The sequence below is a fragment of the Schistocerca nitens genome, chromosome 7 (genome assembly GCF_023898315.1).
Source record: "Schistocerca nitens isolate TAMUIC-IGC-003100 chromosome 7, iqSchNite1.1, whole genome shotgun sequence".
Taxonomy (NCBI): domain Eukaryota; kingdom Metazoa; phylum Arthropoda; class Insecta; order Orthoptera; family Acrididae; genus Schistocerca; species Schistocerca nitens.
In genome coordinates, this window is record NC_064620.1 from 443104624 (window position 1) to 443176712 (window position 72089).

A 72089-nucleotide genomic window follows, 5' to 3' on the forward strand; every position below is an offset into this window, starting at 1 on the left:
CGCAGACCGTTGGGCGGCGAAGCGATGGCTGCCGTGTAGGTGACAGGTAATACCATTTATGTGCTCTCTCTTCGAGTCTCAGAGGACTGCAGTTGAGTAATACGCCGTTCCAGGCATTCCGAACCGAGATGACTCTCCTTGCCACGTCCAGAGCAGTTCTTGGGTTGACCATAGTATGCAATGATCACGCGACACCCACGGATGTTTAAATAGGACGGCACGAGACAACGGAAAACAAACGTGACATGACGCACCCTATTTAAAACGGGATATGTGGTGAACTGCACCCAACTTTCTGCTGTGCGGCCGAAAACCACGCCGTAGTGCTGGAAGGGTGCTGTAACTTCTTCCGCTGGCAGCTCGGAAGCAACTGAAACACGCCTACGGTACGAACTCCCAAGCCCGCATGCGCCTCGATGACCACGCCTACGTTTCCGTCAGCGTGACAAAACTGGAAACCATGTTGAGCCGATTTCAAGATCCTGTCCCAATCCCCGTTGTCAACAAACTTGACGTATACGACATTACTAAGAATGCAAAGAGACGTTCCCAGTATGTCCGATGGAGGTATCTTTGCCTCCTCACCCAGGAAATGTTCTACTTCCAGTGCTTTTTGTCATTGTTATTCATTGTTAAAAGTGAATCGAAGTGTTATTTTTCTGAAGCGGTTGGCCATGTTCTTGCTCACAGGCAAGCCGAGTCTAAGTAAACAAGGCAGGCTCTGTGCGTCGCATGCGGGAACGCAGTGCTCGTCCACAACGCTCGGTTACTAAATCCAGATTGCCTAGGTCATTCGAGCACTCATCGAAAACTGGAGCAAACTTCCGTATCATCTTCCGTTTACACCCCACACTGCTCCCATAGAAATCGGACTATTCCCTCTCGGGAGAGACATAGCTCTGCTCGTTACATTGCCTTGCTTTGGCATGAAATACAGTAGTGCAGTGTCGGTATTTTACAGTGTCTATGTGGGTCGATGAAGTGATCCTTTGGACATGCACGCATGTTCAAAGGGATGAATGCAGGTCAGCGACACATTGACGAAGACATATAGCCGTGAAGCGCGCAGAGATAGCCAAGCGGTTAAGGCGGCCGCTCGTAACAAGCGGGAAAACTGGGTTCGACTCCCTTCCCAGCACAGTTCTTCATTGTCGTCATTCCATTCTACAGTTGAAGGTTGCCAGTATTCGCAACTGGGATTACATTTCCTGTATTCTTTCCTTCTGCCCACTTTAGCCACAATCTGTCCTTCCGACGAACCGTCCTCGTCCGATTTCTGCGCATTCCTCCAGTAGCTAGGCTTTTGCCTTCCCTGCACTTCCTATTTACTCAATTCTTAATTGTTTTGTAGTGCTGAGTTCCTGTCCTTTCCTCACTATGTTGAAATATACGGCAAATTTAAAACAACCACTGGTGAAATTAAAAGCATTAAGAGTAGAGGAGCGTCTCCAGCGTTAAAAGCACAGAAGAGGGCTGATATGTAGAGACAGTAAATTGAAGGACTCTAAGAGAGGACGGGCAACGGCCTTGCCACAGTGGATATACCGGTTCCCGTGAGATCACCGACGTTAAGCGCTGTCGGGCGTGGCCGGCACTTGGATGAGTGACCATCCAGCCACCCTGCGCTGTTGCCATTTTTCAGGGTGCACCCAGCCTCGTGATGCCAATTGAGGAGCTACTCGACCGAATAGTAGAACTAGAAAAATATCATTGTGTTACATTTCATGAGATACGACGCAAATATTGAAATGCGTAAGAATGTGCCACATCATGCATGATGTTTCGATTTATTGCTTCTTTACTAGTAAGTCTGTTGGCAAAAAATTTCTGACACAATCCATAAAAGAGGTTGAATGCATCGAGAAAAAAAGGATCATTGCACAACACATAGTTTAGGAGTTAGGACGTCATAAACAGTGATATGTGAACAGCTGCCGCAGTATGCAACGCGTTTTAATTTATTACTTATTTAGGATTTATTCTATTCACAAATGCCACTGAATGTACCTGCAAAATTATATCGATGTACAGCACATAGTTCTGGAGATATGATGCCGTAAACGTAGCGCTGCATGAAAATGAAATTGCACAGCGAAAGTCGCTACAGATACATCTGAAATATAATAAATATGTTAAAAATATGTGAAATATATTTTACATATTTGTATGAGGGTAAAGTACGTGGAAAAACCCAGAGGTAGAAAGCTCATCTCACAATTCTGAAAGAATTCGGTCAAATTTTGTACACGTATTAGTTACGATCTGGAAAGAAATGCTGTGGCAGTACATACATCAAGGCACCTAGTATGGTGGGGTGATAATGTAGAGAAAGAAGGGGGAAGAAAGTGATAGACGGATAGAGAGAGGAGAAGGTGGTTAGAGAAAGGAAAGAGGAGAAGATAGGGGCCAGGAGGACACAACCAGAGAAATTGGGAGGAGGAAAATGACAGTGAGAGGGAGGAGATGAGGATGAAGTAAAAGAGAGAGCAGAGGAGGAGATGGAATTAAAGGGGATGTAGGCAGAGGGGAAAGGGGCAGATGGAGAGGGTGAAGGGAGGTCGGGGAGGTGAAGCAGTAGACAGATAAAGGGTAGGAGCAAGACGTGTTTAAAAAGGAAGAAGAAGTGTACAGTAAAATAGAAATCAAATAAATTAGAAAATCGAAACTCGCGGATTACGTGGGCAAGAGTGCATCATCTAAACCAGTTCCCTTGTGTGTCAAGCTTACCTGCACCAACAGTTATGTATTTTTACTACTTTCACTCCAAGAAATTTGTACCTTAGGTTCTTTTTTTATATTTGCGATGTAAAAGTTAGTATTTTCTTACTGTTATGTAATCAGGGGCAGAAACTTCTTCAAGCAATCAGAATGCAGGAATGTTCTCATTGCGAATGCCTCTGCTGGCCTCTTCAGCTGGACTTTCTCGAGTTGCTGCGCAATGTATTCAAGAGTATGTCGTTGTGAAAACAGATTTTGTAATTTACTGTCCTAGTTGTTTGCTGTCACCAGTTTCCTTTCTTTTTAAACAGATCATATGGTGAAGAGTTTCTGTGAGGTACAGCCTGTCATGAAACAATTTGCGCTTCCTGAAGATGAAAAACGAAATAAAGTAAAAATATAAATTCTTTGATAAAATATTTGGAACGACACATACGTCCAATGGACTAGTAATAAAATATTATGTAGAACAGTCTTGATCACTTAAAAACAGTAGGTTCTGGTCGTTTTCGTCCCGATGTGGATCATCTTTGATCCCTACTCTGTAATCTAGGGTACAACAGGATAGAGGGAAACATGCGATGTACGTTTAACAAACATTAAGTTAAACGTAAGTTATACAATGTTACACCAGTGACGACTTGCAGAGAGTATAGCACTGGTGTCGGCTGTTAACTATGTGGCAGTGTCATAGAGCTAAACAGCGCAAGCCCCTCATCTTGCCTATCACCCTACGTCATCTTTAGTCAATGGGGTAAAAAGTATGCGATACATGTCATACTGCATGGGTATAAACCTCAATACTGTGCTGCGTATTATCTCAAGTTACATGTGCATAACAATTTCTGTGTTGTACGGTATCCACAGTTCCTGCTCCGTCCAATCATCTTCACTCGTTAGTGTATAATTTATATTTCACTTAACGCTTCTAACTTAGTTCCCTCGATTCTTTTTTACTCTGCATTACGGAGTGTGATTCGAAGATGATCCACATTGGGATGAAACCCGCTACCACATATGAATAAGTGTTTTCATGCGATCAAGACTGTTCTATTAAATATCTTATTAGAAAAAAAGATCTCTTGGAAAACGGTCACTTTTTCGCCAGAGGCAGTATAACGAGACGCTGCAAAATTTCATGAATAAGTACCACTTTCGTCTGCCAATTTACGACCATATGGAGTCCACGTCGAAGCCTACAACACACTCAGCAAATACTCTCCACACAGCTCTCCTCCTCTAAAGCATTAGGTCGAATGCATTTTGTCCCCGCCGTTGTTGTCCGGCGATCTCGCAGCCGCGGTCTCTGCGATCAGTGTGTTCTCGGAACGAATGGCAGCGGCGCATTCGCTGGAGGCACTTTGCGCGGCAATAAAAGAAAAGGCAATTTTACCGCTGCGCTGGGGACCGCGCACTCCGCCTAATGACAGCTGGCCATTGTCCGAGGCGGCGAACGCAACTGCCCTGGGTGGCACTGCCCGGCTAGCGCCCGCGTGCTCTGCCCCGCAATATCCGTAATTATGCCGCACTCGCGTTTCCAGGTCGCAGAATGAGGGCGGGGTGTCGAGTTGCCCAGACTGCTTCCACGAACTCCCGTGATCCAGCGTCGATCTCTGTATATTCCTGCAATGGAGGGACGCAGTCTTAAACGGCTGAAACCCAAAAATACGATTTTAAAATGGGGAGATGTGTCTGTTGTCCCACCCAGAAGGACATCTGAATCATCGACATGGGGAAGGCCTAAGACATATAATCAGACTTTACTGAAAACTTGGTTGCCGAACAGCGTAAAAGTATTACAGTACCCCCTTATACAGTGTCCCGGCATAATAATATGTCTAGTCGTGATAATAACAAGCAGCTGTGTTTGTTGAGACACAGATCTGTGTTTATAAATCAAAATACCACCAAAACCTCTTCCATTTAGAATGATTAGTAAAAATTACTGATTCTTTACTATTGCTTTTCTATTTCGTATCTGTTCAAGCAAACTCCCTTATACACAAAATTACTTCTTAGGCAGCATGTGAGTGTCGTTGTAAGTGTCGTGATTTCACTGAAGATGCTATAATTTTGGAAATAGACAGCTGTAGTAGAAATGGGTATCTGATGGCTCGCATTAACTGTAGCAGTACCACCGCATTTTACACGATGCGCATTACCGTAGAGGGCGGGGGCGAGACGGAGCCGTGGCTACTTTATCCATCTCTAATAAATTAAGAAAAACTAATTTCGTTAATCGTTGTTGACCCTAATGAACAACATAGTGTTTAAAGAGGTACTGTTGTTTTTGTAAGGTCCAGCACACGAAACTATCTTTTATGACACTCTTAGCAATATCAATCATTTTCAACAGCTTGTAGTGCCTAGGTGAGGGTACTTTATGCCCACCCTAAAAAAATTAAAAATTCAGATTTTATTAATTCTTTTGTTCTTGCTGACAAGATACTTTTTAAAAAGGTATTGATATCTAAGTAAGGTCCTGATTCTGACATTATTTAAATGATATTCATTGCGGAAAGTGACTTCTGCTAATAAGACTTAAATTCCTTGGTTAAGTGCAAGTGAGAAAAAAGTATATAATGTAATATGGCACTAGAATTCATGAAAAACAGTAAGTGTAGTTTTTGCGAAATTTGAAGACATAAAGTGACACGATAGATTACAATATTTTCGAAAGGTGGGCGTTAAGTACTCCCATGCCTCCCACCCCCAACCCCTTCTCCCAGTATTGTGAGGGTTAATATTGTGAACATTCAGGAAAGGCATCATAGAAAAATACAATGATCCAGCATTAATTAGGAAGAAAGCTTCTGTCACATATTGCCTTCCCGTCGAGAGTGCCCAGGTGCATGTTTGCGGCAGATCTTTTGAAAATATGTTCGAGCTAACAGAAAAATCTGTGAATATTGTAATACAGATGAAGAAAAAAGAAGCGCAAATATTTGAATGTTAACGGTAAAAAGGTAACTGACATGTTCACAAGTTGATAAAGGACTGATCAAGTCGTCTATAATGTGGTTTCCAACGGACGAAGGTCATTATGAGCGGCAAAAATCAACAAATTGTTACCTCTCCCCAGATCTTAATATCCATAGAATGTACCGGGCGTTCAAAATGTTGCATCTTGACAGTTATGTAAGTTCCAGGCTCCGCAGGAGTGCGTTTAAGCGAGAGTTTGTCAGACTTCGTGCTGACGCTTGCGCAATATGTGACTCATTGACATATCAGGTAAACTGCAAAGTCAGCATCAACAAATTGCACATTGTTGCTATCAAGCACCTGTATGTGCGAAAGGGAGAAAAAGCAACGACTACTCTCAACAATGATAATAAGATGTACCTTATGCTCTCAAGTATAGCTTGTGAAACATCCCCTTAGAACGATTATACATGACTGTGCTTATACTGACACACAATATTTTTAGCGCAACGCAATCTGACTTTCAATAATCCCTACAAAAGAATGGCCCTGACTAACATTAACCTATACCTTTCACAAATCACTTACCTCACAAAAATCTTCGTTACTCGAACTACTGCAATACAGCGCGCGCCACTACTGCCAGCTAAATAAAAGATTCAAACTACAGAAGGCACTAACTACTGATAGGCATAGTTAGCAAATGAAAGATTTTAATACAGAACAAACAATGTATTTACCTCAATAGTGTTCAAAAGTCATAATGTATATAGCAGTTCATGATATCCAGCGTTACAAATTTCAAAACTCCGCCATCTCTCTCCCCACATCCACCACTGCTGGCAGCTCACCTCCAACTGCGCAACGCTACGCGCTGTTAACATCCAGCTGCCCAACACTACGGTAGCCAACAACAATGCAAACCAGCCACAGACTGCACACAGCACAGCCAGTGATTTTCATACAGAGCGCTACGTAACGTTGCCAATAAGAAAACTTAAACAGCCTACTTACATAGCCCCCATGCTCCCCACAAAAAATTTTCCAAATTGTTTTGGGCAGTGGCCAATAATGATTTGATAAAATTTTTCATAATTACAATAACAAAGATATCAAATGCACACACTTATTGATACAATGTTGGTCAAAAGCTAAAATTCTCTCACAGTCCATAAAGACAGTCCTGATCATTCATCACAGTAAAATTGCAGTGTTTATCTCAAAGTCTCGGCAGTAGAAGAAAATGCACACAGAAGTAGTGGATTTCCATGCAGTCTTGAAGAAGTATTGTTGTCCTTCCAACGGAAAGACAGTGCTGACTCTCGACATGCAGACAGGTAATGGGCCACAACAGAGCAAACCCACCGCAGAGTCAGTCGAAGTTTTGAAGAATACTGGTAGGTAGGTCATCACAGAGTAGACCCACTGTAGTCCTGGTAGAGATTACGGTATTGGTGGGCCACCAGAGGTGCAGACCCACTGTAGTCCTGGCAGAGATTGTGGTATTGGTGGGTCATCAAAGATGCAGACCCACTGTAGTCCTTGTAGAGATGGCCAGCAGCCATCTGTTGTGACTGTGCAGGTGCACAATCACCATTGAAAAGTCTTGCGGATAATACAGCAAGTCCATAACCACCACTTGTGCACTCACAAAGTTATTGGAATTGTCCTTAGAACCAGCAATGCTGTTATCCAGTCCCTTGCTGAATTATTAACACACGTGCAAACACTAACAGTCCCTATTTCTCACATATTGTCCATATACTATGACCAACAGGAACGTGTGCAGTGAAATGTAACTTACAAGTTAATAATATGATGAACTGGTATCAATTACAATTTTATAACGTAAGAATACAATAACAACGGTACAAAATACATCATTTAAAACATAATAATACAGATAACATTTGTGGTAATAGGGGCTTTACAAAAGAATAGAAATAAACATATACATCAGTGTTACAGGAATTATGACATAAGTAAATACATAAAAGATCAGAATAATTATTGAAACATCAACTTCACACATGAGCATTAAAACAGAACAGAATTAATAATGTCTAACATCTTTACAAAATAAATAACATATTATTAATGCAAATTATATTTGAGGATAACAGTATTCCTCATCATTGTTCATGTAGCTGAGTATTAGAAAAATTCTACAACATAAGTCTTATCAGATAAAGATATAAAGACAGGAAGAACATAAATACACAAGGGTACACAAACACATAGTGGGATATCACAAGGAAAGGACAGGGTTTGTTTTACTGCAGTATTTTGCAAACAAAACTTTCTTTACTTCTTGGAGATCTCCCTTCATTCTTCATTGTTTCCAAAAAGTCCTATCCATACCTGCTTTTTGTACTTTTCTCGTATAGCCTCTCAGTGCATTTCTTCAAATTCATCGCAACTCATTCTCTTATAGGCTACCCCCTCTTAAGCTAACTTAAATCTACTGAGCTCAGATGCTAAACTAAGGGATGAGGCAATGCAGCAGCACAAAACAATTAACACAAACATCAATGACAAAAAAATGGAAAATTGCAAAGCAAGCTACAGTAAATCTAAATTACCAAGCAATGCAACATTACAACTAATATGAGCCAATGTGCAGCAACAAGAAAAATAAATCAGTAGTAAAACTAGCTTAACAGAGTAATACAAAGTGAAATTTAGTAGCACTATGTCTGGCAAACAACAACAGCAAATGTAATAACTTATATCTAAGCATGACAAAGCTCAACCAGAGAAAATATTACACTAAAGATGGCCATGTCTAATACCTAAGTCACATCTTAATACTAGAGTGATGCATCACAATTTATTCTACAAAAGAAATTACCAAGTACTTGAAAAGAAAATTCCGTATGCATTTCCTGTGAAGGGAAATGTCTTTTTATGCACCTTCGTTTTTTTGCATAGATCATAAAATTATTTACTGGATCTGTAGGCATAAAATATTTATATTAGTACATCTACTAAATTTTATTTTAACCAATGCTGCAGTGCAGCTAGAAACTAGATATTAAACAAAATGAGTAAATAAATACATAAAGCAAGCCCTATAGCATTTCTCTCAACTAGCAAGACAATAGCCGTGAAATGTTTCTCATCGTTTCATTGGGCATTTTAGTAAATATCATAACTTAAGAGCTCTACAGTATAATCATATGTTTTCAAGTTTGAGCATGTCGTATTTGCGATGCTTTCTACAAAGGAATGTCAATAGCGAGGATAATGGCCTCCCTTTTTTTTCTACCTGTGCCTCTGAAAAGGCACACACTAATGGCTTTTTCCAGGCGACTGTCGCGCAGCTGCCCACGATGCATTACGTGCAGGTGGTCACTTAACTTTCTTACGGAAATATTTACGACAGCAGTTTCCGCTACAGTGACAGTCTCATATAAAAATATTTCACAGGTCAAGAATTTGCGTTACAAATCTGTAGAAACAAAATCCTATTAATAAAACAGAGTCCACAAAATTTTCGTCGGCATTGTAATACATTCACGCATTTACATACATTGCATAACTCTCAAAGTACGATTCTCGGTTTCCAACATCCTTTTTCACAAACCAAAGTCCCTAACCACTACTCATTATTCCTTACCATATTCGACACTTCTTCAATATTTCATCATAACAGATATGTAGCATAATCAAATAACTCATGTAGCATCAGCTTATTGATCATAAACATACCGCAACAGCGTAATACACATCGTCATCATAACATCATAAAACCTCAGCCAAATCTCAAAATCGTCGTAGCTTCCTTCAATAATTTCAAAACCTAAAAAAAATTCTCTGCTCATGTCAAAAGTGTCATCTACTTCAAACGTACTTTAAAAATCATGATCCCATACCAAATACATCATTCAAAGCTCTCATAGTATCACAATAGTTCCAAAAAAGTATGAACAGTTCACAAAGTACAGACAAAATACAATTTCATAAGTGTGAAGTTATCCAACTGTGTAATTACGTAAACATTTGTCACTGATGTAGTAAAAAAAATGTTTGTCTCTCAGTTAAATGATCAGATAGCTGTGTGGTAGAGAAATATGGTACCGATGTGTAAAGTTGTATAAGCAAATACCATATTAGGTAGGGCTCCTTGTGCTTGCCAAACAAATGGTACACAAAGTAGGCGTGTACCCCCTGAGGATAAATGTAATTATACCCTCAGGTGTTACAGATTACAGCAATGGAATGAAATGTATCACGGAAAACTTTCTTTGTATTTCAAAAATCTTGAAAAATAAATGTTTTAAGTACAAATTTAATCACTCAAATACGTGTACTGTAGCGCTGGTAAAAAATGTGCCTAGTGTAGTAATTATCGTCGTCCGTAAGCAAAGTTCTGTGGAAGTCAATGTACTTACCTTGTAATAATCAAAAGCGAAATGCTATGCGTATAGATATCGTAGTTATTACGTAAATTACCGTGATCAAGAAAGTACTATACTGTAACGTATTGTTGTGCTACGAAAAAGGTTGTCTCATTGTAGCTATACCACAAAAGTTACTACTAAAACATGTTTTACTTTCCAGAAGAATTCAGAAAAACTGTGCAGATATAAAACAGATACACCGCAAAAACAACATTCTAAATTGTCACTCATTAGTAGCGTCGTGATAAAGTCGTGCAGCTGTCACGTAAATTAACCACTGCGTCATCTGGTATCTCACAGAAAGTACTTTAAATCCAGAATGTATTTTCAAGTAAACCAAAATGTTGCATTAAAATCTCATTAGCAGTATATGTTCTAAGTATGTAAGCCTTATAGTCATTACGTAATCGTGCAACTAACAAGCAAGAACGTACACACACAGTAACACTGTGTCCTCTGTTCACTATCACAATGCAGTGGTAATTACCGTCTAAATATGTTCCCTAGGTTATAGACTGGATATTTAACTTTAAAACATAGTTGCATATTAACAGATTCTAAGATTGAAAAAGAGTACTAGTAACGTGAAGTGAAAAATTTTATAGCAAAGACTAAGTTAAAAAGCAGATTATCTCTCAACAAATGGTCTTACATGTGAAATGTGGTGTAACCCTTTGCTCTTCCTAGTATGCAGAGTTTCAACTTTAACGCAATTATCATGTGGTATACGTCGGTAAAAAATACTGGAATGTTCCTCAAGGTTAGCGTCTATGTTATTTTTCCCTGAGCCAGCGGGCGCACGTGGCTGCCTGCGGTGCGAGTCATTGTCTGTTTCTTTGCTGGCGCGCATCGTTACTGGGATTAGGAGACCTAACTTCTACAAATTCACCTTGTCGAGAGTGCCCTGCTCTGTTTGAATCCCGCCAGTTCTGATGGAATTCAGGTCTGTCGTTTTGTCGGTAGTTTACATAGTTTCTTGTTTGTCGGTCATGTGGTGGAGAATTTCTCCCGGAATCGTAACTGCGCGCTGGACTGTTGCGTCTAAAGTTATTCTATCTCCCTTGATAATTATTTTGGTTCCCAAATTGTCTGCTTCTCTGATTGTCTCTGTGATAGTTACTACCGCGGAGAGGTGATCTTTCCCTGTAATTATTACTACTCTGCCAACGGTTGTCATACGGGTGGTGTCTGTTTTGGTCACGATTTACGTTGTAAGAATAGCCTTGTCGTGTACTATTTCTGTCATCGCGGAATTGCGACGGATATGACCTGTAATTGTTGTGTTCCTGTTTTCGCGTTCCGCGATTGTCAGTGTCAATTTCCAGTTCTTGCAACAGTACCTGAAAAGCTTCAATGTCGTCTTTGCAACGTCCTGCTAAAATAATATGTCGTAAATGTTCAGGTAATTTGATTAAGCAAATGCGGATGAGTTCTGAGGGGCTGTATGGGTTTGACAGGTACTGATTCTTGTGCAACATGTCTTCATAATATTTCACAAGACTGGAAAATTCAGATTGTTCAAAGTGTGTCATCATCGTGATGCTATGTTTTACTCGGTCTTGTGTGGCTTGAGACCAATATGCTGAGAGGAAGGCATGGTAAAATTCTCCTTCACTGTGGCAATCGTGAATGACCGATCGCATTCTTACCGCTGGTTCATTCTCTGAGTAGCCACACATAAATTCTAATCTGTACTGCAATGACCAGTTGGGAGGAAAACAATGAGAGAATTGATGAAGCCATGCTTGTGGATGAATGTCGTTTCCGGAATTCTTAAATGTTTTGAATTTACGTGTAGTAATAAACAGCTTATAGTCAAATTCATCATGTCGGCGAGTCGCATGTCGGTCATTGTTACGTCGTTTCGGCGGTTCCATTTCAAAATTCGGTGCACCTTGCCAATTTCTTTCATAATTTCCGAAATGTCCTGTGTTATTATTTTGTGGTTTTTCCGTATTTCTATGTCCCTCTTCCCATACTGGAGCGCGAGTGTCCTCTGAAATATGTAATTCTTGTATTACTTGTGCCAACTGATCTTGTACTTCCCGGATTTCTCTTTTGTACTGTGTATTGGTTTGATTTTGATTTTGTTTGAATTTCCTAATTTGTTCATACTCTTCAGTGTCCGTGAAGGCTACAGGTCTTGTGTCATTCAGATCATCATCTACCTTTGTAGATAAGTTAGTGAACTGATCTGAAAGTTGGGCTACTTTATCCGATAGTGAAATTATTTCCTCTGTGTGTTTTTCTGAACCAAGTTTCAGTGTCCATTTGTGTTGAAATCGTATCTACTGTGTCCTTTAAGTTTTCCTGAGTTTTTGCAAGTTGCGTAACCGAATCGGTAGATGCAACTGAGTCAATTTTAGCTTGCAAGGTGTCGTGATTTTCATTAACAATAGTTTGCAGTTCTTTTATGGCTGCTTCGTGATTCTGTAATGCATTTTCATGACGCGAAAAGATAGGTTGGAAATGCTCACAAATTTGTGTTTTTACGTCATTGCAGACATTTTGACATTTCGATTCGATGTTATGTAACTCAATAGTTAAATCTTCACGTGTTTGTTCAAGCGTGGTGTCTAACTTTTGAACATTTTGTTCCATTGTGTCTAACTTTTTAAAATTTTGTTCCACTGTGTCTAACTTTTGAAGATTTTGTTCCATTGTGTCTAACTTTTCGAGATTTTGTTCCACTGTGTCTAACTTTTGAAGATTTTGTGTCTAACTGCTGTGTTTGTCTCTGATTTGGTTTCATTTGTTGTATTAGTTGCAATAATAATGTATTTGTGTCTGGAATCTGTTCCTATATGCTTTTCGGCAGTGAATTTGCACCGGCAACATTCAGATTTTGACAAGCGGAAAATGTGTCTTGACTCATTTGAGAAAACGGTGAGTCTACAGTATTTGCAATATTGTGTTCTGTCATTCCCGATTTCTGGGGCGATCGATCAATAATGCTTCCCTGTTCACTACCTGTTTCACTGTCTACACCATTATTTGCCGCCCGCTCCATTTCCCTATGCACAATTACCAAATTACTACTTTGAATGTCTGTTAATTCATTACACAGTGGTGCTGGTAAGCTACTCTCGTCGTCACTATTATTTCTCAGTTTACTTTGGAGCCTAGTGTTACGTTTTTCACACGCCATTATTGTCACAGTATTTCACACGATAACACAGAAAAGCACAATTTGAAGAGCAAAAATAAGAAAACACATTAACATAGCACCTGTTTTATTGTACAACAATGAAAGACTGAAACTACAAAGGAGATTCTCCCTACAATTACGCGCTAGCAATAAACAAAATCTACACTGATCACACAAACTACAAGAAAAAATCAGAAGATTCCAGTGAGGTATCCTCGGCTAAGGGCCGACATATGAAACGTCCCCTTTGAACAATTATACATGACTGTGCTTATACTGACACACAATATTTTTAGCGCAACGCAATCTGACTTTCAAAAATCCCTACAAAAGAATGGCCCTGACTAACATTAACCTATACCTTTCACAAATCATTTACCTCACAAAAATCTTCGTTACTCGAACTAATGCAATACAGCGCGCGCCACTACTGCCAGCTAAATAAAAGATTCAAACTACAGAAGGCACTAACTACTGATAGGCATAGTTAGCAAATGAAAGATTTTAATACAGAACAGACAATGTATTTACCTCAATAGTGGTCAAAAGTCATAATGTATATAGCAGTTCATGATATCCAGCGTTACAAATTTCAAAACTCCGCCATCTCTATCCCCACATCCACCACTGCTGGCGGCTCACGTCCAACTGCGCAACGCTACGCGCTGTTAACATCCAGCTGCCCAACACTACAATAGCCAACAACAATGCAAACCAGCCACAGACTGCACACAGCACAGCCAGTGATTTTCATACAGAGCGCTACGTAACGTTGCTAATAAGAAAACATAAACAGCATACTTACACTTGTACTGTTTGCATTGACATCTAAATGTAATTGTTAGTCGTACATTAGTTCTTGCAAATATGTTTCCTAGCAGGCAAGTGCCTGAGCCTCTATGTTATCGACTTACCACAAAGTTTTATGCACTTGTGGCCCGAGGACATTGGTCGTGCTGGTGGAAATTTGGTCGCATCTTTTGTTCTAAAGGTGCTGTCATCTTTCACCACTTCAAATGGCATTTACAAATATGGGCCGAGAACTGTGAATGGCAGAATAAGAATCGTGTGATTGTAATTTTCATAATCTACCTAAGTGCAAGGAATTATTTTGATTCTGTGGGTTTGAAGTTTGTAGTTTCCGGATATTCCTAAATCTACTGTGATAGGGAATTCGACGTCAATGAGGAAAGAAGAAAGAGATGCAAGACCATGATTCGGGAAGAGGTAGTAGAAGTGGTAAGGCGTAAGGCCTAATAATGTAAAAATGATGGAGGATGAAGGTGTCTTTCTTTTCTCAATTTTCTGCAGAATGTGAGAAATTTCTGAAAACTACTCGTTTATAAATTATCTTCCTCATTTGGATTAGATTTTCAGGAAATGATTATCCTATAACAAAAAAACAAAACATTCATTGAATAACAATTAAATGTAGATGGAGCACAGAATTTTTAAGAAAGGACAGTCCTTCAGGTCAACCACTACCTTGCAGTGCTTGCCAACCTTACACTGTCACGCCAGGAATAAGGCCGTAAACGGGAATGATTGCTATCTGGTAGCTTTGATTCTCCTTGGAGCCTCCGCAATCGTATACATCCATCGTGATGCTGCACATAGAGGTAGTGCTTCGCTCAAAGGACGACATTTTGCCACTCATGCTTTCAGCGTTGCCATTTGGCGCACCAACGTCATTGCGCCTCTCTCTGCTGTCGTGTTATGGAAAGTCGCAGCAGTTGTCATCATGCTAATTTCATAGTGTTCCAGACGTCGTCGTAGTCACTGTGTGGAAGCTTATCTCACAAGCCCAGCGATAAGTAGCATACCTGCCGTATCAAGCGAGGGCAAGAGGGCAATGAGGCGGCAAAGCCATTCCTCCTCGGAGCATCTGCAAATGTTTATTTATTTGAAACTTCCTGGCAGATTAAAACTGTGTGCACCGACCGAGACTCGAACTCGGGACCTTTGCCTCTCGCGGGCAAGTGCTCTACCATCTGAGCTACCGAAGCACGACTCACGCTCGGTTCCCACAGCTTTACTTCTGCCAGTATCTCGTCTCCTACCTTCCAGACTTTACAGAAGCTCTCCTGCGAACCTTGCAGAACTAGCACTCCTGAAAGAAAGGATACTGCGGAGACTTGGCTTAGCCACCGCCTTCGGGATGTTTCCAGAATGAGCTTTCACTCTGCAGCGGAGTGTGCGGTGATATGAAACTTCCTGGCAGATTAAAACTGTGTGAACCGACCGAGACTCGAACTCGGGACCTTTGCCTTTCGCGGGCAAGTGCTCTACCATCTGAGCTACCGAAGCACGACTCACGCTCGGTCCCCACAGCTTCACTTCTGCCAGTATCTCGTCTCCTACCTTCCAGACTTTACAGAAGCTCTCCTGTGTGTGGCTAAGCCATGTTTCGCAGTATCCTTTCTTGCAGGAGTGCTAGTTATGCAGGATTTGCAGGAGAGCTTCTGTAAAGTCTGGAAGGTAGGAGACGAGATACTGGCAGAAGTGAAGCTGTGGGGACCGAGCGTGAGTCGTGCTTTGGTAGCTCGGATGGTGGAGCACTTGCCCGCGATAGGCAAAGGTCCCGAGTTCGAGTCTCGGTTGGTGCACGCAGTTTTAATCTGCCAGGAAGTTTCATATCAGCGCACACTCCGCTGCAGAGTGAAAATCTCACTCTGGTTATTTATTTATTTAACCTTATCAGATTAGGGCCATCAGGCCCTCTCTTACATCGGACCAGTTATCCATACATGCAGCATTTCACACATCAGAGTTACATTATGACAATAGTTTAAATAAGAAAATTAGGTTACTCTGGTGACAATATGAATAAAGAGTAATGACTAAGACCTAATAAAGTAAATGCTGCCAGTATTTTTACAACAGGTGCTATACATACAAATTACGATAAAAGCAATAAAAATAACAGTAAAAAAATAATAATGATAAACATGAGAAAAATTCGCAATAGTAATGAAGATTCGCGCAGATGTACATTAATATCTTGATGTGTAAAGTAGATGTTTACTAGTATATCGAGTTTTTTGGACGGGAGATTTAGGGGGGGGGAAATAGTAAAGTAATGAGGTGAAGTGCATTCGTGTACAGAGGAAGGAATTACTGGTAGATTAAGTAGATACGTCATTGACTGTTTTTTGAAGCCGGGCATGTTTTTAAGTTCTCTAAGATAACGAGGGAGTTTATTCCAGAGTCTGGTTCCCGCTACTGTAAAGGACTTGGAGAAGATGACTGGGCGATGCTGTGGAACAGAGAGGATTTTATTATGATGGGAACGTGTTTTCTGTCTTGTTGTTCCGACATAAGCGTTAAGGACGAGGAGAGATATGAGGAACAGTGTACATTTATAAGGCAGTAGATGAGACTGTATGGAAATCTCTGTGTTTGTCTGCACGCAGCAAGGACAATTTTGCATATGCTGGTGAAATGTGATCAAAAAGCCGAACGTTTGTTCTAATTTCTTTTTCAGGTCGAAAGGGAAGAGTTTTTTATACTTTTGTAGGACATGAAGGGGTACTGATGCTTTTTTGCACACTGCAGTTACATGCTCTGTCCAATTTAGATTTTCATCTATTATTACTCCCAAACTCTTTGCTGAGGGAGAGAAGTTAATATTTGTTCCATTTAGGATGAGAGATGGTACGGATTCCCGATGTTTTGGGCTAATGAGCTTAGAGTGACCAACAAGTACCGCTTGGGGTTCAGATGGGTTTAGTTTTAGTCCTATGTCCTGTTGTCGTGTGCCCATTTTGAAAGTGCATCGAGGTCAGTATTGAAATTTTCAATAGCTTTCTTAAGATTGCTTGGTTTCGCACATAGATACAACTGAAGGTCATCAGCATACATATGCTATTTGCAATAGGTCAGAACCGATGACACATCGTTGACATACAGAGAGAAGAGTACATGACCTAGTACTGAACTTTGGGGAACGCCTGACACTACCTGCCGCCATTGTGATTTTATATTCCCGGACATGACGTGTTGTTGACGAGACGTCATGTATGAGCGAAACCATTGCGCTGCACTTGGTGAGAAATTTAGACCGCTCAGTTTGGCTAGTAAGATGTCGAAGTCGATAGTATCAAATGCTTTGCTGAAATCTAAGAAGCAAATGATAGTCGCTTCTTGTCTGTCCATGGCAAGTTTCAGGTCATCTGTCACCTTTATCAGTGCGGATGTTGTGCTTCTATGTTTACGGAAACCTGATTGGTATTGGTCTAGTAGGTTGTTAGTAGTTAGGTAGTTGGTGATCTGGTCATGGACTATATATTCTAAGGCCTTTGATAGTGCAGGAAAAAGGCAGATGAGGCGGTAGTCAGAGGGTGCTGTGGCGATGTGCTTTTTAGGTAGTGGCTTAATTTGTCCCAGTTTCCAGGCCTCAGGGAAAACACTTGTGATCAATGAATCGTTGAAAATGTCTGTTGTAGAGGGCAGTAGTTGATCAATAATAAGTTTAATCATCTGGATAGTAATGCCATCATGTCCAGTAGATGCTGATTTAATCCGCGTTATGGCTTTCTTGACAGTATTGCAAGTGACGTGCTGTAGATAGATTTTTTTTTTTTTGCTACAGTCGTTCATCCCCATGACGTAATCAATGACTCTCTTTATTTTTTTTGCGGTTGAATTGTGTTTGTAGGTAATGTAAAGAATCGGTTTAGTTCTTCAGCTGGGACCATGGTATTTTCTGCAACTTTTATTTTGCCTAAACCGAGACTACGGAGATTTTCCCACTGGATAGTTGGTCTACATCTATTGTCAGCTAATGTACGGGCATGCCTGAGCTCAGTGCTTCTCACCGCTTGACTGACTACGTTTCGTTTCTGCTTGCATACTGTATGATTTTCAGGTGTATGGTGTATCTTGTATGCTCGATGTGCAGCGTCTCTGAGATTCATGAGCTGTTTTAGTTCATCAGTCAGCCAAGGTGCAGGTTTCCTTTTTACTTTTCTGGTCTTTATTGGAGCATATTTGTCATATAGTCGAGTAATTTTGTTAGTGAGATCCTGGAGTTTGTCGTTTATGTCCATGAGGGGAGTAGAGGGCATCCCCCAAACTATTTCTTGTACCTCAGTTTCGAGTTCAGGCAAATTTATGCGTTTGAAGTCTCGGTATGTAGACAGTTTTTGCTTCTTTCTAGGACATTCTAGTAAATACGTCATGAAAATAATGTCATGGGCAGATATGCCAGGTGCAGATATTTCAGAGGTGCAGATTATTTTGTTTCGAGATTTCTTTGTGGATATATCTATGAAAATGTGACTGGTAGTCGTGTGATGAGTAGGTGTCAGCTGAAGTAGTGTCATATTTGAGGAAGAAAGCATCCTCTTAAATTTCCCAGTGGAAGGACTATCGCGCAGAAAATTAATGTTAGGATCACCTGCTATAGTTACATGTTCATATGACGATTGGAGACTAGAGACCATCGTGATGCTGTACACTGAACTAGGACTCGCCTGAGAACACGAAGTTATTTGTGTACAGTGTTACCGTTGGGCGCACTATCCAGGCGCTAGTTGCGTGATGGTACAGATATCCTGCAAGGCGGTGAGCATGGCAAAGGAGCCGTGACGAGCAAAAATAACGCGGGAGAATGAGCCACAGTCTCCATTAATCACAATCTTGCCTCAGTCAAATTCCGACCCGTGTTGGTAGACACTTTTCCTTGGCACATGAGCATAACATATTCTTTCCATTGACAACCGATATTGAAGTGCGATAAACCGATACTGAAGTGCGATATCTAAATCAAAAACACGCACAATAATCTTTCGTAATATAGAGAGAGTAGATAACTTAGTCAGAACACAGTTGATAAGTTAAAGAGCAACGGTATACATTTACATCCTAAAAGAAATGTATAATTAAATACCTCGGTTCTTCCTTGCAGAAAATGGCACACTTCATAATTTTCGACTACAGCGCCATCTAACAAGGATGGGAAACAATAGTTTGAGTAAACCACACGTATTGTTTGGCGTAAAATCCGAAGGTACACTAAAAATGTGGGGGTTAACATTTGAAAATATCCAGTGACACCCTTCAGGCAGGAGGGGTGGTGAGGAGGTGCCCAGTTGTAGCACATACAGATGTCCCCTTTATCAATATTAACTTTTCGCCTAGAACAATTTACTTCGTACGACACATCGTTTTCGAGCTATTTAGTTGTCTCAAGTTAAAACACCCTGTATATCACGTAGTAGTAGACGTATGGACTTTTTAATGTCAGTCCTTTTGAGTGACTTACACGCTAGATGATCTATTCAACCTACAGGTACACGAGAAACGGTTGCTAACAGGCTCTAATGAGCCTGGACTGAGAGAGGGCTAATGGCTAGCAACTAACAAAGAAATGATAAAGGAAATGTTAAAATACGCGTAGGATGAGCCACGCAATGAGGGCTATTTTCGATATATAGAAATAAAAATATATTAGGTAAATCTCTGTACAAAAATAACAATAGAAATTCCTATCTACACAACTCAGTTCCAGCTATAATTATAAGAAATTAACAAAGCAATCTTAAAAAGATTAACTATTTAAACATTTCAAAAGATTAAGATCAATTTACTTAAGAGCCAGGAAGTTAAAACTATGCGATTATTAATACAGTCTAACATGATACAGCAAATAAGCATAAAATAATGAATACGTGAAACCTGACAAACCTGTGGTACAAGGGGGAGGAAATAACTACGTAAAAATACTGCTCCGCTAATAACACACGCTAAGATTTAGGACGAGGAAGCGGACCAAATGTAGAAGTTAAGCACTGACCACAACTGCCACACTTGTGTTCATACATCGGAACTACATGACTAAGACCTCAAATTATATGCAAATTAGAACAGAAGGGAGATGAACAAATGAAATTTAATAGAATTGGTTGGGAGAGGACGAGTAGAATCACGAACAGCCACGCAAGGAAACCTTAAAAGCACTCTAGGACAAAAGTTTTAGTAAAACATGGGTAACCTGTACATGCTATCAACATAATATCAAACAACTGGCCTTAATTATGTAGTGGCGTCACCGAATAAGGTGTGTTTTCTGTGAATTTGCAGCAGTAGATTGCAGCCGTACCCGTAAGTGAGGCGCGGGATTGTTGATGATAACTTGGTGCAACATGACGTAGCAAAGTATGTCGGGCCGAAATGGGCGTAAGAGTTGAAGAAACGGCGTGCTCAGCGGGATTGCAAGTAATTCTCGCCCCAAGCCTCCATCGATACCAGCGCGCTGGTGTCACCCTAAAGGGTTTTAGTACGTGATTTGAAGAGGCGCATTCGCAAAACATACGCGCACTGCCGAGAGTAAATCGTGGGCAGTGGAATAATCCCATGTCTTTAGTGGCACGGCTCTCTTGGACGACGGTGCTGTCCTACACTCTGTCCGTTGCGGGTCCACGCTTCTACTCCCTGAGTTTGCAAGGGACTCGGAGCCAGACAGCAGCGGGCGAGACCAGATCTTCCGGCAGACGGACGGCTGCCCGGAGGCACAGGGGCCGCATCCCAGCTGCCACAGAGGGCTTACTCCCACCAGCAAGCGTCTTCAGCCGTGGCGGAGAGCAGGTCAGCATCACGTAGGTGCTACTTGTCACCGGAGGTCGGCGCGCGGCCATCATCGACGAATTCGCTGCTGGGTAACGCGCCTCACCGTGGCTGCCACAAATGGGTCACGGGCAACAGGGCTGCATCTTCAGCAAAGCACAGCGACCAAACCTCCGAGAGAGTGGAATTCGTCGTGAGCTGGATGACGGATGCCTGTGCCACCTGAAGCAAAGGAAAATAAAATGTTTACTGACTGCCGCAGTCTCTCTCTGCAGCCAGGAGCTGCCCTGTGCCCTGTGCCCAACATTCTCCAGACCAGCATCCCGGTACCTCTGATGACTTCATCGAGTCTCGAAGAAGCGGACATGGTCTTTGCAGTATGGTGTTCAGATTCACTACCTACATAATCTGCAAAAGCCTTTCGGAGACAGAAGTAGCAAGGTGTAGTAAGTGATGAACACAGCAGGTATGGGAGGTAGAGTTAGGTATGCGTCTTTTTTTTTATTTTGTAGCGACATTTTGGTAAATAAGGAAGGGTGCCGAGAAGTATTTAAGAATTGGTTTGTTGTGAACCTTACTGAGATTTGTAGTATGAGGAACCTGTTGTTTCACGGTCTAATGGGTGTAGGAATCACAATAATTTGATTTTTTGGTATCTGTGAGATGCTGCCAGTGTAATTTGTGGGCCATTCTGCACCTGATACTGAATTTGCGGCACTAGAGTGTTACATTTGTCGTCTTTTCGGCCATAATGCGAATCAATGTTTTCAGATTAAAGGGTAAGACGGAGGAATTAAGGTTTATTTATGTCAATGGTGCACTACAGTAATTGTGACAGGTAGTGGCAAGACCAGGCGGAGGAATTTTTCTTTTTTGTGGTTGTGCGGTTTGTGATTTGGGATGATGAAGGTTGCGAACAGCACAAAGGCAGAGTCTGGGACGCCAAACGTGTCGTAACCTGAGGCGTTGCGGATCTTATTGAAATAGGTAACTGAATTGACATCGGATAATACACAATTAAGTTATTAGTTAGCAGGCAGGAGTGAGCGGTTGTCACTACCTCCTATGACACAGCAGCAGACATCTCCCGCTGCCGCAGGATTAGTTGTGCTACTTTCAGGCAGAGTATATGAAGATGTGCTTTCTTTTGTTGAGGATCTAGAGATGTAGGGTGCCTAGACGAAGGGTTATGTGGCTGTTACATGTTGATACTCCAGCCTACTTCACCGATATCGTCTGGACGCATCTCAATTGTGTCTTCCCTGGGTGATGGATTGGGCAAGGCGTTCCAGTTGCAGTGCCTGCTCATTCACCAAATTTCAATCCGTGCGATGTCTGGTTATGAGGCCATCTCAAAATCGTTGTGTATACAGGACTCATTCCATACGTGGAGACACTGGAGCAGAGTATTCATGCTACCTTTGACACAGTTTGGATGCAGCAAATGGTTCAAATGGCTCTGAGCACTATGGGACTTAACATCTGTGGTCATCAGTCCCCTAGAACTTAGAACTACTTAAACCTAACTAACCTAAGGACATCACACACATCCATGCCCGAGGCAGGATTCGAACCTGCGACTGTAGCAGTCGCGCGGTTCCGGACTGAGCCCCTGAACCGCTAGACCACCGCTGCCAGCTTGGATGCAGCCTCGCCATGTGAACATGTCAGACAGAACATGTTACGGCGAGTACACGCATGCGTTGGGGCACACGGAACCAGTTTCCAGCACATACTGTAACTGTGGCTTCATGGTACAGCGCGCATTAGATCGCAGTCTCTGTAACAATATATGATTGAATAAATGATCTCTGGCATGGAAACCATTCATTTTCGGACATCAGTTCATCAGACCTTTTTTGTTCTGTATCCCCTCATAGATCAATCACTAGAGTTTGTACATGATGGAAAAAATCACCCTGCGTATCTTACATACTTCCTGTAGAGATAAACGAAAATGTTCAATTATTGTACATCCAAAGTTCTCATACGTGGTTTCCTGGCTGACAATTAGTGTTTCGTGGTTTTGTTTCCCGTCGCCTTTTTGGCACTTTGCTCTTTCTTTTGATGTCATTATATTCCGGTGTTATTCTTAATGGTAATACAAGTTGTAAGTATTGCTTACTTTTGTTGCTTTTATTTTAAGGTACTGTAATTTTATATATTCGTTCCACATATTCGTGATGTTTGTGCTACAGCAGTTGGAAAATGATGTTTGATCGAAGTCAGTTACATATAAAAATGTATTAAAAGCAGGTTACATTGTATCTTCTAGTGTCATTTCTAATACATGTCGAAGCCGTGGGACTTGACCAACAGACAACATTGTGGAAAAAGCTAATCTAGGTTAGAACTGTAACCTTTGTACAAACATATGACACAACATCTTTTTAAAGAAAATCAATAAGCAATGGCTACCTTAAGAAGTGACAACGACGTAGGCCAAAATCAATATAAAAGCAAGTATTCAAACATCAAAGCTTGTGAAGATGCAGTGTGGAAGTTTGTGGATCACCGACGAGCTTCGTGAGAAACATTAATTTACTGCTATTTCTAGAAGCAAGTGTAAGTAGCACACTTGAATTTTCGGAAGGCAGTTAGTGGGTATAACTGACGATGTTTCACTTAATTAGTAATTTTATCTTTGATCAAAACTCATGCGAAAGAACGAGGTGCTATCGTATGTCATTCTATTAATAACAGTAAGAAAGAACACATCACATAAGATTCCAAAACTTATGACATTATTACTGGTCTGACAGATATTGCATTTTAGAGTATTGACGTGGATTTGTTCTGAAAATAGCTTTAGCACATTTGCCGACACAGCTTAATTTTTCTGCAGTGATATCTCTGGCATTTTAAGTCAAAATATCAGTCGATATTGCAAGTGTCAACAATGTCAACCATGACATAATTTCAGGAAAAGTCGCGATTACCATGTGTAAACAAATTAATAACTCAACATTCGATAAGAGACTGAGGCTAATAGGCATATGCTATAGAAGACAAAAAACAAATTGATGGCCTACAATGGAACGCTAGGTAGAGCCAACAAAAATGTTTCAACTGCCACAAGGTAAAAAATTAACTATACAGAAAGCATTGAAATATTTTCTCTATGTAAAATTGTAGTTTACTTAAAGCGCAAAGATTGGTAACTTTTTACCTGCATACACAGATAACATGGACGAAATTCGAGTAGGACCTATTGATAAGCAGACATTGAGCGTTTCTTGTGCATTAAGTTAAATATTAAACAAAATAATGAGCTACCATTATAAATGTAATAATCCATATTATGAAGTGTACCACTGAATTGATTAACCACATTATATAATTAATGTCCAATGAGAGGGCCGATTTCTCTCATTAGATATAGAGAACATACACATGAACGTCCTGGTGGAAAAGTAGTCAGTATTTTCCTGAAATGTGGAAACATAGAAAGACTAATAACCTCAGCAGTTGAGTCCCATAGTGCTCAGAGCCATTTGAAACATAGAAAGGCAGAAGTCTTAGAACTTAGGGGACTATCGTAGCTAATTGTGGCCTACAACTCCTTTGCCCTTGAAGGGGAAACATTTAAACCAAACAAAGCTTTAGCTATGTGCTATAGCCTCGTGGGGAAGTTAGCCAATTTTCTCTCGATTATATGAAAAAGGAGCATTTTACACAGCAAGGAATGCTGTCTGACCATTTATTATATGCGTTTCATGAATGACAAAAGACGAGACATCACTTGATGAAATATTCAATTAATATTCTCTATGAGGAAGATAACTGTATAAAACTATTAACTGGTAATGAATGTGGGCATACATATTTCACATTTCCTGAAAATCGAGAATGTCTATGTCATAATCCGCACAGCTCATGTCATCCAATGGCACATAAAAATGCATATACGAGCATAGCGACATAACTGAATACGTTGCTACAGACAGTAGGAGAAGGTGCATTTACGAAAAAGTTAGCTGCAAAACATTAAGACTATATGTTGCATAAAAATAACGTTAATAAATCAAGAGAAAAAAATCAGAAACGAAGTAATCTCAGCCTACTATCTGTAGGACAAATATACAAGTTGATTAGCTACAGATTTCGTGCAACAGGAGTAAATATTAGGTTTCGGGCTGAAAATACATTTCCATTTAACACAGTGCATAAATTCGGCTCAGTTGCCCCTACCATCAATAGAGTGTAACGACTGCGGAAAGTATCACACTGGACAAACCAACGAAGAAACGTGTACGAGTAAGAAGATAATTGGCAGAACAGTAGCATTCTGTAAACATTTAAACATCTACATCTATGTGATTATTCTGCTATTCACAATAAAGTGCCTGGCAGAGGGTTCAATAACCACCTTCGAACTGTCTCTCTACCGTTTCACTCTCGAACGGCACGCGGGAAAAATAAGCACTTAAATTTTTCCGTGCGAGCCCTGATTTCTGTTATTTTATCGTGATGATCATTTCGCCCTATGTAGGTAGGTGCCAACAGAATGTTTTCGCAATCGGAGGAGAAAACTGGTGATCGAAACTTCACGAGAAGATCACGTCGCAACGAAAAAAGCCTTTGTTTTAATGATCGCCACTCGAATTCACGTATCATGTCTGTGACACTATCTCCCCTAATTCGCGATAATACAAAACGAGCTGCCCTTCTTTGTTCTTTTTCGATGTCATCCGTTTGTTCCACTTGATGCGGATCCCACACCGCACAGCAATAACCAAGAATAGGGCAGACAAGCGTGGTCACTTTAGTAGACCTGTTGCACCTTCTAAGTGTTCTGCCAATGAATCGCAGTGTTTGCTTTGCTCTACCCACAATATTATCTATGTGGTCGTTCCAGTTTCCGTTATTTGTAATTGTAATCCCTAAGTATTTAGTTGAATTTACAGCCTTCAGATTTGTGTGACTTATCACATAATCAAAATTTAGCTGATTTCTTTTAGTACTCATGTGAATAACTTCACACTTTTCCTTATTCAGGGTCAATTGCCACTTTTCTCATCATACAGATATCTTATCTAAATCATTTTGCAAGTCGATTTGATCATCTGATGACTTTACAAGACGGTAAATGACAGCATCATCTGCAAACAATATAAGACGGCTAGTCAGATTGTCTCCCATGTCCCGATATAGATCAGGAACAACAGAGGGCTTATAACACTTCCTTGGGGAACGCCGGATATTACTTCTGTTTAACTCTATGAGTTTCCGTCTATTACTACGACGTGTGACCTTTCTGACAGGAAATCACGAATCCAGTCGCACAACTGAGGCGATACTCCGTAGGCACGCAGTTTGGTTAGAAGACTCTTGTGAGGAACAGTGTCGAAAGCCTTCTGGAAAACTAAAAATATGGAATCAATTTGACATACCTTATTACTTCATGAGTATAAAGAGCTAGTTGTGTTTCACAAGAACGATATTTTCTGAATCCATGCTGACTATGTGTTAATAAATCGTTTTCTTCGAGGTACTTCATAATGTTCGAACACATTATATGGTCCAAAACCCTACTGCAAATATCTCATAAAATTGGAAACAGAGTTATATTTAGCGGAGAAACGCACATATCTGGACATCGTAGAACATCTGAAAAATTCCATTCTAAATATGCAGAACGAGATGAAAGACAAAAAACTAAAAATCTTCTGTCGCAGGTTGATATTATCTTAGATTGAAATCGAAAAATTTTAGAGACTGAGGAAACTATTACAAACGAATCTTAATTATCACAACCTTTTTTTACTATTTATTACATTTTGAATCTTCTCCAAGCCATGACAAAATGTTACTTATGTGACGGTTTACATTTTCGGATGCGATCAAACAAGACTATCGGAAATAGGTTTTGGAACTCAAAAAACATACTTGATAAATAGCTACTAGTAATAAGCTTATGATGAACTCCCTAGCTTATTAATTTATCCTGAATTGGCTCTATGCCCTTTCTTTGAACATAGTTGAGAGAAAAAGAGGTATTCTGTGACGCTCTAATACAGTAAAGTCCGTAGCTAAGCTTGTCTCTGCCCCTCGGCAGATTTTAAAGAAATTTGGCTGGTCCTAGACTGCGGACAGGTCGTTCATTAATTTGTGAAGCAAATCTGGCGGGCTGGAGGCTGGATGCGCTGCAGCGCTGATTAATCATTCATTGCGGAGCACAGGAGGTGTGCCTTAGTGCTCTGCCGCCGGCTTAGGTGGCTGCTGCGGGCACGCGCGCGTGCTCTCGTTCGCTCACACAGGCGCCGCCCGTCTTACGTTGCGAGTCGTCGGCTTTTCGGAGTCCTTTAGTTGGCGGCCTGTTTGGAAGAAACTCTCCGTTAAGGCCGTTCATATTACATAATATGTACCGGATGTACAAGAACTCCACGGACAAACTGTGAGAGCTTGTTCATGGATACCTTCCGAGTAATTTGTCTTAAGGGACCGTGCTCGTTACAGAAGTAGGAGGGCAGGGTACTTGCTGGGCCACTGATTTATGACCTTTATCTGAACAAACACTGGAGAGATTCAAACAGACTTCAGAAATGAATCGTGGTTCGTATACCGAGGAAGGTGGCAGAAACAAAATGTGAACAGTACAGAACCTTATTCCAATATCACATCCATCAAAAAAATTGTGTAGATAATTCTGAGGACCACCCCCATGAACCATGGACCTTCCCGTTGGTGGGGAGGCTTGCGTGCCTCAGCGATACAGATGGCCGTATCGTAGGTGCAACCACAACGGAGGGGTATCTGTTGAGAGACCAGACAAACGTGTGGTTCCTGAAGAGGGGCAGCAGCCTTTTCAGTAGTTGCAGGGGCAACAGTCTGGATGATTGACTGATCTGGCCTTGTAACATTAACCAAAACGGCCTTGCTGTGCTGGTACTGCGAACGGCTGAAAGCAAGGGGAAACTACAGCCGTAATTTTTCCCGAGGACATGCAGCTTTACTGTATGATGAAATGATGATGGCGTCCTCTTGGGTAAAATATTCCGGAGGTAAAATAGTCCCCCATTCGGATCTCCGGGCGGGGACTACTCAAGAGGACGTCGTTATCAGGAGAAAGAAAACAGGCATTCTACGGATCGGAGCGTGGAATGTCAGATCCCTTAATCGGGCGGGTAGGTTAGAAAATTTAAAAATGGAAATGGATAGGTTAAAGTTAGATATAGTGGGAATTAGTGAAGTTAGGTGGCAGGAGGAACAAGACTTTTGGTCAGGTGATTACAGGGTTATAAATACAAAATCAAATAGGGGTAATGCAGGAGTAGGTTTAATAATCAATAAACAAATAGGAGTGCGGGTTAGCTACTACAAACAAAATAGTGAACGCATTATTGTGGCCAAGATAGACACAAAGGCCATGCCTACTACAGTAGTACAAGTTTATATGCCAACTAGCTCTGCAGATGATGAAGAAATTGATGAAATGTATGACGAGATAAAAGAAATTATTCAGGTAGTGAAGGGAGACGAAAATTTAATAGTCATGGGTGACTGGAATTCGTCAGTAGGAAAAGGGAGAGAAGGAAACATAGTAGGTGAATATGGATTGGGGGGTAGAAATGAAAGAGGAAGCCACCTTGTAGAATTTCGCACAGAGCATAACTTAATCATAGCTATCACTTGGTTCAAGAATCATAAAAGAAGGTTGTATACCTGGAAGAATCCTGGAGATGCTAAAAGGTATCAGATATATTATATAATGGTAAGACAGAGATTTAGGAACCAGGTTTTAAATTGTAAGACATTTCCAGGTGCAGATGTGGATTCTGACCACAATCTATTGGTTATGAACTGCAGATTGAAACTGAAGAAACTGAAAAAAGGTGGGAATTTAAGGAGCTGGGACCTGGATAAACTGAAAGAACCAGAGGTTGTAGAGAGTTTCAGGGTGAGCATAAGGGAATAATTGACAGGAATGGGGGAAAGAAATACAATAGAAGAAGAATGGGTAGCTCTGAGGGATGAAGTAGTGAAGGCAGCAGAGGATCAAGTAGGTAAAAAGACGAGGGCAGAAATCCTTGGGTAACAGAAGAAATATTGAATTTAATTGATGAAAGGAGAAAATATAAAAATGCAGTAAATGAAGCAGGCAAAAAGGAATACAAACGTCTCAAAAATGAGATCGACAGGAAGTGCAAAATGGCTAAGCAGGCATAGCTAGAGGACAAATGTAAGGATGTAGAGGCTTGTCTCACTAGGGGTAAGATAGATACTGCCTACAGGAAAATTAAAGAGACCTTTGGAGAGAAGAGAACCACTTGTATGAATATCAAGAGCTCAGATGGCAACCCAGTTCTAAGCAAAGAAGGGAAGGCAGAAAGGTGGAAGGAGTATATAGAGGGTTTATACAAGGGCGATGTACTTGAGGACAACATTATGGAAATGGAAGAGGATGTAAATGAAGATGAAATGGGAGATAAGATACTGCGTGAAGAGTTTGACAGAGCACTGAAAGACCTGAGTCGAAACAAGGCCCCGGGAGTAGACAAAATTCCATTAGAACTACTGATGGCCTTGGGAGAGCCAGTCATGACAAAACTCGACCATCTGGTGAGCAAGATGTATGAAACAGGCGAAATACCCTCACACTTCAAGAAGAATATAATAATTCCAATCCCAAAGAAATCAGGTGTTGACAGATGTGAAAATTACCGAACTATCAGTTTAATAAGTCACAGCTGCAAAATACTAACGCGAATTCTTTACAGACGAATGGAAAAACTGGTAGAAGTGGACCTCGGGGAAGATCAGTTTGGATTCCGTAGAAATGTTGGAACACGTGAGGCAATACTAACCTTACGACTTATCTTAGAAGAAAGATTAAGAAAAGGCAAACCTACGTTTCTAGCATTTGTAGACTTAGAGAAAGCTTTTGACAACGTTAACTGGAATACTCTCTTTCAAATTCTGAAGGTGGCAGGGGTAAAATACAGGGAGCGAAAGGCTATTTACAATTTGTACAATAACCAGATGGCAGTTATAAGAGTCCAGGGGCATGAAAGGGAAGCAGTGGTTGGGAAAGGAGTGAGACAGGGTTGTAGCCTCTCCCCGATGTTATTCAATCTGTATATTGAGCAAGCAGTAAAGGAAACAAAAGAAAAATTCGGAGTAGGTATTAAAATTCATGGAGAAGAAGTAAAAATTTTGAGGTTCGCCGATGACATTGTAATTCTGTCAGAGACAGCAAAAGACTTGGAAGAGCAGTTGAACGGAATGGACAGTGTCTTGAAAGGAGGATATGAGATGAACATCAACAAAAGCAAAACGAGGATAATGGAATGTAGTCAAATTAAATCGGGTGATGCTGAGGGGATTAGATTAGGAAATGAGACACTTAAAGTAGTAAAGGAGTTTTGCTATTTAGGGAGCAAAATAACTGATGATGGTCGAAGTAGAGAGGATATAAAATGTAGACTGGCAATGGCAAGGAAATCGTTTCTGAAGAAGAGAAATTTGTTAACATCGAGTATAGATTTAAGTGTCAGGAAGTCGTTTCTGAAAGTATTTGTATGGAGTGTAGCCATGTATGGATGTGAAACATGGACGATAACCAGTTTGGACAAGAAGAGAATAGAAGCTTTCGAAATGTGGTGCTACAGAAGAATGCTGAAGATAAGGTGGGTAGATCACGTAACTAATGAGGAGGTATTGAATAGGATTGGGGAGAAGAGAAGTTTGTGGCACAACTTGACTAGAAGAAGGGATCGGTTGGTAGGACATGTTTTGAGGCATCAAGGGATCACAAATTTAGCATTGGAAGGCAGCGTGGAGGGTAAAAATCGTAGAGGGAGACCAAGACATCAATACACTAAGCAGATTCAGAAGGATGTAGGTAGCAGTAGGTACTGGGAGATGAAGTTTGCACAGGATAGAGTAGCATGGAGAGCTGCATCAAACCAGTCTCAGGACTGAAGACCACAACAAACAATTCTGAGGAGAACTGAAGACAAGGCGGAGGATGTACTGAGCGAAGAGTAATTTGTATTCAGGAGGGAATTAGGAAGAACAGAAGCGATCCTGGCACTGAGGCTTCTTATCAAAAAGGTATCTGATAATATTATCTGTCAAGATACGATCAGAGTGTTGAAGAGAACAGCTATAAAATACACTGAAGAGCCAAAGAAATTGGTACGCCTGCCTAATATCGTGCGGGGCCCGCGCGAGCACGCAGAAGTGCTGCGAGACGGCATGGCATGGACCCGACTAATGTCTGAAATAGTACTGGAGGGAAATGACACCATGAATCTTGCGTGGCTGTCTATAAGTCCGTAAGAGTACGAGGGGTGGAGATCTCTTCTGAACAGCGCGTTGCAAGGTATCCCAGATACGTTCAGTAATGTTCATGTCTGTGGAGTTTGGTGGCCAGCGGACGTGTTTAAACTCAGAAGAGTGTCTCTGGAGCCATTCTGTAGCAATTACTGGCTCATTCTCCCGCTGGAATTGCCCAAGTTAGTCTGGATGCACAATGGACATGAATGGATGCAGGTGATCACGCTCGTACGTGTCATCTGTCAGAGTCGTGTCTGGACGTATCAGGGGTCCCATATCATTCCAACAACTACACACGCCCCACACCATTACAAAGCCTCCACCAACTTGTCTCTTGCTGACATGGAGGGTCCATGGATTCATGAGGTTGTCTCCATAGCCGCACACGGCCATCCGCTCGATACAATCTGAAACGAGACTCGTTCAACCAGGCAACATGTTTCCAATCATCAATAGTCCAACATCGGTGTCGACGGACCCAGGTGGGGCGTAAAGCTTTGTGTCGTGTAATTGTAAATGGTACACGAGTGGGCCTTCGGCTGCGTAAGCCCATATCGATTATGACTCACACGCTGACACTTGCTGACGGTAAAGCTTTTGAATCTGCACCAATTTTCTGAAGGGTTGCACTTCTGTCACGTCCAACGACTCTCTTCAGTCGTCGTTGGGCCCGTCCCTGAACGATCTCACTGCGGCAGCAGAGATGTCGGAGATTTCATGTTTTACTGGATTCCTGATATTAATGGTACACTCGTAAAATGGTCGTACGGGAAAATTACTACTTCATTGTGACCTCGGAGATGCTGTGTCCCATTGCTCGTGCGCCAACAATAGCACCACGTTCAAAGTTAAATCAACCCTGATATGAAATTAAAAATTTTCCCGGCGAGCTAAATATTCAAAAAGATTTCGGGCTTGCAGTCGTCGTTAGCTGCATCCACGGTATTTCGACTGGACAACTGCCAGCTATCCTCAGGTGAGCCATCGAAGACTGACGAAGACGCCCTCCGTTCCGCAGTATATAGCGTGCAGCGAGTATTCCTCTCATGCATCAAAATCATATCGATTGGCAATAAGTTTCAGGTGGGAATCAGTGCTTTGTTTCGTCACGCTCTCTCCTCGACATATTTTATGTTCAGCCATGAATATTTTGAACAGATTGACGGCGTCGCCATGGGTAGCCCCTTGTCTCCCTTGGTGGCCAACCTTTTTATGGAGGATTTTGAGGAGAGAGCTCTTGAATCAGCAGCCCTCAAACAAACTGTTTTTTGGGGGTACGTGGATGATACTTTCGTAGTGTGGCCTCATGGAGAAGACAAATTAATGGAGTTTTTAGAGCACCTCAACTCCATTCATGAGAACATTCGGTTTACCATGGAATTAGAGAAAATTGGTTGCCTCCATTTCTTGGATGTGTTAGTTAGACGGAAGAGTGATGGCTCTCTGGGGCATTCAATTTATCGGAAGCCCACATGTACTGATTTTTATTTAAATTCGTCCAGCTGCCATCACCCATCGCAAACAATGAGTATACTTAAAACACTTGTACACAGAGCTCATGTAGCGTCAGATGCAGATAGTTTGTCTGAAGAGCTTGCCCACCTGAAGAGGGTTTCCAAAGAGAATGCCTATTCTACCCGGCAAATTTGCAAGGCACTTGCAATTAAGCCAAAAACTCAGGGGGTCGAGAAAGAAGAGAGTACGCCTAGTAAATCTTTAGCTTTTCTTCCCTTTGTTGGCAATATTCCCTTCAAAATTGCAAGAATCCTCCACGGTTTTGAAGTGAAAGTGATTTTCCGTCCACCATCGAAGATTTCCGACCTGCTGGGACCAGTGAAAGACGACCTGGTATTGCGGAAGACGGGAATTTATAAAATACCTTGTTAGTGTGGCATGTCATATGTAGGACAAACATTGCGGACAGTGGAAGAGCGTTGCACTGAACATCAACGCTGTACTCGCCTTTTGCAACCTACCAAGTCTGCAAATGCTGAGCATTGCATTTCTACTGGACACACAATGGAGTATGACAAGACAACAATTTTGGCCACAGCAACATCCTTTTGGGACTCCGTCATAAAAGAATTAGTTTAAATTCGCATGACAGACAATCTGATGAACCGAGACAGTCGCTACCAGCTAGACAACGCGTGGAACCCCGAAATCTCTAAGATCTGCTCCAGACGAAGACGTAAGAGTACTCCGATGACCGCGGCAATTGACAACGCCGAAGACAGCTGAGTTCTGCAGTTCTACCAGCGAGGACGCTGCCGGCGGGCGGTGTGGTTCGTCTGTCAATGTGATTTTGACGCATGCGCGGAATACTCGCTGCACGCTATATATTGCGGAACGGAGGGCGTCTTCGTCCGCCTTCCGTCCCCCACGCGCATCCTCTATGACCTCATCCCCTTCCCCCACCTTCTCCTTTTCCTTGAACACATCCGCACACTCTATGTTGTCCGTCGCCTTGATCCCCCTCACCCCCTGGTGTCTCCCTTCCTCTCCACTCCCGACCAGTTGCCGCGCCTTTACCGTTGTGTCCCTCCCTCTCTCCATCTCCACACCCTCCATCTCCTTTCCCAACACAACTTCCACCGTCTACCGCTCCCGGATGATGAGCTTCGCCCTGACATCTACCCTTCCTACCAACTCTAACCCCCTCTTCCTGCCTCCTCCTCAGGGCTCCCTCTCCTCCCCCTCCCTCCTTCTGAGCGGATTTCCCCTCCCCCTCCATCTCTTGTGCCTTCTTTCAGTGTCTCTGCGCTCCCTCCTGCCCTGTCTTCCCTTTTCCTCTCCCGCCCCATGTGTCTCCTGCCTCTTCGTGAACCCACGGTTACCCCTCCTCCCTTCCTCCCGCCGCTTCCCCAGCTGCCCCATGCTCTCCCCTCCTTTTCCATCCTCTCTGCCCTTTCCCTCGGCAGGTCCCACCTGGTAGTTTTATTCTTCGTCGTGTGTGCTCCGAGTGGGTTTTAAGTGTGTTGTTTCGGAGTGTTTTTAATACTGTGGCCGACTTTTAACCTGTGCCTGTGCATCTAGTGACTTCTATGTGTTTTAAGACTCACCAATTGTGTTTTTTAACTTTCTGGTGACTTTTTTAACTGTCCCCAATGAACGTCTACATATCAGTGTATTTTTACCTCCATTTTCTCCCCTTACTCTGTTTTATGTTCCCCCTTTTTACCTCCTTATGTATGTATTATTTTATTCTTGTTTTAATTGTCATATCACTCGGCTGAAGAGCGGCGGATTGTGCTGCTGACAGCCCTCCCCTGCCCGTATGGGGCAGGGGAATGAAATCACAATAAAGAAAAAAAAAAAGCGTCTTCGTCAGTCTTCGATGGCTCACCTGAGAATGGCTGGCAGTTGTCCAGTCGAAATATCGTGGATGGAAGCTAACGACGACCGGCTGCAAGCCCGAAATCTTTTTGAATATTAAATGTAACCTGAAAACCTGCAACAGTGACCCATCTAATAACTGTGCCAGTGACTTGTTGCCTTATATAGACGTTGGCGACCTCAGTGCCGTATTCTCTCCGTTTACATAGCTCTGTACTTGAATACTCAAAGCTGTACCAGTTATTTTTGCGCTTCAGTGCCCAAAGACGTGGAGGTGATAGATAGCTTCTACAAGAACGAAGTAGCTGTGATTAGGAATTTTAATTAGAAAAAATTAGAAAAGGCGTGAGACAAGGATGTGCTCTCTCTTCTCTTATTCAACGCTTACATCCATGAAGCTGACGACTTCGTTCTTGGTTTTCTACTCTTGTTATTCCCTCTTGGTTCTTGTACATTTCGTGTATTACTGATCTCTCCCTACAGCTTACTCCTATTCTCCTCAGTTTTTTCGTGTCGATAAATCCTTCAACATGTTTTAATGTTGCTTGGGTCTTGCTTCCATTATCAACCGCGCCGTCAGAACTGATTCTCTGGCGCCTTACTTTTCCTAATGCCAAACTGATCGTCATCTAACGCATTTGCAGTTTTCTTTTCCATTCTTCTCTACGTTATTCCTGTGAGCAACTTGGATGCAGGAGCTGTAGAACTGGTTGGGCGATACTTCTCGAGCTTGTCAGTTCTTGCAGTCTTCAGAATCTTGTGGACGATATTTTTCCGGATGTTAGACTCTATATCTCCAGACTGATACATTCAACACACCAACGTGAATAGTCGTCTCTTTGCCACTTTCCCCAATGACTTTAGACATTCTCCTGCAGTGTTATTTGTCCCTTCTGCTTTATTTTGTATTAACTCTCCCAAAGCTCTTTAAAATTTGATTCTAATACTGAAGCCCCATGTCTTCTATATCGAAACCTGTTTCAAAAATGGTTCAAATGGCTCTGAACACTATGGGACTTAACATCTGAGGTCATCAGTCCCCTAGAACTTAGAACTACTTAAACCTAACTAACCTAAGGACATCACACACATCCACGCCCGAGGCAGGATTCGAACCTGCGACCGTAGCGGTCACGCGGTTCCAGACTGAAGCGCCTAGAACCGCACGGCCGCACCGGCCGGCGACACCTGTTTCTTCTTCTACCAGATTCAACCAATTTTCCCCCATATAGAGGTCTTCGATGTACTTTCTCCACCTTTTCGCTTTATCCTCTGCTTTTAACTGTGGATGTCCCATTGCTATCTCTGACTTTTCTATACGCTTTGACTTATCAATACGCTTAGTCCGTCCTCCAGTCGACTATTTCTTCTTCAGTTTCTTCACATATTCCATGCAGCCATTTCGTCTTAGCTTCCATACACATCCTATTTATTTCGTTACTCAGCGACCTGTGTTTCTGCTCTCATGAACTTCCTTGAAAATATTTGTACTTCCTCATTTCATTAATCAACTAAAGTATTTCTTCTGCTACCCATGGATCTTCGCAGTTACCTTCTTTGTGCATATGTTTTCCTTTTAAACTTCTGTGATTGTCCCTTTTAGAGATGTCTATTCCTCTTCAACTGAATTGGCCACTGAACTATTCATCGTCGCAATATCTAGAACGTTAGAGAACCTCAAGCATATGATGGTTCAAATGGTTCAAATGGCTCTGAGCTCTATGGGACTTAACATCTGAGGTCATCAGTCCCCTAGAACTACTTAAACCTAACTAACCTAAGGACATCAAACACATCCATGCCCGAGGCAGGATTCGAACCTGCGACCGTAGCAGTCGCGCGGTTCCGGACTGCGCGCCTAGAACCGCTAGACCACCGCGGCCGGCTCAAGCCTATGACTTCATTCCTTAGTACTTCTGTATTCCCCTTCTTCCTGTATTGATTCTTCTAGACTAATGTCTTAAATTTCAGTCTACTCTTCATCATTACTAAATTTTCATCGAAATTGCTATCTGCTCCTTGGTACGCCTTACAAACCAATATCTGATTTCGATATCTCTGCCTGACAATTAGTAATATAAAAATTTCCCTTACTTTACGTCTATAGTCATAATTTTTTGTCATCAGACTACCGGTTTCGCTCTATAATGACCATTTTCAGACCCGTTTTATAAAAACATGTCATAATCTACTGGAACCATAGTAGCATCTCGAAATGTTAGATACAAAATCAGCACCAGCATCATTTGTATAGAGGGTGAGTTACCTAACATTACCACTGGAAACACCTGCCAAACGACAACAAACACTGAATAAGCAACTCCGCAGACCGAAGTGAGGAGAGGGGCTGGCGTAATTGGTTAATATAAACCACTGAGAAACGCCCGGAAGTACGATTTTCGACACATACTTCTGTATGTACTTTTACATAAAAATCTGTCATTATTCTTAGCACAACTGAAAATAGAAACAAATACTTAGTGAAAGCGGTACCCATCATTTGCTGCACACATTTTCAATCTACCGCGTAATGAATGTCTTACACTATGCATTACATCAGGTGTAATGTTGCCACAAGCTGCCTCCATACGATGTTTCATATACTCTGGGGTTGTAGGTCATTATGAAGGTGGTTATTATTTACCGAAACTGATAATCTGATGACTAAAATATTGTGACCATAGACGTAAAGTAGTGCAAAGTAAATTTCTTCCATATTCGGGTCATTCTTTTGTGCTGGTAGTTTTGAGGGATTTTAGAAACTTCTTCATGTTTATATATTTTGTGCCTCATGTTGGGATCACTGATTAATTTAGTGATGTTGTTACCTTCTATCAATTATTCTATAGATGTATTCTGTTTCACTCATAAGGACCATGGTAATCCCTTTATCTGTCGTGATGAGGATTTCGTTGTGTTATTTTTCTTTAGTTTTCTGGATCCCGGTAAGTATTTTGATGTTCTTTTCATTTTTGAGTTGAAGTTGGCCATATTGTCCTTGATTATGTGTTTTATATCTTGTGCTACCAACTTCCTTGATAAGTTGGCAATGAAATATGAGTTTTCTAATTTTGCTTCTCGTTTTGTTACATATTCTGTTTCTGTGACAACGCTTTCTATTATTCTATGTGACATTACATTGTGCATGTTGATCGTTTCAAGTAATGCTGTTTCTTGTCTTGTTCATTATTTGTCAGTTAAACAGACAAGACCATGAAACGTATGTTGCACACTCATTCTAACGTTTTGATTCATTGGTGTGGTGGATTTAATGACGTGATTTAGCTTTGTGTTTCGTATTTCTTTCCTCTTTTTCATTGCGGTTTCTACGTTTTGATTCCTTTTGTAATATCATGTAAATGGGATCATGTCTTGATTAGGTTAGCTAATTTTACAGAAATGAACACTGTATATCTGTTTTTCAAAAAATGGTTCAAATGGCTCTGAGCACTATGGTACTTAACATCTGAGGTCATCAGTCCCGTAGAACTTAGAACTAATTAAACCTAACTAACCTAAGGACATCACACACGTCCATGCCCGAGGCAGGATTCGAATCTGCGACCGTAGCGGTCGCGTGGTTCCAGACTGAAGCTCCTAGAACCGCATGGCCACTGCGGCCGGCTATATCTGTTTTTCTTTCAGTACATATGAAAAGAATTTCTTTTATTTTGGCTTGTACTTGAGATGACTTCCTGTTTATATTAACTCTTACAAAACAAGAAATGATATTATTACTCTATCACAATTTGTTGAACGTAATATTGATGATAATATTGTGCAATCGTGTTCTCGTATAATTGAATTTGTTGTAGAAGTTCGTGTGAAGTGCTTGGAATAGCTATGAGAAAATCATCTTGATTGGGTTGAATGCTCCTGTTGACTATTTTCAATTTAAAATTTGGGTTTTATAGACTCCAAAACGCAATATCTATTGTGGATCAAAAAAATTGCTTTAAAATATAAAGCAAAGTGTTTGACCATTTATCTATCATAAGCTAAAAAATTATAACATGTAAGTTTCATTTCGTTTGTTTCAATTAAACATATGAAAATTACATTGTTACTGAAAATTCATTTTTTAGATTATTATTTATGACCTTTTCGTGCCGTTTTGACAGTCAAGAGAAAAAAATGTGAATTTTTGAAATATTTTTTTTTCTGGCCAGTGGTGATGTATGTAACTACTGTAGTTACGATTTCCGTCCTGTTGTGTATATCTAGTGAATACTGGCTATTTATTGCGTACCCTACTTTTTAGATTGTTTCATTCTCTCTTTTTTATCATACGTATTTTCCAAAATCGTGGTTTGATACACGTGTCTCCATAGTCATTTACAGGTGCTCTCTTACTGACGCTGCTCACTTTTTCGTTATTTGAGTTACGTTAAATGCGGCGTTAGTTTTGAATGTTACGTGAGAATAACTGTAGTGTATCTCCAGGAGAAGAACTTCCGTGGTGTGTGTGTGTGTGTGTGTGTGTGTGTGTGTGTGTGTGTGTGTGTGTGTGTGTGTGTGTAAACTGGTCTAGAGAGAAAGAGAGAGAGAGAGAGAGAGTTGGAAAGAGGGGGTGATGGGAAGTGGACTGAGCTGAAATTCAGGATGTTTGATGGTGTCTTATTACTTTGTGTTGCCTGAGAAAATGCGACCATGCAGCGCTTTGTTGCACACACTTACCTTTTTACTGAAGAGTTTTTCCATGTATCATTGCTCTATGAATAATTCTCCACTGTTATGAGTTTTTGAGAAATTATTGATTTCCCTGGGGATCTAGATCACTCTGTGTCGTTTAGTTTCTGGTTTTCCTGTACGAGATGACCTGCAAAAATGGACTGTGTACTGTCACATTTTAGGGCTCTGAGGTCTTCGCAATATTACGTTTTGAAAGTTCAGAATGTGGTGGCTGTGTAGCCAGACAGGCATGAACTACAAAGTAGCTGCTAAGACACCAGTTCTTGAGAATTTATCTGTGGGACTGTTCTTATGTTTTAGATTTTCTGTACTTAGTTTTTCGTGCGAAATTATTATTGCAATCGTTGATTCTTCAAGATGCAGCCAACCCAATGTAAGCTTTTGTTGCTGTATTTTGCCACGTTTTGTTCTTTGCAAGGTGTACTTAATTTCCTGTATTGGCAAGTGTGTGTGTTCCTGCTTCTTTGTTGTAGCTGTTTATTTCTTCTCATTTTGTTATTTTCAATTATATTTTGTTCTTGTTGAGTCTCTTTACTATTTGCGAGTTGCACTCATGCTTTCTATATACCTTATGTATAGTGCTCACTTCCTGTGTGTAGTAAGGTTTGTCTAATGGATTTCTGTTGGGCCTCTTTAGCATATATCTGAAGGTGGAGGGTTTATGTGCATGTGGATGATTAGAATGGATGTAAATGAGGCTATAAGTCTCTCGAATATTCTAAAATTATGTTGTTCTTGTTTAAGTTTCATGTCTGCTTGTGTTTCAGTGAATATTATTTTAGGGTATATTTTGTACGTCACTGTGTAGTGATTGTATCCAAGTATCCACTTCATCTATCATGCCAATGATGTCGTCAATATAACTGCACCAGAATATGATAATAGTTTTATTCAATATTTCGTTTTCAGCGTGGTTGAGAAACATGAATGCAAGTAGGCCACTGATGGGTTAGCCTAGTGGTAGCCTTTCTTTTTGTAGACGGGGCTCCAAGGTTAATGTGAAGTCGTTCTATTCTCCTATAATCTTTATATAAGGTCATGTATTTAACTTATGTGTGTGTGCATTTGTTGTGTTTCTCTGTTTATTTAGTTGTTCATTAATAATGGTGATTGTTTCTCCTAACGGTAAATATGTGCATATGGACAGGATGTCAAATGATACTCTCTGCTGTTGGTCTCAAAACACACTAATGTCAGCAACAGAACGAGATATATCCAGGAAACTAAACAAAGATCTACAACAACACAAGCCAATCGTCACCAAGGCAGATAAAGGAAAGGTGAGTCAAGCAGAATACCTCAACAAAACAAAAGAATGCACAGAATAGAACATCATTAAATTAATCAGTGATATCAACAGACGTTAGGAAATAAACATAGAGAAGTATCTACAAACCCTCAAAATTAGCACCAAAAATTTTCAAGAATAATGTATGACACCTAAGAATCCTGAAGCATACAACATAATCAATTTACCAAAAATATGATCAAATAATCAGTGGTAACTTCAAATATATCAAATCTTACCAAACAGCTAGACAAACATATATTGTACTATAAAAATTGTGTATTATCATAAACAACAGTAATCTACAAAACAGCAATAAAGTGAGAGAAAAGATAAAAGAAATAAATATACCATCAACAGCAATATATTTTGACATCACGTCCATTTACACAAATGTGACAGTAGGAGAAACAATCAGCACTATTGAAGAACAGCTGCAGCTTCAGCAGAAAGGGAATCCAACAAATACACAAGTAGATGATATCAAAGCCATTTTAAAGATTACAAGAGAGCAGAATTATTCCGTTTTGAATAAGGAGATGTATGTACAAAAAGAGCTAGTATTGAACTCATCCATCAGTACTCTGCTTGTGAATATATTTCAGAAATTTACTTAAACAATGTATTCACTGAAATTATACATTCAAAACTATAAAACGTTATATACTGGTACAGTTATGTGAAAGACAATATTTACTTGATAGACGAAACAGACACCAGGATTAGACACATTGACATAAACACAGTTCACCCTTAAAGAAAAAGTTGGCCATTGACATACAAGCAGACATGAAACGTAATTTCATAGGCATACTATAACAGATTCAATAACAAACATAAAGTTTAGGTGCCCCACAGCCACAATTACAACTATTCACAACCATTACAATCACACAGAGACACACAAACTCTGAAGTTCCAGATACATGCTACAGAGGCTCTACACAACTCCACTGGACTAATTCGACTACACGTGGGAGTAAACACTATACATAAGATGACGATGTGTAAACAAACAAATAATAAACAAACTAAACAAAAAATATAAAAATTGAAAATTGAAAATTAATCACCAGGCACAAAAGGGAACCAGAAACACAAACATTTGGGAAACACACGGAATCAGAAACACCTTACAAAGAATGTCACGTGGCACCTACTAACGTACAGCAACAAAAGTTTCGCAGGGTGGCGAACTTCTTGAAGAAACAAAAACTACATTTCCCCACAAAGAAAATGGTTCACATGGCTCTGAGCACAATGGGATTTAACATCTGAGGTCATCAGTCCGGTAGACTTAGAACTACTTAAACCTAACAAACCTAAGGAAATCACACACATCCATGCCCGAGGCAAGATTCGAACCCGCGACCGTACCAGCAGCGTGGTTCTAGACTGAAGCGCCTAGAACCACTCGGCCACAGCGGCAGGCCCTCTTCTATCTGGCCGATCTCTTGTAGATGGACTTGGTATAGTCAACGAACCTCTTGACATTGTAGAATTGTTTATTGTGTTTGCTCCCCAAGATGAGTCGGGTCTTGTCTAATATTATTATTATTTGGTATTTTATTTTTGTGTCGAAACGTTTTTGGGATCGAGTCTGTTGTTCTTTTGAAGATTGTATTATCGTCTCGTTTTCGCAAGTCCAATTAACTGTTTTCGGACTTGTATTTTTTGCTTTTCTATTCTGCTAGTGCAGGTACTTCAGTAGCGACGAGATGGTTTACGAGTCTCCTGCGTTTGCTCAGCTGTTGTCCGCTATGGCAGACGGTATTCTAGGTATTGACAAACCATCAGTGCGAGTCATAGCGCTGTTGGAACTTATGTAACAAACAAACGAGCTCATTATTAATCGTTTGCAGGTGATGCCCACGCCCGCTCCCCCCCCCCCCCCCTTCACCCTCTTTTGAGGTGCCTATGCAGGGGACCCACCCAGCTTCAACGCTTCTGGGGCTCCGTGTCGCATTCCCTGCGTTTCCCAAGTTCGACAAATTCGTTGAGACTTGGGGCAACTACATGGCTCGTCTGGAGCAATACTTTATTGCTGGGCCTTATTATTATTGGGCTCACGATCGTATTATTGCACATAAGTTAATTCATTTAATGTATTTTAATGTGATGTTTCTTTCACACTGATATTTTTTGGGATTTTTTTTTATTTCTGATAAGTTTTCTTTGTGTACTTGGTTTCCCGCCATGTTGTTGGTTGGAGAAACCGCCACATTAGTAAAGTGCAATTTTGTTCCAAAAGTGTACAGAATCATTAAATGTGTGTCAACGGTCGTTAATAGGAAAGTGGGCCAGATCAATTTATACAATGGTACATGGTAGTGCGGGAGTGAAAGATACGACAGAAAAAATCTTGTGTGTCAGAATTTTTGCACTTCTGTTGGCTACCCCAACATGGCTACGTGTGTTATCTAGCATCAAGGTGATAATTAGTAAATGTTTCTTGTGGCCCCTATAACTATTTGATTTGCTTATAATGAAGTGTATCACACAAAATACTAGGGTTAAACAATTGTGTCTATGAAAAGCTTCGATTTTGATACCTATTGATGAAATGGGGACGTGCATAATTTTTTCCCGCTATTTCATAGTCGTGTTTCTTGTGCCCCCATAGCTACTTTGATTTAAGACAGTGAAGTATGCTACCAAACACTCAGGGTAAACTATTGTATACAGGTCCGCCGCTCGTGGTCTCGCGGCAGCGTTCTCGATTCCCTAGCACGGGGTCCCGGGTTCTATTCCCCGCGGTGTCAGGGATTTTCACCTGCCCCGAGTTGACTGAGTGGTGTTGTGTCGTCTTCATCATCATCATTCATCCCCATTACGGTCATAGGAAGGAAACGGCAAACCACCTCCATTAGGACCTTGCCTAGTACGGCGGTGCGGGTCTCCCGCATCGGTCCCCTACGCTCTGTCAAGAAGCAAGAAACTTCTTTTTCATATTGTATTCAGAAGGTTGCTATTTTATTGGCATTTATTCTACTGGGATAGAGACATGCAAAATTTTCGCCCAGTTCAGTAATGTGGTGTTGTTTCGGAACGCAGGATTGAACCAAAATTGCCATTCAGAGTCAAGTGGACCATTTACTATCCCCTCTTTGGCGCAGGTTTTAATGGAGTTCGAAATAAATGGGCAGATAGTCTTCCACCCTGAGCGGGTTCAATTCTAATGTTTTTTGCTGTACTTGTCTGTGACACCTATAGTAATTAAATTTAATATCAATAGAGGCATAGGTTTAAGTTATAATTGTGTGCATGCATAAAATTCCACTGAAGCCAGGTCAGCGGTCCCCTGTTACTTTCCTTAATTACGTGGTGAAAGTAAATCCTGTTTATTACAGACAATTTTTCGTTATGTATAATATGAGAGCCCCTGATGTTGCATAAGAATAGGCAGTAACTAGTTCCAATAGATACATGGCTAATTGTACAGGTAATCAATAAATGTTGATTAATAGTAATCATTTACTGACTTTTTCCTCCCCTTACCATTAACACCGCAAAGAATAGGTAAAACCTAAAGTATACAAGCCTCCCTAGAAAATGGAAAATGGGAATTGATAAAACATCCCTTAGAGATTACAGGCAAACCCCAACGAATTAGTCCCTTCCTGAGTCGCAAGCTGGGTCAACAAATAAAAAATAATTGAGGCTCTATGCTCCCTATTAAGCCCTGCATGTAGTGGATATAACCATTACGTTATCTATTGCCTTCATATTTTTCGGGTAAGTTAAACTCGCCCGCTAAAATTTATTAATACCCAAGCAGTAACTCACAGGGGCTTGTAATTTCGTTGAGCACACGAGTTTTGTAACCCAGTGCTAGAGAGGGTAACTTGCAGAAGCCTTAGGACTCGATAAGCGACTGTAAACATCCTTCCCGGTAGAATTTTATCACTACCATCGGTAGGCGTGTTGATAACAAAGAGAGAGATGGACGGATTTATAATACTTACATTGCAATATAACAGTTGTTTTCTTATTCTGTCCACGGGTGGTGCTCACTTGGCCATTTTAATTATGTAAGGGGCCGTAAAGTTACGGATATGATGTCTAGCGATTTGGCCACCCTGAGTTCATAGGAAGTAAGGTGAATTTGCTTGTAGGGGCCTCGGAATCACGGCGCGGCGTGTTCACCACAGCGAAACCGCCTCAGCAGGGAAAGCCACAGCAGCCTGAACACACGAGCCAGGTGATGGGGCGTCAGCAAAGGGCCACATGTGGGGAAAATCTCGAAGTGAGGAATTTGGAAAAAGCTTCTATCACTTAACAGAGTGATACCCCAGTAAAGAGCTGGTTTCAGACCAACAGAAAGACGGCTCCTTAGAGCTCTTTGAGAATCTATAATAATTTACAGTCACCCATTCACGCAAATCTGAATGCAAGTGCGACCTCAGATATATGAGGTGCAATCAATGACACAACAACATTTTCAATATTTTTAAAACTACAGAAGTCAATGTTTCACAGTGAACAAGTATTTTCATAGTGAACCTCTGCATAAAACTGCTTTTAAACGCTTCATACGATTTCAGCATATGATCTCTCAGATGACAGCATTGCAAAACAGTTAACATCTCTGAATGCTGCATATCTGTATCTAAGCAAATTTTTGGCAGAGCATCATATCCTCCACAATTACAGCGTGAATACATCATATTTTGTTATTCTTAGGTACTCATTTAATGAAGTAGTTACTGTTTTGTTAGTAACTTCATTTAAATATTAATTAGAATTGATAATACAAAATCGTGGTAATTTAAGAAGTGGTCAGTAGGATGTGCTATCCGCCATCAACTTCATTTAAATACTAATTAGAACTGACAATATAAAATCACGGTAATTTAAGAAATGGTCAATCATGTTTTAGCCGTCAGCACCCGGTCACCATTTTTGTGTCCGTCCCCTTTAGCTGAATGGTAAGCGTGACGGATTGTCAATCCTCTGGGCCCGGTTTCGATTCCCGGCTGTGTTGGGGAATTTTTTCCGCCCATGGACTGGGTGTTGTGCTGTCCTCCTCATCATCCTATCATGCTCATCGAATGCGGGTCGCCGAAGTCGCGTCAAATTGAAAGCCCGGCACACGGCGAACAGTCTGCGCGACGCGAGACCCTAGCCATACGATTAAATAAAACCATCTTTGTAAAAGAATGTCAAAAGGCTCTTCTGATAATCAGGCCTATATAATCGTTTAAAGAACATTTAACGACAATCTGTTGTATTTATAGTAAATGCACTTGCACAACAACACTTGCTTATTTATTTATGTATGAACGTTTACTTATATTTATTGTGAATCATCTGAGTGTGACCGAATGTTTATAACATTGCTTTATTTAATTAGTATATTATTTGATTAATGGTTTAGTTTCGTCCTGGAAGTGATCATGTTGAGTCAAATCAAGTCTGTAGACTTTAAGAACGATGAAATTCTGGTGGGGACGGTATTCAGCTAATGGGAAAGCAGATAGAAGAAGAACACTACTGAAGTGGAGACTGGGACGTTTCAAACGAAGAGTCCAAGGGAGCTATTTTGAACGTTCGGATGTTCATTCTGGTAGAAGGCAGATCTGCCTGTGGTACCAAGTGATATTTGATGAAGTGGGTGATGAATGGGATTTATGCAACCATTCTCGTATCGCTGTCAACGTAATTGTACTGAATTTTAGACTAGTTTTTCTTTCTCTGATGTACTTGATTGTCAAAGGATCGTATCCCATTTACTTGAGCTCTCCTTTCAACAAACATTATGCAATAAAATTCTATATCAATTACAGACATTGTAATACAACTCTGGTTCTTAATTATTCATTTAATTTTTAATTTTCATTTCTGCGTATTTTATTAAGCTACAATTCTAGCCAATGCATAGACTATTTGATTGTAAGGTCACAGCTACAGATTATTATTTGCAGTGAATTAGCTGAGGCGCGTGAAAGCGGAAGTGCATGGCTCGACGCTATGACTAGATTGAGCTACTCTTTTAAACAGAGCCATGCAGAGCCTAAACACCTAAAGCATGAGTAACCACAAGCAAAGACAGAATTCATTTGCTCATAAGGGACGCAGTTTATCAGAGCAACAATTATCTAGCAATAGCTATTAGGCAGATTTGAAACTGTGGGCTCTCCTGGGATATGCATTTAATCCTTTTAGAACTGCTGTTGTGATTCTAACACATTGTCCTATTGTGTGAGCCATGTCCCAAATTTATTGCCTGATACGTCGTCTGAGGGGGGGCTCTGAGCATAAGATATTGCAGCAGTTGCATGAGTGAGAATTGGTAGCAAAAGTAAGGTGTTCGGAAGTTAGGTGCGAACTTTCAAGAAAAAAGAACGCTATGCAGGAGCATGCTGAGTTCGATAATGCAGTAACAGCAGATGACGGGAGCGAAAGCAGTATCAGCGGCCACACCAATGCGTGCCACTGGTGGCGGCTTCGAGTTCATCAACTCAGTCAGCATACACGCATTCGGCAGCTGCATCACATCAGAACTAGATAGCATGGCAGGTAAGTTATTGCACTGATAGTGTCAATATGTGTGAAACCGTGAATCCGTAGAGTTACCGTCATGATGGCGCTTCCAACGATTAAGCAATCAGACAGTATGTGCAGTTGAGATAATGTTAGTCGCCAATTTAGTCCAAAATCTGAAAGTGGGCCGGCTGGTGTAGACGTGCGGTTCTAGGCGCTTCAGTCTGGAACCGATCGACCGCTAAGGTCGCAGGTTCGAATCCTGCCTCGGGCATGGATGTGTGTGATGTCCTTAGGTTAGTTAGGTTTAAGTAGTTCTAATTTCTAGGGGACTGATGACCACAGATGTTAAGTCCCATAGTACTCAGAGCCATTTGAACCATTTTTACTTTCTGAAAGTGGTATTATTGATAGGTACAGTATTAATGGGGAAGATAGTCCAAAATCAGAGATAATAAATCTTCAAGAGAAATGAAAATTTTGAGAGAAATAAAAACAAGTATGGGTGCAATGCAGTCTAGTACGGGGGCTCCGGGTACAGAACTAAATTCTGCGAAAGCAGAGCAGAGTCCTAAATTTGAAAGTGTAGAGGTAAGTGTAGCAGGATATGCAAAACTGAGGCGGAAGGAATTAGATCTAATTCACAAAGCATGATTGATTCAAAAATAGAAGGTATGGGGCAGATGTGGGTAAGATTTCTAAGGAAGGTGGCCTGATTGACACCAGAGTCGATACAGTACATAAATATTTTGGAGATAATTTGGAAAATATACATGACGAGCTTGGTAGCGGTGCTGCGAATTGAATGCCCAGAAAAATTGCGCTTCACGAAGTTACCACTAAATATGTTAATAATTTCTCAGGTATAGTAGTATGTGAGAAAGAGATACTTAAGAACAGAGAACATTTTCAATCTGTATTAATTAAAGAAGCAGTGCATTATGGATAGCAGTTTAAGGACATGAGGGCGGAATTAAATTCTTTAGCTGCAAAACAGGCTAGTATTGTGACAGGTGTTCCATAGGTTAATTCAGGAACGATAAAGTGTTTTGCAAACGATGGCAAATACCACCCTGTTGATTTTATTGCTGCATGTAGAGATGGCTTTGTGAGTATAATGTCGGATGAGGCAAAAATTAAATTCACAAAACGACATCTTGAGTGTAATGCAGATTAGTGGGAATATAGAATGAGTGCTTCATTTACTACCTGTGAAGTATCTGGGAGTTGCTTCCTGAAGAAGTTCTGGATTGCAGTGCAACGAACTCGACATCAGACTGAGTTCCTATAAGGACTAAATTTCAGACACGAAAGTGGATAGACAAAAGGATTTTTGTGTGCATAAACTGGCTGCATTCACGCATTCAAATCGTGTACTCGGGTTGTTGACTAAAATCACGACGCTCAAGAGACGACTACCGGAATTTTTACAGTGACATCTTGTCAACCATCCGATAAATTCCATTTACTTGTTTTTAGATTTTATTGAAGAACTTGAAGAGGCGTTGAAATTCAAGCCACATAATTTGAGCAGTAGATAGGGAAATAGGTACAAGAATGGGAACACTAGTAATATCCACTATAATTATGATATTCACAGCAGAAATAATTATTACAGTAATAGTGATTTGCAAAAGGGAAATGGAAATTCTCAAAACGGGAATCAAAACTGGTAACCTCACGAAATGCATCGCCAGAATACAAGGATAGGAAATTACAGATCGCCGCAGCTGAGGTCCGGAGGTGACAAAATAAACCGTTTCCGGAAAGAGCAGGTTATTTTAAAAATTCTGCTGGGGTCGAATATTCGGTAAAGGAAAAAACATTGTTGGAGAGGGAGGTTATAACAAATAAGAATAAAATTTGGTATAAATTTAAGCAGCACAATTATGAAGGAGTCGCCAGGAAACTGGTAAAATGTGTTGAGAGATTCCATAATGAGGATATGAGGCTGGAAAATTTATTTTGTGAAAGAGAAGTGAATGATGGAATGAATGTATGTTTGTCTGCGATAGAAAGAGACGCAGAAGTGCATTTAAATTTGGTGGAGGTGGAATGTATAACGAATTCTAATGAGGCACTAGACAGTAGCAGCAATGTAACAGTCCCGAATGAAATATTCACTCTGCAGCGGAGTGTGCGCTGGTATGAAATTTCTTGGCAGATTAAAACTGTGTGCCGGACCAAGACTCGAACCCGGAACCTTTGTCATTCGCAGGCATGCTGCCAGGAGGTTTCGTATCACCGCACAATCCGCAACGGAGTGAAAATTTCACTTTGGAAATATCCCCCAGGCTGTGGCAAAGCCGTGTCACCGCAATATACTTTCCTCCAGTAGCGCTACACCAGCAATTTTCTCAGGATAACTTCTATGAAGTTTAGAAGGTAGGAAACTATAATAATGTAGGTGAAAATAATGTAGATGGATTTGAATCAGAGTAAGTAAATGAAACTTCCTGATTTCAGGTGTGCCGCAGGGGAGTGTCATAGGACCGTTGCTATTCACAATATACATAAATGACCTTGTGGATGACATCGGAAGTTCACTGAGGCTTTTTGCGGATGATGCTGTGGTATATCGAGAGGTTGTAACAATGGAAAATTGTACTGAAATGCAGGAGGATCTGCAGCGAATAGACGCTTGGTGCAGGGAATGGCAATTGAATCTCAATGTAGACAAGTGTAATGAGCTGCGAATACATAGAAAGATAGTTCCCTTATCATTTAACTACAAAATAGCAGGTCAGCAACTGGAAGCAGTTAATTCCATAAATTATCTGGGAGTACGCATTAGGAGTGATTTAAAATGGAATGATCATATGAAGTTGATCGTCGGTAAAGCAAATGCCAGTCTGAGATTCATTGAAAGAATCCTAAGGAAATGCAATCCGAAAACAAAGGAAGTAGGTTACAGTACGCTTGTTCGCCTACTGCTTGAATACTGCTCAACAGTGTGGGATCCGTACCAGATAGGATTGATAGAAGAGATAGAGAAGATCCAACGGAGAGCAGCGCGCTTCGTTACAGGATCATCTAATAATCGCGAAAGCCTTACGGAGATGATAGATAAACTGCAGTGGAAGACTCTGCAGGAGAGACGCTCAGTAGCTCGGTACGGGCTTTTGTTAAAGTTTCGAGAACATACCTTCACCGAAGAGTCAAGCAGTATATTGCTCCCTCCTACGTATATCTCGCGAAGAGACCATGAGGATAAAATCAGAGAGATTAGAGCCCACACAGAAGCATATCGACAATCCTTCTTTCCACGAACAATACGAGACTGGAATAGAAGGGAGAACCGATAGAGGTACTCAGGGTACCCTCCGCCACACACCGGCAGGTGGCTTGCGGAGTATGGATGTAGATGTAGATGTAGATGAAAGACGGTGAAGCACCAAACACGTCAGCTGGAGATGAAATTTGTAGCGTATCGACGGAACTATGTGAAAGTATTAATGAAGAATGCACAGCAATAGTCTCGTCAGGTGATGATGAATTTTATTATGTATCGGCATATGTGGGTTATTTATTGGTAAAGGACGGTAAAGGTGGTATTTAGTACTGAAGTTGCGACGGTTGAAGCTTCTGGTACAGATATCTCGGGGGATGGAGTTTGTGCATTTATTTCTATTGATGGATTTGAACCTATAGTTCTTAATGGAAGCGCGAATTATGAGTGGATGTGAAAGGATTAATGTGAAAATTTATTAGACGGAATGTTAAAGCATAAATGGTGGAGGTGTCTGATAACAGAGAAAATGTAACGCAGACAGAGGTAGGTCGGAGTATAGTGCAGTTAGAATGTACTATGCATTCTAATGTGGAAAAATGGAGTAGCAGCAATTTATATGCGCTACGGGCGGGAGTTGATGGAGTTACTGGTGTTGATTTCCATAATGTATACACTAATGTTAAGGAAGTGTTAAGTAAAGAAGCTTCTGATTTATCGGTAGACGTTAATGAAATTAATTGTGATAAAGCTTGTAGTGATTTGGCTGAAATAAGTGAGGATTTCTGTAAGACAGACCAAGTTTTAAGTTTTTTGGCTAATTGTTACAATATTACAGCTACTGCTATCGTTAATTCAGAGAAAGGGAACAGTGTATTTGATGTTTGAGAGCCATAAGGCGAAGGATTTTTACGGTGATTCAAAGCCTACTGGTGATATGGAGCTAGATTTGGAGAATATATAAGTCATTACCGGAGAAAGTATTTTTTAGACCATGTTAGTACTGAATGGCAAGGAAGAGAGTGACTGCTCCATAAATGATTGAAAATAGTACAGGAAAATTTTGATGTCAGTATCACCCTACAGGTGAGCGGAGGAGAAATCTGAAGTATTGCTAGTTGAAGGGGGTAAAGAGAACACCATGGTGAAGGAAATGTTTAATGAATTGTTTGATAGTGATTATAAGACTGAGGGTTGATCTGATGTAATTTTTGCAATAGATATAGAGTACAAAAGAACGGATATTGAAAATTATATTTTGAGGGATCAGTGCTTAGAGAGGGGTGAAATTAAAAATATACAGCCTGTAATTGAAATGATGAAGGCTGATGAAGAGAGAATGTGTGCGTATCTCGAAACAAACAGAATTGTGTTCCAGCTGTAGTTAAAAATTTTACCTTCAAATTTAAGAATCTGTTGGTGAATAAGTAATAAGGCGTCGAATTTGAGCAATTCAGAAAACGTAAAAAAGTGAGATTCCGGATATACTCAAGCTGGAGAGAAAAATGTTACAAGAGGCCACAGTGGCAGAGTAGCATGTTGTAAAAGAATAATAGCATATTTACTAATAAGTGGGGAAGTAAGTGTACTCATGTGTAGTTTTTAAAATTTTTGGAGCTCTTTGTTTTTGGTGTAAAAAAGGCATGGTGAATTTAAGATGCACTGGAAGCACAACTTAGTGTAAAGAGAGTATCGACATTGGCCACACAACTGTTAATGTGTCAGGCTTGGTGCGGTAGGGAAAGCAGTAGGCACCCGTTGAGGTGATGAAGTTAAGCATTTTATGATAGATGTGATGGTGTATTTCAATAAAAATTGGTTTAAGGCAGGCCTAGAGAAGCCGCCGAAACTCAGTGGGCTGCTGCCCAAGAACAACAGGAGAGGAGAGCGTGTAACCAGGTAGGAAGCTGCCAGCAGAAGAGAACGGACATCGTGGCCGCGGCTCCACCCCCACGTGACCACCTCCAAACCTCCCTATTGGGCAGCCAATTATAGACGTGCGGTTCGATAGGGTTACCTCGTCAGCAACAGATGAGTTTAGCTGCCGATGGTTCAACACGTGAGTTTCGAAGTGGTTCTGTCCCGTATAATGCAACGCGACCTACGAACTGAAACTAGCCGCCAGGAAGAAGGCAATGGCGGACATCAACTGAAGTATAAAAAAAATTAAATTTTTATACTATTACATCCATTCGGTAACGGCCGCCACAGTACACTACTCTTGGTGGAGGTAGATCTGTAGAACATAATTAATATTGTTATTTGCGAAAGAGAAGAATAAACTTTACTGTATTTAAGATTTGTGGGAAAATTTAAATGGGTTTCTTGTAGTTTTTTGAATGGGTTTCTCATGTAATGTGTGTAGTCAGTTTGTAATAACCGTTCACATAAAATCTGGTGTTACGCGGTCATCAGGCTTCATTAAAATTTCAATAGTTTCTGAAGACAGAAAATGTAGTTATATGGAAAATTTAACCAAAGTTTTCGGGGATTCCGTTGGGTTAATTCTATAATATATGTTATGGTGAACGGGTTGTCCATAGATTTGTGTAAGTAAATGTTGGGAATAATTTCGAAAGAAATTCCTGAGTATAATCCTAGGGCTAAGTGTTTTACTATGAAAATAGCACGTTGATGAATTTTTTGTGCAGTTTAGCTGCTAAGAAAAGAAAAATTATACAGGAGATTTCCTCACAGGGCCGTATCAATTTTAGGGTGTGCAGTTATAAGCGGTTATGTTGTAGATAAATAATAAAATTTTAGTTGATTTATGGTGTCGAAGAAACTTCATAGCACAAAAGACGTGTTTTCTTCTGCGAACATGGACAGAGTGTTTGGATTGTTGCGCTGGATAAAATGTGTATCGCCTACGCTATAAAACAATTTCTCTTGCAGTCCTATTTGTGATTATACGTATTAAATTGGGGGCAGGATTCGGGAAGTTATAAGTTAACTGTCGTATTTCGACAGCCATCGTCCTTCTACATTGACGGTGACTGCGGATTGACGCATGTTCGGCGCAGTACGTGGCGAACTGGGTCATGAAAATCTACAGCGGCGGCTGGACTGTGAATGATTTGAACTTCGACGCCAGAAAATCGATCATGTGCTGTGTTTGTAATGCTGATCTGCTGCAAAGGAGTGCTCAAGGAAAAATGTTATTTCCAATGAGAAACAGTTGAGTTGTATCTAACTTTCTTTGACAAATGTATATCATTTATGTCTATTTGGCCGTTTAATAAACATGCTGTCAATTTCATAATATGTTTTAGATTTATTAAATGAATACTGATAAATCAGACTTTAATGCTGGGCATAGTACAAGTAAGTCTTAACACTCAGTGCACTGAACACTCTTAATGATGTGCAGCCGACGACCTATGCTGTGCCAATGTTCACACCACAACATCGACTACTACGACTGAAATGGGCTAGTGACCAACTGCACTGGACGTTTGCGCAGTGGCATAATGTTGCACAATGTGATGAATTCCGATATCTTCTCCATCACGCCGATGGGTGGGCGCAAATCTGTCATCGTCGAGGGGAACAGATTCCTGAGCCCTGTAGTGCGGGATGGAGACAAGTTGGCAGCGGCTCCATTACGCTCTGGGGAACATGAAATTGGGAATCTGTGGGTCCAGTGGAGCTCTAACAAGGCGTGTTGTACAATGGTTTCAGACAACGTACACCCCTTCATGACGAACACGTTTACTGACAGCAGTGGCATTTTCCAGCAAGATAATGCGCCATGTTGTAAGGACGGGAAAGTAATGGACTGGTTCAACGAACCAAGTACCGAGATGTGAACCTGTTCAAACACATCCGAGTGAGACTGAACGTGGCGTCAGAGCTCATCCGTCACATCCCCGGAATTGGCGGTGCTTAGGTGACTTGTGTGTGCAGATCTGGTGTCACTTCCCTCCAGCGGCAACCAAGGTCTTATTGCTTCCATACTCAGACACGTTGCCGCTGTTATCTGTCCCCAAGTTGGACACACTGGCTATTAGGCAGGTGGTCATAATGTTCTGGCTGATCAGTGTACACTACTGTTCTGACAAGACAGCAGTGTATTCTACTTACGTCTATTATGTGTTTACATATCACGTAAGAATATCAAATCTGGTGCGACTTAAGGTGACAAATTAGCATGCTAATGTGCCACATTGAGTTAAGGTGTGTAACGTTGTGCATATGTAGCCAAACGATATGGCCACCTTGAGTTGAATTAACCCAAAGTAAGGTGAATTTGTAATTGTGGGCCTGGGGCTCAAAGTGCGGTGTTGCCACCTCAGAAAAAGCGCCAGACATGGCAAAGCCGCAGTAAACAGTAAAGGCGAGCCAGGTGCAAGGGCGCCAGAAAAGGGCCACGTGTGGGGAAAATTCCTGTATGGGGAAAAGCATCAATTGCTTAAGACAGCTGGTTCTGCTCCAAGTAATGACCTAGTTTTAGAAAAGCAGAAAGATGGCTTCATACAGTTCTTTGAGAACCTATAATAATTTACAGTCAAGTAAAAATACTAATCTGAATATATTTGTTATCTCAGAAAAATGAAGTGCATTCAGTGACACAACAATGTTTTCAATATTTTTAAAACTATGGAACTTAATATTTCACAGAAAACAAATATTTTCACAGTGAACCTCTGAATTAGTTATGTTTAAATGCTTTAACGTGATTTCAACGTCTGATACTGCAGATGAAAATATTACACTCTAGCAGTCTCTCTGAATAGAATCTATCTGTATCCAATTTATTTCTTGATTTATTATGGTATTATTGGTATGCAAATTTTTGTTAGAATATCGCATCATCCAGATTTACGCAGCAAATGAATGCAGCACTAATACAAGTATTTTGTCATACTTGAGTATTTATGTAGCCAGTGACTTCATTTGATTATAAACTACAATCGATAATTCAAAATCTGGTAATTTAAGCAATGCTCAGTCGCTTGTGTTAGCTAACACCATCTTTTGTAAAAGAGCGCCAAAAGACGCTTCTGACATGGAGATCTAAATACGTGTTCAAGCAATATTTAACGATAATCTGTTATAATTTCTAATCAGTACAATTGTGCTAGAATACTGGCGTATTTATTTCTCAATAAACTGTTATTGATATTTATTCAGAATGGTCTGAGTGTGACTGAATGCTCCTAAAATTTCTTTATTTAAAAATTTTTGTAATGTATTACTTTTGTGTGGAACGTGTGTTGAGACAAATCATTTCTGTAGAGCGTAAGAACGATATAATCCTGGTGGGGACAGCCTTCAGCCAATGGAAAAGCAGACAGTAGTGGAACATTATAGGAATTAAGATGAAACTGGAACTTCCCGAATGCAGAGTACAGGAGTGTGCCCCCTGATATATAGATATTTATGGTAGAAGAAGATGACCTTCTGTGGTATCAGGTGATATTTAGTCTAGTGAGTAATTGAGTCTGGACTGTGAACAGCCATTATGAAACCAACTTTTGAGGGCACTTTTACACGAAGAAAGCAGACCTGTCGTGGTAATGAGTATTCTTGTTGATGGGAGTGTTTCATTCTGTTCATGGAAAGGCCGCTACCATACTTTAACTGCTGAAGGCACCTTACATTTTGAGACGTCTGAATGTGCTCCAGAGTAGGGCTGATACTTTTTTTGCCTGTGTTGCAGAACTGACGATAGACACAGTATGAGCTACTATTCTATCATGTGTGATACTTTGTAAATCATCATGCTGAATTCTGCACTATTTTGTGCTGGTGAATATTTTATTTTAGTTTTAGAGTATCTTTGATTATAATTTAGTTCGGGGATTTTGCTACCGCCGGCCGTTGTAGGCGAGCGGTTCTAGGCGCTTCAGTCTGGAACCGCGCGATCGCTACGGTCGCAGGTTCGAATCCAGCCTCGGGCATTCATGTGTGTGCTGTCCTTAGGATAGTTAGGTTTAAGTAGTTCTAAGTTCTAAGGGACTGATGACCTCAGATGTTAAGTCCCATAGTGCTCAGAGCCATCTGAACCATCTGCAGTGAATTAGCTGCAGGGAATGAAAACAGATGTGCACAACTCGACCCAGTCAGTAAATTGAGTTATACTTTCACAAAGAGCTGTGCATAGCCTAGCCGAAGTACTTAAAGTAAGAAAAACCATAGGTAATGATACAACTAGTTTGCTCATAAGGGATGCTGGTTAGAAGAACAAGAGGTAACTAGCAGGAGTCCTTACGAACTGTGACAGGGTTCAGCCAAGTGAGCGGTTTATATACGTGAGTGATGTCTGTTCATACAAGGAGGCAAGGTCAAATATAATGCTGTTGTTTACCTTCGGAAAGCAATGGACCTCTTTGACTCACGGGTGAACTTCAAAGTTACACATAAATCTCACAAATCAATGATCCGGAAAGAATTTTGCCCCACTACTTGCAGAGTTGTTGGATTTCGTTTGGTATGTTGCCACAACTAGTTTTGTATCTCGATTGCTCTGAAAACAGTACACAACAGCATCCATGTGTTTTACTTCGATTTGCTCCCAGTTCATGCTGTTGAGAACTGTGATTCCCCCCCTTAAATTGTTGCTTCCTTATTTTCATTCTGTACTGCTTCGTTCCGTTTATGGTTTTTGGGAGTGATAGTCGTTCGTTAACTGTGATATACAGTGCAACTATGGATAGGTTTACTGATTATGAGGTGGCCTATGTGAACTGCGTGTATGGGTTCACACAATACATTGAAAGAGTCGCCCGGTGATTCCATGCTGAACTGTTCCTGCTCTGACTGCAGTCACATCATAGCACATTTGCATGTGTACATAGGCGCCTTCGAGAAACTTAATCCTTCGAAAGGAAGGTACTGGCTGCGTGAGGTAAAGTAGAACACCGAATGTGGAAGGGAATGTTTTACACATGATTGTCCTTCTGTGCTGCCTCTGTACAGAAAAATGCCAAATCCTTGTTTATTTAGATATAAAACTGTATGTATTTTAAAATAACTTCTGTATTCAGAATATAGTCATACTTCCACAAATTAGTAATTTCATACACTGAATTGCTGCTAGTAACTGGAAAATACTTAAGATTGTATTTATTGACGAACTGTAACGTTTAGGGTCAACAGGATTGAAAGTGCGTAGTACACATCGTCTGACATGTTAGCTTGGAGTAGTGTCATGGGGCCCCGAGACGAATTCCTCTCATGTGACTACATTTTCAACTTAGAGTAGCACTTGCAGCCTAAGCTCTCAAACACTTGCTCGATGTATTTCAATCTGTCTTCTTCTACAGTTTTTACCCTCTGCAGATCCCTCTAATATAAACAGAGTTAATCCCTGATGTTTTTACAGTCGTCCAGTGTTCCTTTCTCTTCTTCTTGTCAGTGTTTTCCATGTACTCCTTTCCAGTTCTGCGCAGAACCTCATACATCTACATCAACATTTATACTCCGCAAGCCACCTAATGGTGTTTGGCGGAGGGCACTTTACGTGCCACTGTCATTATCTCCCTTTCCTGTTCCAGTCGCATATGGTTCGCGGGAAGAACGACTGCCGGAAAGCCTCCATGCGCGCTCGAATCTCTCTAATATTACATTCGTGATCTCCTCGGGAGGCATAAGTAGGGGGAACCAATATATACGATACCTCATCCAGAAACGCACCCTCTCGAAACCTGGACAGCAAGCTACACCGCGATGCAGAGCGCCTCTCTTGCAGAGTCTGCCACTTGAGTTTGCTAAACATCTCCGTAACGCTATCACGATTACTAAAGAACCATGTGACGAAACGCGCCGCTCTTCTTTGGATCTTCTCTATCTCCTTTGTCAACCCGACCTGGTACGGATCCCACACTGATGAGCAATACTCAGGTATAGGTCGAGCGAGTGTTTTGTAAGCCACCTCCTTTGTTGATGGACTAAATTTTCTAAGGACTCTCCCAATAATTCTAACCTTCCTTACCAACAATTAATTTTATATGATCATTCCACTTCAAATCGTTCCGTACGCATACTCCCAGATATTTTACAGAAGTAACTGCTACCAGTGTTTGTTCCGCTATCATAAAACCATACAATAAAGGATCATTCTTTCTATCTATTCGCAATACATTACATTTTTCTATGTTAAGGGTCAGTTGCCACTCCCTGCACCAAGTGCCTATCGGCTGCAGATCTTCCTGCATTTCGCTGCAATTTTCTAATGCTGCAACTTCTCTGCATACTACAGCATCATCCGCGAAAAGCCGCGTGGAACTTCCGACACTATCTACTAGGTCCTTACCTAACCACTCCACCTAGTTATCAACAGTTGTATTCAGTACCATATCACAAGTGATTCAGCTCCCTTGTGTTTCGGTTTTCCCACAGTCCATACAATGTTGTGCCATAATTCTGTCAGAAATTTATTCTTCAAGTTGAAGCCTGTGTTTGATACTAGTTGATTTCTCTTGGCCAAGAATGCCATTTTTGCTAGCGCTGGTCTCCTTTTGATGTCCTCCTTGCTCCGTCTGTCATTGGTTATTTTGCTTTCTAAGTAGTAGAATTCCTAAACTTCGTCTACTTCCTGACCATCAATCCTGATGTTAACTTTCTCGCTGTTCTCATTTCTGCTACTTTTCATTACTTTCGTCTTTCTTCAGTTTACTCTCAGCCCATGTTCTGTAATCATTAGACGGTTCATTCCATTCAGCAGATCATGTAATTCAGTTCAGGAGAATATGGAGGCCTTACCATCCGATCGATTCTTTGCTCCACCAGAAAAGTGTGTAACAAGTTTGTGACGATGAGAGCCTCCATTGTCGTCCATCAGCGTGAATCCCGCTTCAGTACGTTCACCAAACGGAGCCACAATGCGTGCAAGGATGTGGTCCTGCTGCTTCACACTCGTCATGTTCCCATACATTCGCACAAGGGGTGTCCTGAGTCGCAAGACATGTCCGAACCGCCGCGATAAGGGTGGTGGTCTATAATAGGATGTAAACGTTGTCCTATTTGCCTCAATATACGAATATCAGTCTTGTCAGGATGGAGAATGATATGTGTCTCATCAGGAAAGAGCGTTGTGGCCTAATGATGCCTAGTCCACAATGTGCTGCTGGTGCCCATGCGACACAATGACACGATCCCCTCCACCTCCTATTCAGAAGAGGAGCTTTGAGTGTTGACCTGGTACGTAATCCCTGTTTACGGAGCTATTTCGTACCGCTTGTGTTAACACCTGCACTCCTGCAGAGATCTAGAACTGTCATCGTAAAAGTTTAGCATTGGGCTGACGGTTTCTACTTGCTCTTGTATGTAGCTGTCGGTGCTGCACAACTATAGTTTATGATCCACAGTCCTTTCTCTAGCGATCAACTGATCCTGTCTCTAGCAGCTTGTTTGAATAAGAGGCACCACTTTGATTCACAGTGACGTCCGAATGAGACAGTGACGTCCGTCTGTCTCATTCCCTGCTCCTTTTGGGTTCCATGAACGGGGAAGTTCCCTTTTTCCCTTATAACACGTTCATGGATATTTAAAGTTTTATTTGTGTACACTACAGAAAGGACACCACGCCTGGCATTTCGACAAGGGAAGAAATGTGCGTTTTAATGGAGATCGTGCAGGAATTTCGTAAAGAAACTGTATGGTTTTGAACAAGATGCACATTATTCACCGCGTTTCATAGCGTATGACGTGGGCGCTGTGCCTAAAATTTCCTTTCCGCGTCGTCGTCAACATCAGATGATGTGTTATGTCAGGACGTCCTAAGATTATCACCAGTCGCGTGTAACACATTCTACTTCTCAATTTGCTTTCTGATCTGGTGCTTTGGCGTACCTTGCGTGACCAGTATTTTGCATTCCAACACGTAACAATACAGTTTCTAGTGGGAGACTGTCTGTATATGCTAAAATACTGTGATTTGTATGCCGTCACTGTGGAAGCGGTTTAGCATTGCGTGGTTGTGACACTCAGCCGTTGCACTCAGTGAACCCATACAAGATGCACATATCCACCTACACTTCATTATGAAACACACATATATGTATATGGAAAAACAAAATGACACAGAACTAACTCACATACAGGGTGCAATTATTGAACTACACTCCTGGAAATGGAAAAAAGAACACATTGACACCGGTGTGTCAGACCCACCATACTTGCTCCGGACACTGCGAGAGGGCTGTACAAGCAATGATCACACGCACGGCACAGCGGAGACACCAGGAACCGCGGTGTTGGCCGTCGAATGGCGCTAGCTGCGCAGCATTTGTGCACCGCCGCCGTCAGTGTCAGCCAGTTTGCCGTGGCATACGGAGCTCCATCACAGTCTTTAACACTGGTAGCATGCCGCGACAGCGTGGACGTGAACCGTATGTGCAGTTGACGGACTTTGAGCGAGGGCGTATAGTGGGCATGCGGGAGGCCGGGTGGACGTACCGCCGAATTGCTCAACACGTGGGGCGTGAGGTCTACACAGTACATCGATGTTGTCGCCAGTGGTCGGCGGAAGGTGCACGTGCCCGTCGACCTGGGACCGGACCGCAGCGACGCACGGATGCACGCCAAGACCGTAGGATCCTACGCAGTGCCGTAGGGGACCGCACCGCCACTTCCCAGCAAATTAGGGACACTGTTGCTCCTGGGGTATCGGCTAGGACCATTCGCAACCGTCTCCATGAAGCTGGGCTACGGTCCCGCACACCGTTAGGCCGTCTTCCGCTCACGCCCCAACATCGTGCAGCCCGCCTCCAGTGGTGTCGCGACAGGCGTGAATGGAGGGACGAATGGAGACGTGTCGTCTTCAGCGATGAGAGTCGCTTCTGCCTTGGTGCCAATGATGGTCGTATGCGTGTTTGGCGCCGTGCAGGTGAGAGCCACAATCAGGACTGCATACGACCGAGGCACACAGGGCCAACACCCGGCATCATGGTGTGGGGAGCGATCTCCTACACTGGCCGTACACCACTGGTGATCGTCGAGGGGACACTGAATAGTGCACGGTACATCCAAACCGTCATCGAACCCATCGTTCTACCATTCCTAGACCGGCAAGGGAACTTGCTGTTCCAACAGGACAATGCACGTCCGCATGTATCCCGTGCCACCCAACGTGCTCTAGAAGGTGTAAGTCAACTACCCTGGCCAGCAAGATCTCCGGATCTGTCCCCCATTGAGCATGTTTGGGACTGGATGAAGCGTCGTCTCACGCGGTCTGCACGTCCAGCACGAACGCTGGTCCAACTGAGGCGCCAGGTGGAAATGGCATGGCAAGCCGTTCCACAGGACTACATCCAGCATCTCTACGATCGTCTCCATGGGAGAATAGCAGCCTGCATTGCTGCGAAAGGTGGATATACACTGTACTAGTGCCGACATTGTGCATGCTCTGTTGCCTCTGTCTATGTGCCTGTGGTTCTGTCAGTGTGATCATGTGATGTATCTGACCCCAGGAATGTGTCAATAAAGTTTCCCCTTCCTGGGACAATGAATTCACGGTGTTCTTATTTCAATTTCCAGGAGTGTATATGCACCAGTTGGCCGCGGGGCGTGATGGGAATTAGTATGCGAATGCATGGTTTGGTCTAGCGACGAAACCCACTTTCATTTGGATAGGTTCGTCAGTAGGCAAAATTGGCGCTTTTTGGAGACTGAGAATCGGCATTACCTGATCGAGAAGTCTCTCTTCCCTCAACGTTTGACTGTGTGTGTGGTGTGTAATGTCCAGTCACGGACCAATCAGTCCGATATTCATTGATGGCACGGTGACTATCGAACTGTACGTTAAGGTTTTGGAAGATGATTTCAACCCCAAAGTGACCCTGATTTCGATAAGATTTGCTTCATGCAAGACAGAGCTCGACACCATTGAAGCAGCAGAATGATGTCCTGCAGTTGGTCTTTAGGGACCACATTCTGCCTTTGGGGTACGCAGAGGGCACTGGCAAGGATCTCGATTAGCCACCATATTCTCTGGATCCGAACACATGCGACTCCTTTGTGTGAGACTAAAAGACAAGGTGTATAGCAATAACGCCAAAACCACTGCTGAGCTGAAAACGGCCATTCAGGAGGTCTTCGACAGGACCGATGTTCCGACACTTCGGCGGATAATGCAGAATTTTGCAGTTCGTCTGCTCCACATCATTGTCAATGGTGGCAGGCACATCGAACATGTGGTAACGTAGATCCGAATATCTGCAGTGACGTTTACATACTGAATAAAGTGTGTGCACGCCGTAGTTTGTAACTAATTTATGTTTTTTTTTTACATACTTCAATATTTGTCATCCTGTATATCGAGAGCAATGAGCAAAGCGGCCATTACATCTGTTGTCAACAGCTAGTGCTAGGAGTAAGTGGAGCATGTTTGTTTCCGAGCATGACTCACTGTACATAGGCTATCGTCGAGATTAATGTTATTGTACAGTTGTTTTCAGTGGAACTCAGATAGAGGTACGGGATGATTCAAACAATGACAAGAGATTTCAGTCGATTATTGCGGACTAATTATAAAACATAGAAATACATTGTGCTTGTCCCTAGACAGAGGAAGTTTCAATCTTTTGACACAGCTGTGCTGTCCTTTGTAGCAGCATGTCGACTGCTTCACAACAGAAATAATTTTGGGTGTTGGAATTTACGCGAAATCAGTCCTTTGTTGAAGTGCAATTTACATTCCTACATCGATTCAGCAAGAAGCCTCCTCTCCACAAGAAAAGTTTTGGAAGCTGGTTGCATATGCAAAGGGGTGAGCACTGGTCGGCCACGAATGTTGATGAAAATGTCGAGCGTACCCGAGATCCTTTCACATGGAGTCCTCGGAAGTCCTCAAGACGAGCAGTCCAGGTTCATCAACACCCTCAAACAACGGTATTGCAAGTTCTAAAACGACAACTTTATATGAAATTACAATGAAATCCAGGCCATTAGCTGCTTACAGGAGTTAATAAATATCAACGGGGACAGTTGAAGATGTCGGCACCGTCCATGACTTGAAACCGGGATCTCCTGCTTCCATATGGAGCCTTGCGAGTTGCATTTCCTGCAGTAATTGCGTCTCGGCAACAATAACAGAAGGCACATTTTGGATTTCACTTCTCCGGGTTACGGCACGGGACACTTTCTCCGAACGACTCTTTTTTTTGGGCGAATCGATGTTTCATCTGTCGGGTGAAGTAAAACACCATAATTTAGGAATTAGGGTGTCACAACCATCCTGACATCGTCGTCAAACGTGAAAGAGTGAACGTGAATGTGTTCTGTGCCATTTCTGTTCACAAAGTCTATAGACCTTTCATTTTGCGGAGGAAACTGACAGGAATGTCATTCCTTTACTTGCTGCGAAATTGGTTGTTTCCTCAACTTCACGATGATTCCAGTAATTTCAGTTTGATGCGTGCCGGCACCCCGCCTTACTTTTATCTTGAATTGTGTCGATATGTTAACAAAACCATCCCAGTACATTGGTGCAAAATGGCTCTGAGCACTATGGGACTCAACTGCTGTGGTTATCAGTCCCCTAGAACTTAGAACTACTTAAACCTAACTAACCTAAGGACATCACACACATCCATGCCCGAGGCAGGATTCGAACCTGCGACCGTAGCAGTCCCACGGTTCCGGACTGCGCGCCTACAACCGCGAGACCACCGCGGCCGGCCCAGAACATTGGTTTGGAAGAGGTGAACAACAAGGTCGTTCATTATTTCTGGCCTCCCAGCTCACCAGATCCCACATTTTGGTATTTTTTTCTTTGGGGGTACATGAAAGACAAAGTCATTGTTCCACCTATGACAGCTATTATTGAAGATATGAGAAACTGAATTATTTAAGTTGTCGATGCAATAAACAAGTACCTGATGATTCGTCTGCGGAATGAAATGGACCACCGTTTAGATGTTCTCGAGCAATGCATGGTGCATATGTTGAATGTGTGGTATAGTGTATGTGCGAATATACCTTCGTCTGTCCATTGGCATGAGCAAATATGTTTCTATCTTTTCTAGCTTCTCTGTAACAAACAAGTGAAATTTTTTCTTTCTGACTGAATGAATTCAAACGAATTTCATTGCTCTGTAAATAACTACCGGAGACCATCGGTATCTTATACCAAAATACGCAGAAAATATCCTAGAACAAGGTTCAAAATTTTGTTAGGTGATTTAATGTTCACCCTGTATCTTATTGTAATTTCGAAATTAAAACCTTGCATGAAATAAGTAACTGCAACACACCATATTAGTCTACTAGCTTAAACGCGCAGAAACTTTTAGTTAAATGCAATGGTACAGAAACTGAAAGTAGCTCCATCGTGCTTGGATCTTCATTCCACACTGTTTAGCTGCTTATATGCATAATAATTCTTGATAAAATCCGATCACTAAGATTTTACAAATGACTTACAATGAAACGCATACTCCGTAACTGGCGATCGGCTCCGATTTCGCACGGTTACTACTAATTATCTACTGGCGGATAATTGGCCTGGCTTAGCGATAGTAAATTATATACACCAAACGTCCTCGTGAATCAATCAATTTGTTTAAACCGTCTCAGAACTACTACAGCTGATTCTGAGATTAGGATCCCCGTACAGACATATGCGGCAGAGACTTTTTTTTTTTTTTTTTATAGAAGAAGACTGGTGTAAAAGTGTAGATTCTGGTAGCAATATTTTCGTGTTTCTGGCCTGATGCAAGTCTTTTAATCAAACGCCACTTCGGTGGTTTGCCTCTCGCTGATCTAACCAACTGGGAAAAGAGGAGCTACAGTTTAATGTGAAATGTGAAACACGAGTCGCTTCTGCCAAATCTCCACATCACTGAATGGTGAATGCTTGGTTAAAAATAGAGTGAAGAATCAGTGGTACAACCGGGATTCGATCAGAGAAATTTCTGTTACCACGCACACACTTCACCCACAGAAACCGAATGGCTGACGGAGATTAAACTCGCTGCTCTCTGGAGTTGTGGCGGCTGTTTACTACTTTTCCCATCTGATACCACCTTCTTTGTAATTGACCAGCTCGTAGGTCTCATAATTACCACGAGACGTCACTCCACATGGCAGTTAAATGTGGAACATATAACAATATGTGTGCTACCCACCCATTACTTAACGGTGATAAATTATATCCGCATAACCATCCTTGTGGATCAGTGTATCTACTAGCGAAAACCATACCAAAATCTCCACAATAGCTCCATACAATCACAGAAATGCACGCGGGAACTTTACATTTGGTTGGTGCATAAGTTCGTAGCGGTTTTCCATAATTAAATGAACATTACACATGCACATGATAGAGACTTTAGTCATCAATAATATACTCCCCTTCATTATTAGCAACAGTCTGCCAACGCTGGGGTTGCTTTGCGATTCCGTAGCTGTAGAAATGACGCGGTTTTGAGGGAAAGAATTCGTCAAGCCATGTTCGGAGAGCGGAAAGGGGAAAATGTGGGAGAGCAAGGTCAGGCGAATAGGGTGAGTGTGAAATAACATCCCAAACGAACTCGTTTATGGTGGTTATTTTTGTCAATCTAGCAAAATGCGGGCAGACATCGTGGCGTAGGATCATTTCACGCAGTTTTCCTGGTCGTGTTCTTGGATTGTGTGTGCAAGACGTCTCAGTTACTGAGAATAAATGTCAGCAGTGATGGCTACACCTCGGGGAAGCAATTCGTAGAACAACACACCATCGCTGAGATAACGACACAAGACAGGAATAGTCGGTGTTGTTCATGAGCCAATTATTGACGAGGAAGCATATTTGCGCATATGGTAATCCGCTGTTTTTTTGTGATTGCCCATTGCAATGAAAATGAGAAAGAAAGTACTTCGCATAGGAAGCTTAGTTCAGTCTGTGAAAAGTATGAATGTTTTATGGGTGAATCGGATGTGAATGAAATATCTGATGTGTCTGTTCTCAACGGAATTTTTGCAAACCGTGTAAGATGTTTTCAGTGTAGTGAAGTCGGTCTGGAAGTGTCTACAAAAAATCACCGATGATTGTCAGTGAAATGGAACTGAAGTGTGGTAGGTGTTCGTACATGAGTACCTTTTGGAACAGTGTTGCAGTAATTCCAGATGAAAAAAATGGTAGCAAAATCTATGAACACAACATTAATTTTCCTTTATACCTTGCGTACAATTGGTAAGAGAGCTACGGCAGTTGCAGTTTTTTGTGACTTGATGAATCTTACAAATCCCCAACCAAGTTTACGAACTATAAATGATTTATATGGTCTAAAGTAGAAGATATCTGTATATAATCTACGAACAAAGCTGTGGAAGAGGCATTAATAGAAGACAGTGGTAAGAGAGACTTGACTGCAGCAATCTATGTACGTGGCATAAACTGGGACATACATATGTTCATGGTATAGTATCTGCCACCAGTATGTATACAAGGAAAGTTTTAGGTGTAGAAATAAGATTTAGATATTATAGGTTCCCACAAAAAAAAAAAAAAAGGAAACACATGAAAATAATTGTACAGTTAATTGCAGTGGCAGTAGTGGAGGTATGAAAGTGCTGGTGTTGCTAGTATATATCAACGTTCCGTCGCTTGTTGAATAGGTATTGTGGCCAGGTGGAAAATGGATTAATAATTGCTTATCTAACTGGAAAAGGTGATTGGAAAGAATAGTTGAAAGTAATTTGAAGGTAATTTATGAATCTCTACACAATCCTGGGTGAACTTTAACTGAAATCAATATCAATAGATCGTCAGTATCAATACATTCAAGGTCAATATTCATGATTTGCGTTACGTACTGCTTCACATTAATTCCATTGTGTTTAGTCTTGACTGTGACAATGTCCATGCGGGTCGCTTCTTGAGATATCGCGTAAATTATTATCGTCTGCTCCGAACCTCTTGATGCAGCATCTCGGCGGCGAGTGAAATGTTTAACAGATTGTAATGGACGCCTTAAATGTGCGAAAAAATTTTTAAATTTTTTAATAACTTTTTATAATACTTTTAATGTACGTTTGAAATACACATTTTTAACAATGCTGATACGGCGGACCCAAGTATACGTCTATACACTACCACTTATCGAAATAAAAGGGTGAAGAGACATGAATTAATAAACTGAAGAGCGTATTTCTCATTTTGTTTCGTACAGATATTTAACAGTGTATCAAAACATTATCTTTGGCACAAAATAAGTCGTTAATTTACATTTGGCGGGGTCTATAACCCATCCAGTTTACATATGGCTTATGTATAAGAAAGAAAAGAACGAAGAGTAACATGATTCAGTGCAGTGTGATAAAGTGCGAAATGTGAATGATCTTGGTGACGGTGATTCTTAAAGTTTCAAACATGACGTTGTAGAGTAGAAATCTGAGTGTTCAGGACACTTACAGAAACAAATGGGATCAAGACTTCGGCTACTGAAAGCTTCGTGCAATGTAATTGAGAAAATACAGAACTATTAGGGAATGGCTGTTTAGCAAAACACACACATTGTCGATGAAATAAAGAAGGCTGTTTGGGCTCCATTTTTCATACTTCTTCGACCGATGAAAGTCCCCATCATTACTTGTGTCCCAAAGCACAGAACTGTTGGTATAGGTACAACAAGGGACTGCTAACGGGCGTAGTACACACTCATAAACATAGTACGTGTGATGCGGTAATGGAGGCGATAAAACCTATTTTCAGAGACTCAGCAGCACTTGAATACTTCAAATCGTGTGCTCACAGAAAAACTCAAAACCCAATTAAAACGGTAAATTGTGTTATATGGTCAAGAATCCTCAAGACATTTAGCTGAAACAGAAACACTTTACTTTGGTGTGTATGATGCTGTTGCTACTTTCAAAGATGGCAGTGTTATACGGTGCAAAGTATTTCGAACTATTGGAATAAAGATAGGTTTCAACACGGTACGAACGATGCTTGCTTTCGACAAGGAACGTCTTCGAGATGCTGACAGTGCTGTAAATAGGCTACTAATACAAACCAGAGTAAACAGGAAGAGAAGGACAAAGAAGAAGCTGGACAAAGAAGAAGTCAGAGGAGGGGTATGCAAAAGATAAAGATAATCTATTCTATAAACCTGGCATGCACTGTGGTAATCCAAAGTCTGTCGTTCGATTCCCAAAAGTTTTATTTTTTCATACAAATTACATCTTTTCTCAGACTCTACCAAACCAATTTGCTTTAAATTTTCAGGAAATGTTACACCTTCCCTTCTGCGTGACTTAACACGGCCTTTTCCCAAAAACTTGTATAATGTTGAATTTATAAACAAAAAATGACACAAAACTGTATCGAATTTTCATTTCAATAGAAAAAATTAAGATGTAACAACTGAATTAAAATTTTTAAAAATCCCTGTGTTAAGTTGTAGCCAATACTTCAATAAATAACCTGTATCAAATACTGTGTGAGAAACCATATAATATATAAGAGCTATTTAAACATAGGAAAGATAGGGCTATCCGGAGCCCCTTCAGATGAGAAAACTATTTTCTTGCCTGCTCTGTCCAATGGCATTACCCCATAAACGGCGCAAATGTTTCTGGCTGTCTCCGCTGCAGTTACTCCTCCATTAAACTCTATTGAATACACTCCTGGAAATTGAAATAAGAACACCGTGAATTCATTGTCCCAGGAAGGGGAAACTTTATTGACACATTCCTGGGGTCAGATACATCACATGATCACACTGACAGAACCACAGGCACATAGACACAGGCAACAGAGCATGCACAATGTCGGCACTAGTACAGTGTATATCCACCTTTCGCAGCAATGCAGGCTGCTATTCTCCCATGGAGACGATCGTAGAGATGCTGGATGTAGTCCTGTGGAACGGCTTGCCATGCCATTTCCACCTGGCGCCTCAGTTGGACCAGCGTTCGTGCTGGACGTGCAGACCGCGTGAGACGACGCTTCATCCAGTCCCAAACATGCTCAATGGGGGACAGATCCGGAGATCTTGCTGGCCAGGGTAGTTGACTTACACCTTCTAGAGCACGTTGGGTGGCACGGGATACATGCGGACGTGCATTGTCCTGTAGGAACAGCAAGTTCCCTTGCCGGTCTAGGAATGGTAGAACGATGGGTTCGATGACGGCTTGGATGTACCGTGCACTATTCAGTGTCCCCTCGACGATCACCAGTGGTGTACGGCCAGTGTAGGAGATCGCTCCTCACACCATGATGCCGGGTGTTGGCCCTGTGTGCCTCGGTCGTATGCAGTCCTGATTGTGGCGCTCACCTGCACGGCGCCAAACACGCATACGACCATCATTGGCACCAAGGCAGAAGCGACTCTCATCGCTGAAGACGACACGTCTCCATTCGTCCGTCCATTCACGCCTGTCGCGACACCACTGGAGGCGGGCTGCACGATGTTGGGGCGTGAGCGGAAGACGGCCTAACGGTGTGCGGGACCGTAGCCCAGCTTCATGGAGACGGTTGCGAATGGTCCTCGCCGATACCCCAGGAGCAACAGTGTCCCCAATTTGCTGGGAAGTGGCGCTGCGGTCCCCTACGGCACTGCGTAGGATCCTACGGTCTTGGCGTGCATCCGTGCGTCGCTGCGGTCTGGTCCCAGGTCGACGGGCACGTGCACCTTCCGCCGACCACTGGCGACAACATCGATGTACTGTGGAGACCTCACGCCCCACGTGTTGAGCAATTCGGCGGTACGTCCACCCGGCCTCCCGCATGCCCACTATACGCCCTCGCTCAAAGTCCGTCAACTGCACATACGGTTCACGTCCACGCTGTCGCGGCATGCTACCAGTGTTAAAGACTGCGATGGAGCTCCGTATGCCACGGCAAACTGGCTGACACTGACGGCGGCGGTGCACAAATGCTGCGCAGCTAGCGCCATTCGACGGCCAACACCGCGGTTCCTGGTGTCTCCGCTGTGCCGTGCGTGTGATCATTGCTTGTACAGCCCTCTCGCAGTGTCCGGAGCAAGTATGATGGGTCTGACACACCGGTGTCAATGTGTTCTTTTTTCCATTTCCAATAGTATATATCAAGTAAGTTCCAGTTTGTCCACTTGGCACTCCATTTTCTATCGTCCACAACTCCACTCACTATTTCCAAACGACAAAATGACAATATGTAAACTCAGTTGGCTATAGTAAACTACAAATAAAAAATAACAATCGTTAAATAAACCAACAGCAACCGAAGTACCTACATAAAAAATAAAAACACAAAAATTTGTGCTCCAGCCCATTAATATGCATAGACATATTACAAAATGTCGTTACGAAAAATCTTAAAGCACTTCAGTGATCACAAGTCTAGAAATTGTGCAACGGAAAAAATCATAATCGGTCATTTGTTTCGTTTTCCATTTCATATCGACCAACGGCAGGCACCTAACCTTATGGCGTTCAACGACGTCTACATTAAGTAGGGTGTTGTAGACATAACTCAGTATCAATTTTTGTGAAGACAAAACATTATGATTGCTAGACATGTATTGATCCTAAACACAAAGTACTTGACACACCTAGCAGTTACTAAATTAAACGGTCAGAGGGTAGAGATCTAGACATTTAAAACTAATAGTATACATCATGTTATCTGTATGATACAAGAATTCCGATGTTTTTTATGCGCCACGTTCATGTTCTCCTCTTGTGTACGATCTCACTGAACTGTCCCATCTCATCACATGTAATAGGAGCGACTTTGACAAATGACGTTTGTTTGTTAGAATCCACAACTAATGTCAGCATTTTACTTTCAGTTCTCGCGGATCGTTAATGTCTATCTCACATTAAAAAGAAAAGTTGTACTTATTATAGCTGCTTTTGAATAACTAATTAAATTCGTTATCTGATGCGAATATTGCAATAGATTTAGACGTATTTCTGGCTAGCAGATGTGCCGCCGCTGCATATGTGCTTCAGACCGTGATAAAACCTTTTTCAATGCGATATTTAGTAAAATAAGATAATTTAAATGAACTGTTGCTGTCCACCTTTTTAAATATAACCAAAGGAAAAAATGATTATGGCGCATTATTTTCCACGGTCCAAGCAGCAGATGTTTCCTTCAACTCTCACGAAGTTCAGGAAAGCAGCCGCTACAGTTTCTCTACGATGTTAGGCGGTGCTCTAGTCACCAAGTAGCAGCAGGGAATTACTGCACTATTTTCCTAACTAAATTCTGCTCTTAAGCCAGTTGTTTACCAATCTCATACGTGAAATGTTAAACACAGGGGGCGAATTTGGCGGGAGGAGTCACCGTACGTTCCGCGCGAAACGACGGGGTATCCCGTGTTATCGCTGTTCTCCGGTAATGTCCCAAGTTGGACGTAAAATAAAGGCAGACAGAGAGCCATGAACTTTAACGACGCACTAAACCAAATAGCTTCCCTAACTCCTAGACCTTGGCTGGCCTCCTTAAAGTCGTCCAGTATTCACACGGGTGCGGGTAACTATTACAAGGGCCATCACTGCCCATCAGAGACTACTTGTTATGAGTCATGGGTCGGACGACTTCCGGAGTTGAGCTGGTCTGGAAGTTTGTGTATACAACTACAGCAAGACATCAAACATTCAGAGCTAATTTCAGCCTGTTCCTGTGGTGAAAAGAAGACGGAGGTTACCGTTACAAACACTGTGTCTGCAATTATAGACACTCGCAAAGAGAGACAACGCGAATGAGTTACGACTTGTCTCGAATTAGTCAACAGTCAGCTGAATACCACTTCCTGCATTAGACTGTTATGGATATTTGATAATAAATTTCCGCAAAAGTCTGCAAAACAACCACAAATAATGACATTTTAAACAAGAGTCACATAATTATTCATTCAACCCATTAATCTCAATGAAGTACCCATACACCCTTTCTCATATGGCCCTTCGCTTAAACCCCTTCTTATCTCTTCAATGTTTCCAGGCAGGTAACTTGAAATTTCTAGATTTCTGCCATATATTCTTAGATTTTGGCTAGTTTTAGGCGATGATATGGTAGGTACGGCAGGTGGACAAAAATATATAAACATCCAAACACAACACATTACAGTACATAATAAGTTGAGGAAGCCCGTGGACATTCAAAAC